Consider the following 72089-nt stretch of genomic DNA (forward strand, 5'->3'; position numbering starts at 1 on the left):
TCTACAAACGTGTGCCTCCTATTTTGTATATATAGGTCCAAACATACATTATTGACATAAAGAAAACAAGATTCATCTTCACCAAAAAAGGTGATATAAATATCTATTTTATATTTTTCCATAGTTACTTATTTGTCAATAGAGTAGAGATACTAGAGAAAGGAAACCATGAACATTATGCTAAAAGGACATTAATACTCTGATTCCAATTGCATAGCACTGTAGAATTAAGAAAACCAGGTAAAAGGTTCTGAGTTTTGTGGTTGGGGTGTAAAGTTTGACAGCAAAGGGAAACAGAATTATAAGGTCTAGCAGTAGTTGGGTGACTTTATAAAGTTGGCTCTGGCAGTAGTTGGGTGACTTTATAAATTTACCAAAATTGCACTATATTCTTAAAATATGTTTTACAGTCTATAACATAGCTCAATAGTTATTTTTAAATACAAATTGCACTAAGAAATTTCTTCAACTTTAAGCCAGATCCCTGAAAACCCAATGTTTTTATATGTTATACAGATTTAACAAATTAATGAGAAATTATAACTTTCAGGGAGATGATATTAGCTAACATTTATATTATGTAGCATCAACCAAGTAAAGTAATAAATATTTGATTGAAGTTGGAGCTCTTATATGATATTTGTCCATTTTGCTGAAAACATACAGTAAGACTTGACAGGAACATCAGGATGACATAAAGGGAGGTAACAGGAAAAGACAACCACCAATCCACTAGGCCCATATGGGAAATTAAGTGCAAGATAAAAAAGAGTAGGGCTGGGAATATTTATCTATCAAGAAACTTTTAACTCATCAGAAAAAAAGTGGGAAGCAAGCAGACCAGGAAAAAAAAGCCAGTGACCAGGAAACCAGAAAATTTATCACCAGAATTTAAATTACCCTGAAATTGACTTCAATTCTGCATTCCTGGTGATGAAAGACACACTTGAGGAAGTGCATGAGCAGGACAGTTAAACAGTGGGGCAATTATAAAATGGACACATAGGAAATTACTTGAGGACATTAGAAATGAAAATATGCAAGCTCTGGTGCTCCAAGCCATAAAGGTCAGATATTATGCAAGAATATTCTAATATTAGTCTCCAACTAAAATTCTATTTTCAAATCTCATTACCAAAGAACTCCATGGTACATTCAGTTTTTGTTGTCCAGAATTTCATTATAATGAATATTCTATTCCCAGTCAAAAGATCCTGGAAAGCAAAGGCCTCTCTAGTTTACCCAGGAGTTGCTGTGAATGAAGAAATAGAAAAAGTCCTCAAAATCAGTTACTTAAAAGTTTAAAAAGCTAGTAAGTGGGCACCTCACCTCTTCTTTAACACAAATCCATGTGTGTGTGTGCATGCGTGTGTGTGTGTGTATGTGTGTGTGTGTTTGTGTTTTCTGTGTGATGGAAGATTGGGTGGGTTTTCCTGCGCAGGCGATTCATTTGGACAAGTCTAGAATTTGAAATCAGTGGTTAGGGCCTCCCTGGTGGTGCAAGGGGTTAAGTCTCAGCACTATGAAGCTATGGGCAGTCTCTGCAGGACAAGCTGGATCCCAGGCCAGGGAGCTACCCACATGGTGTGGCAGACCTCTCCTGTCTTACCCGCCACTCGCCTCAGCAGTGTATTTCAGTCAATCTGCCTGTTCTGCTCCCCACTGTCTCTGATGAATTCTCTCACCCCCTCCTGTACCTCTGGCCTACAACCCAGCTCTTACATGCATAAATAAATAAATCTTTATAAAAATTTAAAAATAAAATCATTGGTTAAAATCAGTTTCCTGTTCTAATGCTAAGGAGGTCTTTCTTGCTCCTTTCTCATTGCCCACTCCCCCATTTCATTCTGGAACCTTCTCGAGAAGTCTTTATTACCAAAACACAAGCATTATAAAGACCTAACTCTTCTTCATTTGAAATCTAATTTTTCATACATCATATTGACTTGTGTTAGCCAGCTTCCACTAGGTGTAAGTGAATCAGAGAGAAAGGAGACAAAGGCATGTTATGGTAGGAATAGTCTTGGACTTGAAACCATTGACTAGTTTCAGGTTCCACAGACTTCTAGACAGCTTATAGAGTACCCACCCCATGTGTTTTCATGACACCCTGTGTATGATTAAATATAGTTCTGTTTACTGGTGACTATTTATATTGTTATTTATTCTCCCAAAACCATAAGACTATGGGGATTGTGAGGTTTAAGTGATATATATCTATATATATATATAGATATATATATACACACACACACATTCACACATATATATAATGAAAAGAATTCATAAAGAGAAAGTCATGTTATCTCTATTATTTTTAGTCACAAAACAATCAAAAACAATTTATTCTATAGCAAAATAGTTCACCTTATAGCAAGTAACCACTGTAATAAAAATATGCTACAAAAAAAATAATTTCAAACTCTTGCTGACTAGCTATATATCTAGGCAGTAGGTTAAGTAGATAAACCCAGAAAAATATATAAAGTTTGGATGACCCTTTCAAATGTTCAAGAATAGAAATTGCCTGGCAGCCACATACAAAAGAAGTCAGCATTTTATTTGTAGTCCCATGTTTCCAAAACCTGGGGAATAAAAGAAGCCAAATACAAAGTACATATACCAAAGGAAACTCTCAGGTTTCTAACGTCACACAATGAAATGAGAGATCTCTTACAGGATTTTGTAAAAAGCAAAATATTTATATGGTCTGAAAAGAAACCAGACTATTCTATAGCATTTTGCATGTAAATATGGCTATCCACTCAATCACTCTTCCTTACAGTCCATCTATTCAGCCAATAATACTGAATATCCATTTAATAAATTAGACATCCTGTATGTTTTGACCATCTACTAAGTGCCAAGTTGCCAGTGAAAATATTTATATGAAAGATAGCCTGTGCCCTTTATCAGTCTATCTTGGGGACTAGAAATGTCATCTTCGGAACCACTTGCTTGGATTAAAGCACTGCAGCCAAAGGCCATCCCTGACTTCCAATCCAGATAGCTCTAAGTCCCTGCCTTAAGCCAACACTCCTACTCGAAACAAGTGACAAACTTACACTATAGCTGAGTTGCTGATGTTATAGTAAGTCTCTAATAGGATTCTGTGGCATGAAAATGATTTCAAGCTCGTTGACAATATTTGACATAGCAACAGATATTAACAGATAAAATTATTAACAGATGGAAATTTTATTGACAGATAAAATATTAAAAATACTAGAAGACAAAAGAAATGAAACAAAATTGGGCTCAGAATAAGCTTAACAAATATATCAATGGATCAATTATAAAACAAAAATAGTGAACGTCAAATCCAGGCTTCATCGATTCCTGGACAGGAATTAGATGGCAGCAAAGCAGAGTTGAATTTCTGGGGGCACTAACGCCAAAAGCTCTCCAAATAAAAGAGAGGATAGAACTCAGGCTCACAGCTTCAAAATGGGGCTCGAGTAAGATGCACGGGAGAGGAGGCTGGTGGACCATCTGGCAACCTGGGGCAATCACCTTGGAAGCTCTGTGCCTCAGGAGGTCGGATGACAAGACAAATCCTCACAGCCAGAAACTGCGATAAGCTAGGTCCTGGCTCTGTGACTGAATCCCACTATCCACAGTATTATCATGGAAATATATGTACAGAGAGATATAATTTTAAAATTGATCATGGACTAGCTCACTGAGAACAGATTGAAAGCAATTGAAAATTTGTTAAATCTGAAAGGAGATACAGAAGGGAAAAATAGAATCTGGCTTCACACTGTACCAAAATAAATGAAAAGCAAACATTAAAACTTTAGGGATAAAGTAGAGAATATTTTAATGAATTCAGGTAGATTCGCACAACAAATAACTGAACAGGTTGAGGTCAAGATCTATTGTGAAAGTGTAGTCACCAATTCTGAAAAATGTGCTGGGAACAGAGAAGTGTTCAAGATGTCTCCAACATCTTTAGCCTGAGCACAGACGGAACATGTTAAATACTGAGTTTGGGAAGACCAGAGGCTGGAGAAGCTATCTTTGGGGAGCTTAGAATTGCAGATCCTATTAATCTCAAAATTGAGGTCTGGAATAGCAAGTAGAATATATGAGTCTGAGCTCTGGGGAGGAAACAGATTTGGAAATAAAAATCTGGAAGTCAGAAGCTTGCAGATGTTATATAAAATCATGGAAATTGATGAGACCGCTGAGGGAGTAGGGATAGTTAAGTAGGAAATGGTGTAGGACTGTATAACCTGAGCAATTCCATGAAAAAGAGACTGGAAGAAAAAAATAAAATAAAACAGAAGAGGTGGCTAAAAACAAGAGACCAGTAAGGTAAAAGGAACCCAGGAGATCTTGTCTGAGAAACCAACTGAATAAACTTTCAGTACGGGAAATCAATATGACTGATCACATCAGAAGTCTCAGAGAAATAACAATTCAGTGCTGAGAACTGACCCCTGGTTTGGCAACATGGAGACTGGTAGTGTTCATGACATGAGATATTTCCCCAGGGGTATGGAGACACAAGTCTGACTGCAATGGCAGAGAGAAAACAAAATGAGAAAACTCAGTGATGAGTCTAGACCACTCCCTCAAGTTTCCTATGAAAGAGAACAGATTTACAACATCAACAAGAACCCAAAAAGATACAGGGAAAAATGTTTATAATAACATAAAATCTTGGGTTTTTGGCTGTGAAAAAAAGACCAGAGAAAATGCAGATTTAAATTTCATACATTATGCTTTAATTATATATATTTAATTATATGTACAATTATATATATTATATGTGAATGTTCTTATTATAGTTTTATTCCTGTATTACAAATATTTTTCCATCTATTCTCTTGTGTGAGTTATACATATGTAAATACATTTCTGTAATTTGGACTATATGTGTGTAAATATTCTCTACATTACCTGAGCATATCCCTTCACTTTGACACAAATATCAAATTATTTTTTTAAAGATTTATTTATTTATGCATACAAGGTCTGAGGTACAGGCCAGAGTGCGGGGGTGAGAGGATTCACCAGAGACAGAGTGGGGAACAGAACAGGCAGACTGATTGAACACACTGCTGAGGGGAGCAGCGGGTAAGGCAGGAGAGGTCTGTTGCGCCATGTGGGTTGCTCCCTGGCTGGCAGATTTCTTCATAGTGCATTGCTTAACCCCTTGTACCACCAGGGAGGCCCACAAATATCAAATTAGATGAGGTGCTAGATATATGCCACTTATTTAAAGGTCAGAGATGGGGAAAGGGTGAAAAAGATAGGAGAAAGAATAAATAGGTGAAAAATATGAGCAAGAATTTTTTCAAGGATAGGAAATATGGAAATTTTTAGCTAATAGGAATATTTCATTAGAGTAGAAGCTGATGATACAAAAGAAAGAAAATTAAACTATAGGAGTCAAGTAAGTGAAAAGGGAATAAAATCCAGTCCACACAAAGAGTGAGGACATGCAAAGGAAGAGAATGTATCCTCTGTTGTAGTGTATGTGTTTCAGAGCAGTAGCCCAAGTCATATAAAACTGTTCTTTATTTTGCTTTGAGATTTTTTGTGTTTTGGCCTCCCTGGTGGCACAAGCTATTCACAGCCTCTGCAGCACGAGTTCAATCCCCGGACAGGGAGCAACCCACATGGCACAGTAGACCTCTCCTGTCTTCCCACCGCCTGACCCCCGCTGCTCCCCTCAGCAGTGTATTTCAGTAGATCTGCCTGTTCTGCTCCCCACTCTGTCTCTGGTGAATCCTCTTACTACCCATCCCCACACCTCTGGCCTGTACCCCAGTTCTTGTATGCATAAATAAACTAAATCTTTAAAAGAAAATAAACAAAAAATATAAAATAGTAAGATCCCTTGTTGGATCTTGCAATATGTACACCTGCAAAAGGAGCCTCATGAGTATGAAAATGACACACACACCCCTGAACTCAGTATATGACTCACATTTGCAATACTTAGATCAGGCAGTCCTATGGGGAATCACCAAGCCTTTTAAGAAAGGAGTCCTTCAAATTGATTGCTCCAGAAATTATTTTAAAAAACCAGTCACACACAACTCAGTTCTCGAGGCAGAGTTATCTGAGCTGAATTAAAATTTCATGCCATGTTTAGAGGCTTGAGAAGATTTCTCATGGAAAAAAAAAGGAAGGAAGTGTCACTGAGCACATGAAACTTAGTTTTTGGTCAAGACTGATTTGAGCAATGTTTAATTTTTTATTTTAGAAAATCTTGAATTTTTCAGACATGAATGCAAGGTAGGTCCCCTCTCACAAGTTGATTTTGAAAGTATTTCTGAGTTTCCAATTCTGTATTTTTTCCATCCACTCTTTGTGTGAATTATACATACATAAATACATTGCTATAACTTGGAATAAATAAAACATTTTTGTGTTATTTCTAGAATGGCATGCTCTCCCTTTTACTTGCAGCTAAAATAACAGTTTTTTAATAACCTATATTGAAGTGATTAGAAAATTACCAAATGCTGTAAAAATACTTTACCCAGAGTTGTAAAGAAAAAAAAATTAATATGAAAACTTATTTATATTGTGTTGAAGTTTTAGACTGATTTTATTTGAAAGTCAAAAGTTAAACAATTGCCAGCAATGATGTACAATTCAACATCTTTCAATTATTTTCCTCAGAAATAGCAAAGTTTATTTTAAGCAGTATCAATAGCTTAAAATTTTCTTTCTTTATATATAACACTTTAGCAAAGTAACTAATAAAGGTGTGGTGACTTCAAATGTTCTTATTTTAATTTCTGTAGCTTACTATGTTAGTCCGCCCAGGCTTCCATAAGAAAGACCACCGATTGTACAACTTAAGCAACAGGAATTTATTTGTCACAATCTGGAAACTAGGAAGTTCAAGATTAATATGCCGATTGATTCAGTTCCTGGTGAGTGTTCTCTTTTGATGGCCTCTTCCCTGCTGTATCCTCACATGCAAGAGTGAGAGGAGGAGGAAGTGGGGGTGTGGGGGGCACTCTGGCCTCTTCCTATTTTTATATGGGCACCAATCCAGTCATGGTGTCTTCATCCCCATGACCTCATCTAATCCTAATTACCTCCCAAAGGTTCCACTTTCAAATTCCATTCCACTGAGGGTTCGGAGTTGAATACAGAAACTGAGGTGGGGAGAAGACAGTCCATCCTCCTCACCTGCTCCTGCTATTTAGCAGGACTAACGATTGCATCATTTCTAAGACAGGTGAGCTGCCAGATACACTCTGTCAAGAGCCTTCACATTGTGCACATTTCCATGCACTTCAGGCCAAGTTCCAACCTGAGCACCACGAGCAGGTGGGAACCACCTCACTTAACCTAGGACTATTTTCTGTTTGGATGTTATCATTTTTTTTAAATGATTTATTTATTTATTTATACAAGCACTGGGTACAGTCAGAAGCGCGGGAGGGTGAGAGAATTCACCAGAGCCAGAGCGGGAAACAGAACAGGCAGAAGGACCAAAGTACACTGCTGAGGGGAGCAGTGGTTGAGAGAGGAGAGGTCTGCGCGCCATGTGGGACCCTTGCCCAGTGGCCAGGGATCGAACCGGTGCTGCAGAGGCTGCGGGCAGCTTTGCAACCCAGCGCTCAACCGCTGGGCCACCAGGAAGGCCCTGGATGCTATCATTGAACAGTACTTTGAAAAACCTACTACATGGCAATGAGTTGACATGGTTTTTATTTTAGCTTTCAGATTGCAATAAATTAACCAGGTGATATTAACTTAGTCAATAATTCAAATGGGTTTTTTTCCATTGAGCAGAAATAAAAGATTCTGCAATGTACAAATATAAAAATTAGCTTAAGATCTTAAGAAATAAATGCTGATCCATCAATGGCTGAGTTTTGTCAACCTTTAAAGAAGAGATGGTTCCATATCCTGGGTGACTGAAACCACAATTTTTTTTTTTCAGTTCATTTCGCATGTGCCCAAAGCCTTCAGATGAAACACAAGTAAAGGAAATTTTAAATAGTAATGACTCAAAGCAGTGCCCAAGCAGAACAAATACTTGATTGGCAATTTCCAGATTTTACACATTGTTCTAGAAAAGAACAAAACTGTAGCTCAGTGAGAGCTGCCTCTCTGTAACATGTATTGTTTTTATTTTTCTTTTGGGCTGATTTTTATTTTTATTTTATTTTTCATTTAGGCTGATACAATGCATGCTTTTGCTTTGATTATTCAAAAACTCAAAAGCACTCCCACGCATACAGGTTGGATAGTAGATAATTCGTCCATTAAAGGAAAAGATGAGAGACATAGAAGGAATAGAAATCCCTCCCCACAAGTAAAAGGACAACCCAGAAATTAGATTGTAACCAGCATATCAGTGGAACCTAAAGTTATTCCCACATATTGTTACATCAAATCACATTTCTATTTGTCTCCCTGTCACCCTCTCTGACAAGAAGTCAGACCTGACTGACATTATTAACCCTGGAATTGCTCAGCATTATTGAGCTAGGTAGAAAAAGGAAAGATACTGAAACTATTCATAACTATAACTGCAAATTAAAGAGTGCAGTCTGCCAATGCATGTTTCCAAAAGGTAAAAATTCAATGTCTATGAAATACATTGCAGGCCCTCCCCTGGTGGCACAGGCGGTTGAGCGCAGTGCTGTTAAGCTGTCTGCAGCCCCTGCAGCGCCGGTTCCATCCTGGCTGGCCAGCAAGGGTCCCACATGGCGCGGCATACCTCTCCTGTCGCGCCCGCTGCTCCCCTCAGCAGTGTATTTCAGTCAGCCTGCCTGTTCTTTTCCCCACTCTGCTTCTGGTGAATCCTCTCACCCTCCTGCGAATCTGGCCTATACCCCAGTTCTTATATAAATAAATAAATATTTAAATATTTAAAAAAGGAAAAGAAATACATTGCATTGAAACAGGATGACACAAAATAGCTGTGCCTTCAGAAAAATTAGATTTTTTGCAAACTTTGCAAACAGGCAAAGTTTCTGGAGGGGAGAATTTGTATCTAGAAGAATACCAAGAAAGTCTCCAGGTGTTCTTTTTTAAAATAGCAAGCATTCCTTTGATTTCTTCAAATTGAGCACCATGCTTCTAAAGGTTACAGCCTCCATATAATTCATCCAACAATTAGAACTTACCGGACCTTTGCCTGCTGGGTGCTGAGGACAGCATAAGGAAACTTCTCTTGAGGAATGAGGTTGCTGGAGCATGGATTCATAACATGTTAAAGTGAAATCAAATTCTCTTGTCCAACTTAACACTGAGCCAAAGATAGTGATATTTATGGGGAAGTGGCTGGAGGGATACTAACCATCAGAATGTTCTCTATTTCTTAAAATACTGGTTTTTCAACCATAGAAAGCTCTCACAATTTGGTGAATCACATTAAATGTAACATTATAGAGGAGTTCCCTATTTCAAGACAAAAGATTTCATCTCTATTATGGAATTTCTGAGCAACACAGTGCTCCACCACTGGAAATACCTGGAAAAGGATGATATATTAATAGCTTCTGCCCTAAAAAACAAATGGGACTACATGAGTATAAGAAACCACCACAAAAACAAAAGGCAACTTACACACTGGGAGATGTTTGCATATCACCTGTCTGACGAGGAGTTGATTTCCAACATCTTTAAAGAACTTAGATAAACTCAACAAATAAAATCCAAAATGGGCAAAAGACCTATTAGACACTTCTCCAAAGACATATTGACAACTTCCAGGCTCACATGAGCACCTGGAAAGTGACAGCCAGGTCTCTTCTCTTATTTCCATTTGTTTCTCCAATGGCATATTCAGCACAGTTGATTGCTCAGATGACCCCAGCCAATTCCAGTTCCCATGTGGGCAGAATCTCAACATCCAGTTCAGTGGAATCAGGTTAAAATTCAAAAGATAGACCTGTGGATTTTAGGGCTGTTTTTTAATAGCAAACTATTATATGATAGAAGACACTGCATAAAAGTTTGATACTTGGTCCTCCCTGGTGGCGCAGCGCTATGAAGCTGTCTGCAGCCTCTGCAGTGCCAGTTCAATACCAGCCAGCCATGGAGATACCCACATGGCATGGCAGACCTCTCCTGTTTTGCCCACTGCTCCCCTCAGCAGTTCGTCCATCGGTCTGCCTGTTCTGTTCCCCGCTCTGTCTCTATGAATCCTCTCACCCTCCCACACATCTGGCCTATACCCCAGTTCTTGTATAAAAATAAATAAATCTTTAAAAAAAAAGTTTGATACTTTGACTCACTTAGGAGGAATTTAGGTAAGCTCATGAGAAAAGTGGTATTTGATACAGCAAAAGCGCTTCTGATCAGTAGATAAATAATTACACTTTTCAGAACCCCAAGTGGTGGTCTAATTCACCTATATTCTTGTATTTTTCTTCGCACGTAACTATTTTCAACTTCTCGTTTCAGTCTATTATCTTTTTTATAATCTCAAAAGATGATTGTAGCTTTCCATGAACACCATTTAAAGCCTAGCAATCCTCCCACTAAGAGAAGCATTCAGTGAAGGAAAAATATATAAGGATTGAGCCAATTCTGTCACTGCTCAAATGAATCCTTTTAAGAAAAGTAAACGTCTATCATTTCTGCCTCACTTAGTTTTGATTATCATCCACAATATGTTTCCTGTGGAAATTTGCACCCTGAATATTCATGGCTTTTCTACAACATATAAGGATGTCCCTGGATGACTAAGTAAAGATTACATTGGTGCCACTTATATCTTTTGTCCATATGCGCACAGCTCCATGAACAAAGCCAGCAGTACGGGCAAAGTCCGTTGAGGATTTAGATTCACAGAGTGTTACCATATATGATAGGTGTCTCGACACAATGTCAGTCAGTTCAGAATATATATATATCACCAAAGCAATTTGTTCAAGGAGTCACAACCTCTAATTTCTAATTTGGAGATGATCATTTCAAAAATTTCATGTGCATAGAGAAGAAATGGCATGCCAGGAAAGCTACTATTTCACTCATACATACTAATGAAGCAAAGTCTGATTTAACCCCAAACTTAGTTGGGTTCAGCCTACATAGTCACAGGTTAAATGAGAGTCTGCTCAAGGAGTATTAATGACATGCCTGCTCTCTGCTCTTTAGCTTTCTGGAAAGCTCATGTCCCTGCATCCTTCTGCAATTCAACTGAACAAATATTTATTCAGAATCTGGTATGTGCAGAGTACTGGGACACCAACTGTTGGTAACAGAGACAGGACCTTGTTCAGGAGTTTGACACTTGAAGAGTGACACAACTAATTAATTATATGGCTACAATGAAAAATAACATAAGGGAAAATAAAGCATAGTGAGAAAATGTCTGTGTGTTTGTGTGTGTTTATGTAAGAACTGAAGTTGGGGGGCCTCCCTGGTGGCGTAAGAGGTTAAGCTGCAGCAGCACTATGAAGCTATCGGCAGCCACTGCAGCATGAGTTCAATCCCCATCCAGGGAGCTAACCTACATGGCGCAGCAGACCTCTCCTGCCTCATATGCTGCTCCCCTCAGCAGTGTATTTCAGTCAGTCTGCCTGTTCCACTGCCCACTCTGTCTCTGGTGAATCCTCTCACCTCCCCCCCACATCTCTGACCTGTACCCCAGTTCTTATATGCATAAATAAATAAAACTTTAAAACAAAAGAAGTGAAGTAGCAGTGATGAAGAATCTAAGGAATTTTGAAAAGGGGTAAGCGAGTGAGTTAAAAAAGCAATAAAAACCGTTAAGAACACATCTGAGAAAGCACTGGAATAGAAAGAGCTGCTATAGAGAAGTTTAATGCAATTCTGCCTGAGGATGAAGGACAGGGAAGGCCTTATTGGCCATATTACAGAATCTAAATTTTTTCCTGAGGGTACTAAGAAGGACTGAAAGGTTTTAAGCAGAATGACAAGCTCTCACTTAGAGTGAAAATTAGGAGTGGCAACGTGGAGAATCAGCTGCAGAGGACACAAAAGTGAAAACACAGAGATCAGTCAAGATGCCTTTGTGCCAGACCAGTGAGAGATGATAATGGCTTGGACTCAAGTGGTGGCTGCAGATGGAGGGTACAGAGATCTGAGATATAGTATGAATGCAAAATTAACGACTGGTGACAAGAAGAGAGAAAAATCAAGATGATTTTCAAATTTCTGGGTTCTAACTTAATCTTTATAAGACAATACCACTCCTAGCTATCCAAAGAACACAAAAACACAAATTCAGAAGGAAACCTGCACTCCTATGTTTATAGTGGCACAATTTACAATAGCAAAGATATGGAAACAACCTAAATGTCCCCACACAGATGACTGGATCAAGAAGATGTGGCATATACACACAACAGAATACTACTTAGTGATCAAAAAGATAAACATACCATTTGTGGCAACACAGAAGGGATTATCCAAAGGGAGGTGAGCCAGAAGGAGAAAGATAAATACCACGTGTTTTCATTTATAGGTGGAGTATAGAGAAACTAAGCAAAGGGTCAAAGACAACTTTAAAACTTATGCTTGAGAGTTGGTCATGGATATGAAGCATCTGGGAGAGAAAGGGCAGGGGAGAAAATTGGGAGGGAGGAGAATACAATGGACCATCATGATGGACTGTGGGTGCTTTGGTGGTGGGAAAATTATGGTGACCACACCTGAGGGGAGAAATCCTATATTGTGGAAAATCAAACAAGGATGAAAATAATGGCATGCTATTAATAAAACAAATTGTAAAAAAAAAATTAAAAACTGTGTCAATACAGCATTGTAATACTCACTCAGAAGACCTGCCTCGCAAAAGCACATTATCCCAAATAGATGAACAGACACAGAACATGACTGTAGGCAAAGGAATGGACAGCGAAACTGAAAGAGGTAATTCAATCTCTTCTCTATAATTAATTACAAGTTTCCACAAAGGAAGAATTTCTGCTTTTTCTACATATTCTGAACTTATCTAGTACAATTTAAGTATGTTAGATTAAAAATCAATTCAGTTTCCTTGAACTTCAAAGTGGAATTCTGTAAGAAATCCATTTTCTTGAACATTTAAAAAATGTTCTCAACATTTTGACTATTCAAACATATCCTACTGGACTTAAAAACTAAGTATGAAGGCCTCCCTGGTGGTGCAAGGCGTTAAGACGCAACCTATGAAGCTGTCTGCAGCCATTGTTTGATACCCGGCCAGCCAGGGAGCAACCCACATGGCACAGCAGACCTCTCCTGTCTCGCCCACTGCTCCCCTCAGCAGTGTATTTCGTCAGTCTGCCTGTTCTGTTCCCCGCTCTGTCTCTGGTGAATCCTCTCACCCCCTGCATCTCTGGCCTGTACCCCAGCTCTTGTATGCATTAAAAAAAATAAAAAACTCTTTAAAAAAAAAACTAGGTATGAATACTCATGTAACATCGAAGGGGTTAGAGTATAGCCAGCAACTTATCTTTGTCCAAATTTCCTCAACTGTTCACAAAAATGCTAATCTTGAATAAGGTCGAACATACTATTTCTCTTAAATTCCTCTTTCGAGAAATAAAAGTTACCATTGACATTATCACCATATGCAACAGTTAGTGCTGAAAGTTTGAGGTCAATTTTGAGGTAGAGATACAGAATATTCAATAAGTACCTGAGAGTCTTGAAGCCTAGAAATGAGATCATATTCTTGTTTCTCAGCCCTGAGCACCTCAGGGCAGAATAAAGGAAAGAGACAAGGTATGAACCCCGCAAGAATAAGGTAGAGCGCAGATGGGAAGGAAGACTATTCAGAGAAGTCCAAGGGAGCGGCCTACAATGAGACTGAGAGGGAATTTCTAGCCTGGGGCATCTCCACGTCTCAGAAAGGGGGAGCAAAGCTAGGGAGGCGCCAACTTGTTAGACACGCTAGATCTCAACGTTCTGCCCCCTAGTGGCCCAAATCACGGTTACACCGCACGTGCCAGAGAAGCACCGGCACTGGGTAACATTTGCCAGTAGATGGCGCTCACGGCTTTTCATGTCCATCTCAACCACTACCTGGCAGGACAAACTGAATTGACAATTTATGGATCTGATTTCACGTTACTTAGTTGCTATGCCATTTAAGATGGGCCACCTTAATTTTTCTGTTCTTCACTCTATCTCCTAAAATGGCCAAACCTTGACTAGGAATAATTTAATCATAAGTTCAAATGTATTCTGCAAATGCTTTTGAGCTCCATCTATGTGCAAAGCTCTGGAAAATACATGCATGAATAACTAAAAAAAAAAAAAAAAAAAAAAAAAAGATCACCTGTCTTAGTGATACTTATATTCTAAAGGACGAACAAAGGTTTAGAGAAATAGTTGTAACTACAAGTATACTACAGTTTAAAAAAAAAAAAAGATGAGCTCATATTCACACTGAACTGAAAATAAATTAGGAAGGTGGGTGTAAGGACAACCCCGGGTACTTTTTTAAGAAAGCGCTTTGACAGTGGAGGGAATGCTATTTTCTAAAGAGGTCCACCCAATATACCAAAAGCGTTTTTATTTTAAAACCTCTTATTTTTCTGTGCTTTATGGTTTTGCTTATGGACTGACTGCCACACTTACCCTACACAATGGTGTAAATGGATGGTACTTCCTGGGGTATGCCTTATGCCACTTGCAACTGAGTGCAGGTGCCCCTGAGAACACAGATTGCTGCTAAATGACTGTTTCATCTCATTTTTCAACACAATTTGCATCCACTCTATAAGCCAGCCCTTCAAACCTTGCAAGAAATATTCCCCTCTATAAATAAAGGTTAAGTGTATCTTTCCTATTAGTATTTCAAGTTGCCTAAAAATAAAACAAATTACATAGTGATTATCTATGGTTCTTTAAATCCTTATTATACAGAACTAGAAGGAAGCAGGCTTTTTAGAATTTCACTTTCTCTTTTAGATATTTTATTTTTCTTTTTCTAAATATTTATTTATTTATTCATAAGAGAACTGGGGTACAGGCCAGAGATGTGGGAGGTGAGAGGATTCACCAGAGACAGAGTGGGGAACAGAACAGGCAGACTGACTGAACTACACTGCTGAGGGGAGCAGCGGGCGCATCAGGAGAGGTCTGCTATGCCATGTGGGTAGCTCCCTGACCAGGGATTGAACTCATGCTGCAGTAAGCTTCCTAGACTGTGTCTTAACCCCTTGTACCACCAGGGAGGCCCTCTTTTAGATATTTTAAATGCATCCCAAACAATGACTCTAAATATATGAAACTTTTCTCAATTCTCCCAAACAAAGTGGTTGCTTCCCCTGACCTATATAAATCTATACTGACCCAGAAGATGCCTACAGGCCAATATGGTATAATTAAAAAAGGAACAGTCTCCCAGAAGTTGATGTTTTGCTTCAACATAGATTTCTGTCAATGCCAGACATTTGACTTATCCAAAATTGCTTTTTCTTCTCCAAAGTTGGAAAAGCAATCTTTAGCCTCCCAAATTTCTCAGGAACTATTTCAGCACATCAGAGCAAACGCTGGAGTGCCTTTCTTGATCATGTGTTTGATGTACTCCCGGAAAGATAAAAGCAGAAGAAATACTCCAAACTCAAACACCATGAAGCTTGTGACTTCAGCAATAATCCTAAAATGTAGAAAAATCTCTCATTTTATGAGACATGCCTGACTTCCTGAGAATTTGCCAGCATTTTCAGGTGAAGCTAAACTACTCATTCAAAGTATAAGTAAAATGTTTAATTCTTGGTAAATAGTTTTGCTTGAGAAACCCAAAATAAAGCAACAGTGCTTGGAAATATTCTAAGTTTCTCCTAAGGCAGTTTATATCTAGGCTGAATGGTCTGTTTTAGAAATCTTAAATTGAGATTCATGAAACAAAATAATGACAGAAAATTGATCACTTAGGCTTAGCCTGATGGTTATGATGGGTATCTTTGATTATTATCTTAAGATTATTTAGGTAGCACTGATTTTAAGGATTTGGTCCTATCTGCATTTAGAACCTTTCTTCCAAGCCACTGGAATTCCTCACGTTATAGGCTCTGATATTTCTCCTTTGACTAAAGTTTCTGAGTATTCAAGTTACTTCTGTAAAGAAATCTGCCTAGGACCTCCCTGGTGGCCTAGCTATTAAGTCTCAGCACTATCACCATTTAGGCCTGAGTAAGATCCCTTGGTCAGGAAGCTGACCCACATGGTGCCGCAGACCTCTCCTGTCTCGCCCACTGCTCCCCTCAGCAGTGTATTTCAACAGATCTACCTGTTCTGCTCCCCACTCTGTCTCTGGTGAATCCTCTTATGCTACTCCCTGCCCCCCACACCTCTGACCTGCACCCCAGTTCTACAAAATAAATATTTTAAAAAAGAAACCTGCCTAGTTTTTCTAAAACTTAGCTAGAAAAATTTTTTACCATTTCCCTAACTATGACCTATTCTGTGATTTCCCCTTTCAGTCGGTGAGTTAATAAAGATGAGTAGCTCTGGAGAAGATAGCTTTGATCACACACCTGTGATCAAGAATATTTTCAACATCCGTACAATGTTTAATGATCTTTGATTCATCGACTTAATTTTTTTAGGGAGCACTTATTGACAAGATTCAGTATTTGCAAACATTGCGAAATGTGTTATTTCCCTGTGTTTCCATTGTTTTGTTGGTTTTCTAGTTATAACCCTATTCCTTTCTCTACTTACAAATTTTTTTAAAGATTTATTTAGTTTTATACAAGAACAGGCCAGAGGTGCAGGGGGTGAGAGGATTCACCAGAGACAGAGCAGGGAACAGAACAAGCAGACTGACTGAAATACACTGCTGAGGGGTGCAGCGGGCGAGACAGGAGAGGTCTGCCGCACCATGTGAGTTTCTCCCCAGCAGGGAGGCCCTATGAAGGGCCCTATGAAGATATTTTTAAAGGGTACTTCTTAGGTAGCTAAACTTGGGCAAATTAGTATATTCTCTGAAAATCAGTTTCCTTACCTATAAAATAGAAATAAATTATCCACCTAACAAAGTTGGTTTGGGAATCTGAAGTAAAATATTTTCCCCATTCCCTTTCTTCCAATTCATTTTGTAAATAAAACTAAACTTCGTAAATAAAACTAAATTGGAAAAAATTGATGGAAAAGACCAACAAAATGGTAATATCATGCTCATATTTGCATCACTATAACTTAGTCACAGAAAACTTAAGTTCCACTGACTCATTTCCTTTGTTCGCTTACTACCAGTAAAAGTTGAAACCCTTTGTTTTATGGAAAAATACAGAAAGTAATAACTGATTGTTCTCTTTAATAACTAAGAGGATGGGTCTCCCCGGTGGCGCAGCGGTTGAGCGCTGAGTTTCGAAGCTGCCCGCAGCCTCTGCAGCACCGGTTTTATCCCGGCCACCAGGCCAGGGTCCCACATGGCACACAGACCTCTCCTGCCGCCCACTGCTCCCCTCAGCAGTGTACTTCGTCAGTCTGCCTGTTCTGTTCCCCACTCTGGCTCTGGTGAATTCTCTCACCCTCCCACGCTTCTGACTATACCCAGTGCTTGTATAAATAAATAAATAAATAAATAAATAAATAAATAAATAAATAAATAAATAAATAAATCTTTAAAAAAAATAACTAAGAGGATGAAGACGAAGGAGAGTAGTGGTTCATAAAATATATAGATCCAGAGATCAAAAAGATTTCTTAGTCTAGATCAAAAAGGATTATGCTTACATCATTAATACTGAAGAACAATGACGTCCATTCAAAGATCAATTACAGTTCACATTCCACCTCAGCTTAGACTATTTTATGAGTATTAAGGGTCAGTATGAGATGAGGAGTGAAGTCAGGAGACTCTGTAAAGCTGTCAAAGAACTTGACGAATAGCCTCAGAACACAAAGCACGACTATAATACACAGGTGTCAGTTGGAGAGGGCCAGGTGACAATGCTTAGAACTATGGTGTAATTGTTAACACTACCTTTCCACAAAATGAACTGAGGGTGGGAGTATGCTTATTACCATATAAAGCAAAAGCTGTGGAGGCTGTGATAGAACAAAGTCTGTATTTCCTGGAAATGTAAATTAAATGATCTAGAATAGTCTCTCCAACTCTTGGATTCAATGAACAGATGAAAAAAAAGAAGCGAAACAGTTTAAAGAAACATGAAGGAAAAATCATTTAGCAAAGTACTTGATACTTGGGAAATAAAATTAGCCAGATGACTCTCTTCTAAGATAGAATCTCTGAGTTTGAGAACTTATATCCAAACTCAGGTAGAGCAAATTTTGTACCAGCTGTACACGATTCCATTTACCAACTAAACAAGACATCAAGAACTCTTAAACAAAATTGCTTAAGAAGATAAAGTGTTAATAACCTTTGCTATAGTTCTAGTAACTTAATTATAGTAGCAGTTCTGTACCTGCTTAGCAACTGGTGTTCATTCAAAAATAAAATCACCTTGAATAATTCTCCCCACCCTGGATATTATTATTCCACTCTACCAAGAGAGTATTGAAATCAGATTCATTGTGCAGAATGGAATACACAAAGGGAGGACTTTGAATCTCGGGTTGCGCCTTGAGTGTGTAGCTAAAAATGAGGAGCAAAAATACAGAAGATTGACAGCAATTGGGTAAGTTTTCTTCAGAGTGGAAAATTTGAGAGACCTTTCCACTGACACAAAACCAGCAAACAGCAACATCGTGATACACCCAGGAATTCTTAAAATGCTTCACAGGTCAGGTCTCCTAATAATTATAAAAACAAACGTCTTGATTTCTGAGATCTGATTAAAGTTTCCAAACTGGTATTTGGTTCAGCTCTGAGTTCTCTCTCACTGGTCACAACTCTTTAATGAGGAAACTAAAGTTTACATTATGAAAGAATATCAAAATTGTATTAATGTTCTTTTTCTTTTTTATTTACTGAATCACTTATTCATGCAACAGTAGTTGAACTTTCAATTTTTTTCTCCCTCTGAAAATTTCTATTCCCTTATGATTCAGCCTCCCCTTGGAGATATATTTTGTACATTCTTAAACAGAGCTATAGTGACTGCAGATGAGAAAGAAACATTGTAAAGACAAATAAAATAGTTTAGAAAAATGTGTCTTAGTACTAGTAAATTCCCTCCTTTAATCATAAACTTTTTCCCCAAAGAACTCCTTCTTTAACCAGATATTTCTTTAACTTTTTATTTAACAATTATTGTATAATTTTGCATATCATGCATTGTAAAGGGCAGGACCGGACACAGTGCAGGTTTTCTGATCCCATGCAGACCAGGTAAAGGAGGAGTCAGAGTCCTCAGTAGTTTTGCAGATTTTTTATTTGGGGTTCACCAGGCATATGGCAGGCAGGGGTGCTGGCTGGGGGGCTGGGAGGCTGGCAGGCCCCCCAGCCCCCAGCAAGTCTTCACTCTATCTGGGCTCTCTAGCGTTCGTTCTGCTGCTTCTCGGCTTCGGCTTCTACTGCTGCGGCTGCGGCTGCTGCTGCTGCTACTGCTGGCATCCCCGTGACGCCGCCCTTAAAAGCACAGTCTTAGCTCAGCTGAATCCCATCTACCTATGCCCACACCCTATTCCAGGTGCCCGCCATCAGGCATGCATTCAGGACTAGGATCCATCATCTATCCTGATGGCGGAAGGGCAGAAAAGCCTGACATTTTCTTTACCCTACATGCATGCATTATAATTGAAGGATTAAAAAGATATTAGAAATACAGAAATGAATAAATTATGGCCCATGCCTTCAGAGACAAATTCTTTAATTAGGGAGACAGACTTTTACACAATGACCTTAAGAATATACAAGGCGCAGCGGTTGAGCGCTGGGTTGTGAAGCTGCCCACAGCCTCCACAGTGCCGGTTTGATCCCCGGCTGCTCCCCGGCCACCGGAGGAGGGTCCCACATGGCGCGCAGACCTCTCCTGCCACCCGCTGCTCCCCTCAGCAGTGTACTTCGGTCCTCTGCCTGCTCTGCTCCCCGCTCTGGTGAATTCTCACCCCCCTGCGCTTCTGACTATACCCAGTGCTTGTATAAATAAATAAATAAATCTTAAATACATATATATATATATAAAATAAAATAATTTTTTTAAAAATTTAAAAAAAAAAGAATATACAAGGCGCTGGGCCTCCCTGGTGGCACAAGGGGTTAAGCCGCAACCTATGAACCAATCCGCAGCCACTGCAGCACCAGTTCAATCCCCAGCCAGGGAGCAACCCACATGGTGCAGCAGACCTCTCCTGACTCGCCCAATGCTCCCCTCAGCCGTGTATTTCAGCAAATCTGCCTGTTCTGTTCCCCACTCTGTCTCTGGTGGATCCTCCCACCCACCCCCCCCCCAAGCCTCTGGCCTATAGCCCTGTTCTTATATGTAAAAATAAATAAATCAGAATACACAAGGTGCTAAGACAACCACAAAGAGGGGAAGTCAAAATCTGGTCTATAGATTAGATGCACTTAAGCATATCATTTGGGAACATTATTATATGTCAAATCTTAATTATTATTTATAATAGAGCATTATTTCTACAGAAAATTCAGTCAAAATAATTACTCTGAAACGCTTTTCTAGGAGCATAATTTACCATGAATAAAAGGTCTTTTGTTTTGCTAATAAAGTATTTTTTTTAAAGATTTATTTATTTATACAAGAACTGGGGCACAGTCAGAGGCGGAGAGAATTCATCAGAGACAGAGTGGGGAGCAGAACAGGCAGACTGACAGAAATACACTGCTGAGGGGAGCAGCAGGCGAGGCAGGAGAGGTCTGCTGCACCAGGTGAGTTTCTCCCCGGCCAGCCGCCTGGAATCAAAACCGCACTGAAGGGGCTGCGGACAGCTTCACAGTGGCGCGCTCAACTCGCTGTACCACCGGGGAGACCTTAATAAAGTATTTTTGTTATGCAGTACTGATTCTTATTAAAAATAAAATAACAGGGCCTCCCATGGTGGTGCAGGTGGTTGAGCGCAGACCTGTGAATCTGTCCACAGCCTCTGCAGCACCGGTTCGATCCCGGGCAGCCGGCGAGGGTCCCACATGGCACCGCAGACCTCTCCTGCCACGCCCGCTGCTCCCCTCAGCAGTGTATTTCGTCAGTCTGCCTGCTCTGTTCCCCGCTCTGTCTCTGGTGAATCCTCTCACGCTCTCGCACATCTGGCCTGTGCCCCGGTTCTTGTATAAATAAATAAATCTTTAAAAAAAAAAAAAAAAAGACTTTTTCTAAACCATTACTAGTGAGTGACAGGGAGCAATAAAGAATTTTTTTTTTAATATAAACAGGCAACTGTAACATATTGCATATTGGATTCAGCTAAGGGATCCATGAGATTTAGTTCTTAAAGATGTTGCTTCCAGCAAATGCTGATGTAAAGGCCACTATTGGGTAATGAAGTCCAGGAACAAGAATGTAACCTTCCAGATTAACAGTTGAAAGAAGAAAGAGAAGAGCAGTGGGGGGCTTACAATTCGGTGGAGACCAAATACCTCTTCCTGCACTGCCCAAATTCAAAGCAGTCATTAACTACTTAGTTATATTGAATTCAGTGTTGGTATTGAAATATGCTGCATGCTATTTGTACAAGTTGTATATGACTTCCCATTATGGAGTCTGAGCTCAATTATATGCAGCAATAACTTTTGTTGTATTATCTTCTTGACATCCTAAATGAAAATCTTCTTCATATATCATTATATTCTGATACATGAACCTCAAAGGACCTTTAGTAAGGACCTCCCTGGTGGTGCAAGGGGTTAAGTATCGCACTATGAAGCAATCTGCAGCCTCTGCATCACCAGTTCGATCCCCGGCCGGCCAGAGAACAACCCCATGGTGCAGCAGACCTCTCCTGACTCGTCTGCTGCTCCCCTCAGCAGTGTACTTCAGTCAATCTGCCTGTTCTGTTCCCCACTCTGTCTCTAGCAAATCCTCTCACCTCCCACATCTCTGGCCTGTACTCCAGCTCTTGTATGCATAACTAAATACATCTTTTAAAAAAAAAAAAAGACCTTTAGTAAGCAATCTGTTCTTAAGACTCCAGTAGGTGGAGGTGGCCTTAAATGGCAAGCAACCTCACCTTCTATTATCACAGACAAAAATCTACGAATGACCGCATTGACTCATTCTTGTATAATCCCCATTCCTATATGTGCACAGCCTATGACTAAGATGGGATATCACTCCAATGAGCTAGTTACCACCTAAAACAAAGGGATCTTTCATGTGTAATTAAGGTTACGAATTTTTTTTATCTTAAAATAGGGAGATTATCTGGTTAGTCCTAACTGAACCACATGAATACCTTAAAAGAAAAAAGATTTTCCTATTGTCAGCAAAGGAAAGTTCAGAGAGTCAAAGCACAGGGAGGATTTGACACAGGGAGATTCTCCACGCTGAGAAGAAAGGGGCCCTGTGGAAAGTCTTGAGAGCAGTCTCTAGGATCTGAGTGGAGACCCCTTCTGATAGGCAGCATGAAAATAAGGACCACAGTCCTACAACCACAAGAAACTGAATTCAGGCAACAACATAATTGTGGAAGCGCATTCTTCCCACTGGCCTCCAGAGGAAAAGCCAGTCCTGCCAACATCTTGACAGTGACCTCCTGAGACCTTGAGAACCCATCCAGAAATCCCACCCAGATTTTAAACCTACAAAACTGTGAACTAATAAATGCATTGTGTTTTAAGCTACTAATTTAATTTGTGGTAATTTATGACATAGCAATAAAAACCTAAGTCACCTTTTTAAAACTTTAAATCCAAATCCATTTTATTTTTGTGATCTTATTTTAATTCTTTATTGATTTAACATTGCACTATAACATTATAAGTTACAGGTGTGCATCATTAAAAATCAACACCTATATATATTAAGTTTACTAGTAAAAGTCCAATTCCATCCTTTACCATACAATTGGCCCCTTGTACCCAATTTACCTACCCTCCTTTCTCTATTTCCTTCTGGTAACAACTAATTGGTCTTAGAGTTTATTTGTATTTTATTTTGCTCATTCATTTTAGTTTTTCTATATACATGAATGAAATCATATTGTTTGTCTTTTTACTAAATCTGACTTACTTATTTCATTAAATTTTTTTTAACCTGTGTTTAAAATTTGGTTAGAATTATATCATTTTCTTGCTTAATGTTTTCACAGGCGCTCTTGCAGAAGGGAAGTGAATTCTCCTTACCACCAGCACAACATACCAGACCCTTTATAACTCGGGCTTGCTCACCTACATCCCCAGTTACAACTATAGTGAATCATTCCCTGGGTGCTAGGCTCAATCACACTAGACCACCTGTTTATCCCAAAACATATGGCAAAGATTGGCTTTTCTAAACATCTCCTCCAATTTTATATCACAGAACCTAAAACTGTATTCCACACTGTTAGACACATTTCAAGGATCCATGCCTTTGTATCATCCTCTCATGTGGAATGCAGGCAGAACCTGACTTGTTTCTAACCAGTAGAATATGTCAAAGGTGGTGAGATGTTACTCTCTTGATTACCTTGTTATATAATACTGTGTCTTAGCAGACTGGAGAGACAAAAGTTGAGGGTCTTATAGGTATCCCTTTACTCTGTCCTGATAAATTAGCGTGGAGGGGTATATTTGTTTTATTTCTGTCCATGGCTCTGGACTCTAACATATCCAATAACACTTCTTCAATGGAAAGGCCCATTTACTACTAAAACCAAATGCCTGACACTGGTCAGAGGAGCAGCTCAAGCTCTAACAATTCTGGATGAACAGTGGTCTTATTATCTTCCTGAAGTCTAAGGCAGTTACAGGAATCTTTTAGTTTTAAAGTGCCCACCAAAAAAAAATGGTGAGAAGAAATATCTAATTTCATATTCTACAGAACTATCCTTCCAACCTACTCCTTTAAACTCTCTAAAAATATCCCTAAGTCTGCATAAATAATAACTAGTCTCCAAATCAGGCACTACTTTGACTTTTTCCCTTAACTACTCCTACACTTGAGAATCTTCATAGATGTTACAATGCTTTCCAAAATAAATTTGTAAAAGAAAAACAGAAATGAGTAATGTTTTTTTTAAAAAAACAAGTAATGTTTTTATTTAAATCAGATCATAAGATTCCATGAGAGATTGATAATGTAAACTTTTTAGTAATGTAAATCTAATTTGCCAACCCTTTCATAATTAAAAAGCTTTTAAAAAGTAGACATTTTTAATTTGGGAAAAACACCTCTGAAAAAGGTTCAGGCAGGGACTGAATTAGATATAAATAAAATATTAATTAGGGTGGCAGTGGTAAGAAATATATTAATGAGTAGCTTTCAAGGAAGTCTGGAACTAACCAATAAAGCTTAGTAAATGTAAATCTTATTCAGTCTTTTAATTGTGCATATTTTTCTACCTAGGGAATGTGATCTATTTATTTACATTTCTCTCTATTAAAAGTTGTGTCTTGAAGAAAAGAGATTTGTACAAATCCTGAAATTCCCAGATCCTAACACAATTATTATTATAGTTTTAAGACAAACCCCTTCATGTTCCAGAAGAAAAGTAGACTTCATTAAATAAAAATTTTGTTCATCAAAAAATGCCATCAGGAAGCTCTTTAGACTAATAAAATTTTGATTCTGAAAACAGACAAAAACTGTGTAAGAAAAGTTGCGATAGAATTTAAACCATAATCTGTTTTAAAGTTCAAAATATGACCCAAAAAAGTGTGTGTATATATATATATATATATAGAGAGAGAGAGAGAGAGAGAGAGAGATGTCTTGAGCTGAGTTCATTATTAAAACATGAAAGTTCAACATTAAAAACATTTTAATATAATTTATCAAATTTAAGAGCAACCAGTATTATTCCAATTATCTCGATGAAATTTTTTAAAACAATTGCTAAAAGTCACTACATTTTCAAGATTATTTTTCACAAAACTTAAACTTACAAAAGGAAGCAGTATGTTTCTATGGTTATAGCTAAAGGTGGTAAGACTATTTTTAGGAAATTTAGTAATCATCAACCCAAAAATTAGAACTAAGAATGAGAGTGATTAGGACATGATATACAGAGAACTTCTTACAGTGTCTTATATTTTTTAGGTTCCCTTGTAGCTACATACTGTTTGTTTAAAATCACTATATTCTTTTGTTGGTGAGAGCTATTTCACTAAGAATAAGCACACATCAATAAGAAAGCGGAACTTCATAATGACTAATCCATAAGAAGATCTTTGACAAAGAAAGAAGATAAAATTTCTTCAACTAATATTTTTATGCCAAAACCAAACATCAGGTGATTTTACTGTTGCTAGAAAGATGCCGCTGAACATCTAAAGATAGCTCACTCCTGCTTGCTCCATGAAATTGGAATCCATGACAAACATGCACCAAGAGATGATTCTGTCCCAGCTCTGCAGGAGCTCAATTTAGGTCCCCAAGATACCCAGGGTGTATAACATTTGAATGACAAACCTAAGAATGTTTACTTATAACTGAGTCTCTGCTTTGTGTCAGCTATTTTACATTTATATTATTTCCAGTTTTGCCAGTGATCCAGGGAGATATGTACTTTTATTTTGATCCCGTTTTTATAGATGTAGAAACAAAAATTCCATCAGTTAAATGATATACCCAAGTTCACACAAAATCAATTGAAGGATCAGAACATTAAACCAGATATAATTAAATCCAGAACTCACATGCTTGCTATTAACCCATCATTTTCCCCAATGCAAACATAGTAAGTAGTACAATTTTTAAATCTTTAGACCACGTTGAGTTATTTAAAGATTTTAACTTTTCCTTCATTCAATAAATAATAGTGAATTTGGCTGTTTGAGTCATTTATGGTAATAATGGATCTTACAAGCAACCAGCATTTTGCAGCCATTGTTAGGATAAATTTAGTCTAAATCGCATGACAAATTAAAGCAACGAATTTGATATGTTTTCTTCCTCTCCTCACATTATGACTTCTCCATGTTTTTACTTTGTGAAAGGGATGACTGCAGAAAATTAAAAATGCTCTTGGGTGCTTTTTTCCCTTTAAAAAGTGTATCAATGGATTCAAATGAACATTCAGCTTTTATACCTGGAAACATGTTAGAATTTTACTTTACATAGAGCAATTCTAAACCTCAAAGATCCGAAAAAAACAGCAAAAATATATGCATATTCACATGTAATATTATTTAATTATTGTTTAATGACTCAATAACAAGTGTCTAGAAACTAACAAGACTAAAAATTCTCTATGGAAAAAATGTTAACACTCTAGCAATGGACATAGCAGATAATCTGAATAAATGGAAAAACCTATGCTCTTAAATAATAAAATGAATCAAATTAATCTATACATTTAAAGTAACACTAAGGAAATTTAATTGAATATTTTGAGGAACTTGATAAAGTCGTAAAATTTATTTATAAAATTAAGGTAAATGGTCATTTTTCTAAAGCAGTATTGCCTGGTATAGCAATATATTGATAGGCCGCAGGAATAAAATTTGATAAACAAAAAGTGTACATGAAAAAATAACATAGGTGAGACTACAAATAATAGTAAAAGATTGTTCAACAGATGGTGTGGGGATAAATGACTCACTATTTGGAGAAAATAAAACTAAATACCTGCACAAAGTCGCATGAAGTGTTGAGTACTCCAATTGAAGCATAGATCTAAAGGCATCATGTAAAGTTAATGTCTTTGTAAAATTGACCTACCTTGCAGCATTTATAATTTCAGAAGAAATGTTGAAGATTCTCTGTGACCTAAGAAAAAGAAATTCTTTTAACGTTTCAAGTAATATAATCAGTAATTAACAATCACTAATATGATTAATTTGATTCTAACAGAATTAAAACTTTTAATAGCTCAAACTTGAGGAAAGCAAGGCTATCACAAAAAGATAAATTCGATATGAGTATGCTTATATGAAGTACCAAATTCATGGAATGAGAAACAAGAATTGGGCTTTCCAGGAACTAGGGGCAGGGAAAAATTGAGAACTGTTGTTTGATGGGTACAGAATTTCAGTTTCACAAGATGATAAGAGTTCTGGAATCGGTTGCACAACAATATGCTGTCCTTAACATTACTGAACTATACAACTAAAAAATGGTTAAGATGGTAGAAACTTTAAAAAAAATTACGGTTCAGTATCTGCAACTATTTTGCATTTGCCATTTTATACAAAGTTTCTATTCCGTGAAGGACACCCTGTTAATGATATGTTAATGAAGTGAGAGGAAACATTTGAGATTCCAAAGTTGACAAGATATTAATATAAAAATCGTATGAGGAATTTCCAGTTTAGCATGTAAGCAGTTTGGGAGCTGTCAGAACATCATAACAAATAACAAGCTAACCAAACTGCAAAATCAACACTTCCATATAGCATAGGAGAAGCAAGTTCACAGGGCAAATCACTGTAGCCGAATTTTAAGAGACTGACAGGGTTATTCAGAGAACAACTACTAACCTGCACGGAAATCCAGGAACAGCGATCTCCGTAGGAACCAGTGAATGCTAGGTTAGGGAAACCTGAGCTGTAATTCACAAATTGCTGGAGGCTCAGAGTGGAAAAGTCTGATAGATAATTCTTCCATCACCAGGGAGTCCTGCATTTTTGCGAGTTTTACCCCCAGGCATCCTATGAGGTAAATATTGGAGGAAAAAGCCACTGTGCTTCTGGTAAAGGGAGTGAAAAGGGAACCATTTTGAAATATTCCAGGGCATTCTGATGTTTACAAGGTCTGCGCTCAGGAGAAACTACTTAATCAGAATCAGTATGGTTTTAGCAGAGCCTAATTGACCAGAGGAGGCAAGGGAAACAAACAACTCCAGCTGGATATAGTTTCCCACAGGGAGGAGGGTAACACCCACTGCCAGTCTTCTAGCCATCCTGTCCTCAGTGGGGAGGAGAAAGAAGTGAGAAACACAGGCACATATATATCACAATCTAGAATACAGGCTCAATAAAGACTGATACCTCAGTGAAGGGTTAGGCTTCCCTTTTCTCAGCATCTTGCCACTGTTTCTAAAGATCTATTTACAGCAATTTCGTTTGCCCAGTATATCCTGTCTGTCTATCAAAACAAAAGGATAAGGCCTACTAAAATACAAAAATCAAGGGTCGAAGAGACAGTGCAAGCATCTGATGGAATTATCAGAATGGAAATTTAAAACACAACATTCTGATTAATATGCAAGGGTTCTTATGGATCAAGTGGACAGTAATGCAAGGATAGATGAGTAATGAAAGAAGAGTGGTGGAAATTTAACAAGCCATAGAAATGTAGAGATCAAAACACCACAACAAAAAATGAAGAATGCCCTTGATGGGCTCATTAGTAGACCAGACACAGCTGAGGAACGACTCCCTGAGCTTGAGGATATCTCATTGGAAAGAATCCACATTAAAAAGAGGGAAAAGGGGGCCTCCCTGGTGGTGCAGGCGGTTGTGCACCGCGCTGTGAAGCTGTCCAGAGCCTCTGCAGCACCAGTTGGATCCCGGCAAGCTGGCAAGAATCCCACATGGCGCAGCAGACCTCTCCTGCCTCGCCCGCTGCTCCCCCCAGCATTGTATTTTGTCAGTCTGCCTGTTCTGTTCCCCGTTCTGTGAATTCTCTCACCCTCCCGTGCCTCTGACCTGTACCCCAATTCTTGTATAAATAAATAAATTTAACAAAAAAAAAAATACTTAGTGTTGAGAGGATAAAAAACATCAATCTAGAATCCTGTGCCCTGTGAATTTTTTCCTTCAAAGGCTTTCTCAGCAAAAATTAAAGAAATGTGTTGCCAGCGGCCAGCAAGAAATGTTAAAATAAATAATTTAAAGAGAAGAAAAGCAATACAGATCAGAAATTCTTGGGAAAAGAATTAATTGCTCTAACATACATACAACAACTTGTTCAAATTGATAATAGCAACAAGATATTCAATTCTGTACCTCATGAATGAATATATAGGTATATTTATATATCTCACGTATGTGACTATGAGGTGAATTATAGCAATGATACAAGGAACAGGAGAGAGGAATTACATTATTTTTAGTGTTTTTATGAGGTTTTTGTATTCTCTATGGAGCAGTATAGTGTTATTGGAATTAGGTTTGAATTAGTTGTAAATATATATTTCAAGATTTAGAGAACTCTCTGTAAAAAGTAAAGCTAATAGCCTATGAAAGGGGAGAAAATGCAATCATATATGAAATTAAAAGCACAAAAGGCAGAAAAAATGTATAAGGCAAAAATAGAATATTATCAGAGTGACCCAAAACAAGACCCAATTATATATTATCTACAAGAAAACCAAATATGCTAATACTAATCAATAGCAAATAAGAGTGGCTGTTTTAATTTCAAACATAGACAATTCTATAGCAAGGAAAGTTATCAGATAAGGAGGGACATTATCTATGATAAAGGGGTCAATTCTCCAAGGACAGATAATCGTCCTTAATAAGTATGTGCCTGCCAACAGGGTATTAGAATAAATGATGCTAAAACTGATAGAACTCCAAGAGAAATAGATGAATCCACTATATTGGAGACCCAAACATTCCTCTCTCAGAAATGAATAGATTATTTTTAACGAATTGCAATTAATATGTTTACTGTTTACTCTGCCCTGCTTTGCCTTTCATGTGGAAACTCCAACTTTTCTTCAAACTTTTCCCTCATTCTCATCTTTTTTTTTTTTTTTTTAAATATTTATTTATTTATTTATTTATACAAGCACTGGATACAGTCAGAGGCACGGGAGGGTGAGAGAATTCACCAGAGCCAGAGCGGGGAACAGAACAGGCAGACAGATGAGATACACTGCTGAGGGGAGCAGCGGGCAGCAGGAGAGGTCTAGGCGCCATGTGGGACCCTTGCCTGGTGGCCGGGGATTGAACCGGTGCTGCAGAGGCTGCGGGCAGCTTCGCAAGCCAGCGCTCAACCGCTGCGCTACCGGGGAGGCCCTCATTCTCATCTTCTGCCCCTTGATTAAAACCTGTTACTTCTCTGTGGCCTTGTCTGGTTTAAGGGAGCCTCCACCTCCAACTCTGGTATCTGAGTATAATTAGCTTCCTATCTAAGTCCCAATCTTGTATCCTCCTGTGGCCACACTGACATTATCATACCATATACAGCATTGACATGAGTTCAAGAATCAAGTTGGACAATGTTAATTTCTGTAACTTTTCAGTATGCAAGGTATAAATCAGTGAAGTTTTCTTATTTTTTAAAATTCAAATTTTATGTTAAAATTCAAGCATTAAGTCTCCATAAATACTATTTAAATATTATTTCCTATCAAAGTGTGTGGAGTTAATACTCATAGCATACACATCATTCTCTGCAGCAAGGTAGATTATAAATCAGGAATTTCATTTCAATATTTTTAAGGCAGTTACATTAATCAGTGACATTAATTCAGTGTTAAAATTCAACTAAGAAGTTTGTTTTCATGGTTTGCTTATTCACAATGACAAGTCATAGCATGAAAAGTATAGGTTTTGAAGTCTGTCTGAGATGGAAACATGGCCTGGCTCCCTCAATCTTATCTCTAAAGTAGAGATACCATTTGTTTTTTTGTGCTAGAAGAAAATATCTATGTACCACATATTAACGCAATGTCCCGCACATATTGGGGAAATAATAAATTTACACCAATTTCCCACTGTACATTAGCTGTTATGGTTGTGTGTATGGATATATGTGTTCATCATTATTCCCTCCTCATTGGAGAGACAGCATCTCTTTGGAAGTTCAGGAACAATGAAAGGGTGTACTGGGGTACTAACAAGCCAGAAGACCAGGGGATTTTCCAGCCTAATCTAGGCAGGAGGATAGTATACTCCAGAAGGGAGCTTTCTAAGAAGGAAATACAACAGACAGTTATACTTGAAGGTATCAGATTTGTAGAGCATTTAGAAAATATATTAATAACATAGAGAACACTGAAACATATCCAAAAGAAAAATGCAAATATTAACATGAACCCTAAGGAAGAAATAAAAACAGAATTATCACAGTAAACCAATTGGTCCAACAGGAATGATTGAAATATTGACTACAAATTCAACATATTTAATATATTACAGATAGTGTATATATAGTAATATATATTTTTTTAAAAAAGCTAATGAAAAAGCTAATGAAAGAGATAGATAGATGGATAGATAGATAGATAGATAGATAGATAGATAGATAGATAGATATAACTGTAAACTTGGCTCTGTTTCTTTTGCCAGGTGCAATTCTGATGCTATGAAAAATGTTGATCATGAATTTTACCCCTTCATACAAATTTGGGTCCCAAACTTTCCAAACTTGTTCTAAATTCACTTTACTTATTGCCTGGGGTGGCTTGTATGTGGCATGTCTTGATGATTTATGTACCTATAGACCTATGAGTATTACTCTTTATTTATTTTTCACCCCTAAAGATCTAAAGTATCATGTAAGGATATTAAAGTACCTCTACAGTTTCTCCTTTTAAACTGATCTGAAATTAATTTCTTTAAATCTGAAAGAAGTTTCTGCAAACAGATAACAGAGGAATTGTGTGCATTATTTATGTTCCACAGTCACACTATTTTGTCCCATACACTACGTAGTAGCAATTATTTCATAGTACCCTTTGTTCCTAATCTATTCTAGCTCTAATAAAGAAAAAGTTTATGTAAAAACTTCCATATGCAGATTTTTACAGGCAAGTCAATTTGGCATTAATGATACCAGATAGAGTTAAAAATCCAACAATCATATCTAGCTATAGGTCATCTCACTGGGTCTATTTATAAATTATGTTTAATGTCTAATGTGTAAACATGCAACCAATAATTTCATTTATAAAATTAAGGTTATAGCATTTCAAGTATATTTCTGGAATTCTAATTAACACAAGTCCATGACTTGGGCACTGGAGTCAAGACACCATTAGAAAAAGCTAATGAAAGGCCAACAGACTGCAATTATCTTTCAAAACAGGAGCCCTTGAAGGGTCATTGTTATTTTTAAAGCATTTGATATGTGATATAGTGTGCAGAAATGATGACTCCTTCAACTTAGGCCCTGTTGAGTGAAAGTTCCCTGAGGGCAGAGATTATTGTTGCATTTGTCAATGCTCTGTTCATTGAACTTAAACCTGGTACTTAGTACATATTTGAGTATTTTTTTAATTGGTGAATAAAAATTTCATGTATTCATTGTATTAACTGATACCTTATAATAAGACAGAGAGCACTTCTGTTGTATAGCACAACTATAACCATTCAATCACCAGCATTATCACTGGGACTTGATTCTATAGTGCCTTCTAAATCACCAAAGGTAATCTGGCATACATATTACATTGCAATTTAGTAATCAATTGCATATTATTGCAATCCAATACTTTGATGGCTAATAGGTTTTGAGACAGAAATAGAATGCTAATGAAGTTTTTCAGAAACATTTATTCTCCTCATTGCTTTTTTAAAAGAAGTCAAAATTTGTGTCCCTAAAGCTATATTCAGTTTGCAATTGTTTGGTCTTCCCTGTTAGGTCTATATACTCTTTTTAAAAAATTTAATGTGGGCCTCCCCTGGTGGCGCAGGCGGTTGAGGTTGAGCGCACTGGTTAGATCCCGGGTGCCGGCGAGGGTCCCACATGGCGCGGCAGACCTCTCCTGTCTCGCCCCTTGCTACCCTCAGCAGTGTATTTCAGTCAGTCTGCCTGTTCTGCACCCTGCTCTGTCTCTGGTGAATCCTCTCACCCTCCCACGCATCTGGCCTGTCCCCCAGTCCTTGTATGCATGAATAAATTTTTTTTTAAATTTAATGACTGTTAATATTTACAAATCAGGTCACTTCACACATAATTTTAAATTTGGAGAATCACTTAATAAAAAGTGTATCTGACAATACTATGCCCAGATTCCCACATGGTTCAGTGAGTGACACTGCTGTCTTCTAACAAAGCACATGCTTCCTGTTACTAAACTCCCCCTACTCTCTTTTGTCCTTCCAATCAGATGCTGTTTCACAGACAAAAGTAGTGAAAAAAATCCGACACACACCATCTTAATGAACAGATAAAGTAACACTAGTAGAGGGACTTATGAACATATTTTTTTGAGCAGGGATAATACAAACAGATACAACATGGCATTTCTCAGTGCCTGGAACAGTAGGCACTGATGTTGATCTGTCCCTCCACTGATGCTACCTGTCAATGCAGGTATATTTTACAAAATATATAGCCTGCATGTCTTAAAAATGTCAAAATCATAAAGAGAAAATAATTAAGGAACTATTCCAGATTGAAAAAGACTAAAGTAACTTGGTAACTAAATCAATAGATGAACTTCAATTGGATCCTGGTTCAGAATGGTTTTTCTTTCTTTTCCTTTTTTTAAGCTTAGTCTTTGCTCTTGTCTGTTTTTCTGGTCACTGATAGTCTGCCTGGAGAGGGGAGGAGAGTGCATAAAACTACTTTAAAAGCTATGGGTTTTTCAATTCAAAAGTAAATTTCATATACTGGGTATTTGAAAAGATCACTTATAAATTCTTCCCCCTCCATCCCCCCCCCAAAAAAATCTGTGCACTAAAAACATGGTAACAAATTGAAATTTAAATGAGAAGGTGAATGGCAGATGAATAAAATAATCTTGAAAGAACAGCTTCAAGAATGACAGAAGACGATTAAAGGGCATCACTGCAGCCACCTGCCAAGTCTCATCATCTCTAGATTAGCATGTGAAAATGATAAGAAAAAATAGGTAAGTATTTCAGAATGCAATGAGAAAAAAATCTCAGCTGATTTCTGTGGATTCCTTCAAGATAGCAGATATTGCTTTTTGTAATAATTCTGGGCAGTCAGGAAAAGAAGGTGGCAGCAGATGTCAGATCCCAGCCTGGCCTTGGCTAGTTAAGAAACTTGGCGTCATATCTGTGCTCTCACTCCCAGCTGGAATCTCCCCTAGTCTGCATTTTGCCCATAGCTCTCATATCCTATTACAATTCCCATCTAGGTTTCCAGAAAACAGGAGAAGAAACTGGATTTATGATTTAAAACTTCTGATGATACCTTCCAACAAAAGCCTTATTGCTCCTAAGAGTCTTCCCAGTCTTCAAATTTTCAGCCTGTCATTTATAAGTCAAACACTTGCAGGCACAATATTCTAAAGTCTGCAATGGGGAAAGGGAAGTGTCATTTTCTGCATTTCCTACTGTGTCTTTACAGGGTCTTTAGAGATGTAGACACAAAGGCTCAATAATTTAAATTATGTTTTAAAACCCCAGTAGTTATGGTACTTTGCTTACTAAAGAGGAAACAATAGAACATTTGCTGAGGTGAATTGAGCTGCACATACTTAACACAGTTTGAAATGAAAATCATTACAGTAGCATTTGTTTAGCAAGAAGTTGTCAATAACCACATTAAGACACTGAAAGTTTCCACTGCTTAAAGACTGAGAATTTGAAATTAGGATGAAGATGGGAGGGTGTTGGAACAGAGAAATTAAGCATTTCAGAGTGAGTAGAGTTGAATAATTATAAAGAAACAAGTGAACAAATATTTTTACATCACGTTGAGCATAATGTGCTCTGTTCAGAAACAGATATAGAGAAAAAGTTTTTAATATTTTAAAGGCATATACATGTATACATACAGCTTTAAGAAAGAGGAAGAGTTATAAAAAGAATTCAAGAACACAGTTTTAACAAAGAAAATTCCACAAAAATTGAATACTGTCAAGGACAACATGAGTTCCCTAAACAAAGCATACACTTATTATGAAGATAAGCCATTTACAGACCTCCCTGCTGATTTTACCTTCTTTTCTATTATGATCAATGAAAAGGCACTGACAGCAAAGGCAGGTCATTGCTCACTATAGGCCATTTGGGAGTTGACTTAAGTGAATTATCATAAAAAGATGACACTCTGCTGAACTGAGTTGATATGCAGTGATCTACATTCACATCACCAGTAATTAAGCAATATTTTTAAACTATGAACTTTTGAGAAAATTATGACAGATTGTTAACACCATGGTAAAGAAAATAAGGTGAGCCCTGGCGACACCACCAGTGAGAGTAACACAAAGTGGTGTTTTGCTTTCACCATGAATTTAGCTGCTTGCTCTGGCTGGTAATTTTCACAATGGAGTATGGCAGATGCAGGTGTAAGCAGAATCCAGGAAAGGACAAAACCTTTCCTGATGCTAGAACAATCTTAGGAAACAACTTCTAAATAAATTCCTTATCTCAACATATTTTCTCTGTATGTGTCTTTTTCTTGTAAGATAAATTTGAGAAAAATAAATCTATATTGCAATTATTAGTTCACCTGTCTAACCTACCAACCAAATGAGAGCTCAGCAAAGAGTCAATCTCTTACTCATTTTGTGTCTACAATTTCCACCACATTATACACAGTAGGTAAGTAGGTATGAAATAAGTTATTTGTTGACTTGGCGCTTATAAAATTACTATGTACAGCATGCATCTATGTGGGAGAATCTAAATATTTGAAGTTTTCCAGCTAGCTGACTTCTGATTAATGAAAATTTTACTACAGTCACAAATGTCCCCAGAGCGTCTGTACCAGAACCAATAAACAAATGTGGTTTCTATATTATGAAGCATAGAATCAGAAATAAAATATTAAACCCTAGTCTATCCTAAATATGCATTTGTGAAATTTTTGAAAGGTAAATTATGCAAATATGTTTTTAAGAAATTTAAAAATCATGGATCATTGACCTGCTGGGTCTTAACAACTTCCTCAAAACCATTAGCATCTATTATGTAAATTTATATTTACAAAGATAGTAAAATGCACATTAGTCACCCAACAGGAAAATAATTTATCTGTGGTGGTCTCACATTTATATGTCCAGATTTATTTTTCTTTTAAGAAAAGAAGCCAGAATATGTTAATTTGAAAACTGAACTTCAAAAGAAGTGTTGTTGGTGTTGTTTTTTTTTAATGTCCCTTTCATTTTTAATACTTTCAGATTTTTCAATTTGTCTGAGACAATTCAGAGAAATTGATGGGTTTTCTTATGATGTAAACAACTCAAGTCTCAAGTCGGAATACCTAATATAACTGCACTGCTATTGCAATATGCATGACTTTCAATTTTTTAACATATAGAACTGATGACTTTAAGATGAACTAAAAGTTATGCAAGAGTTTGGAGAAACAAATTAAAATGGAGTAAAAAGTGGTCTTACTGTTGCAAAGCAACCATAACTTCAATGTCAAATTCAATACATATGAATAATTTTACCTCTAAAAAGTCTGTTATTACAAGAGAAATGGAATGTTGAGACAGTTGAGACATACTATTGAGACAGTTTTCATTCTGATAACCTCGAGCATTTATTTAAAAATCAAGTAATTTTATTCTTTTTCAATTAATTAATATGAAGTTTATAAACAATGCCAGAACTGTCAAAGATAGGGCATGATTTTTTATAGGTTCTTCAATTTGCACATTATTGGACTTACAAATATATGAAATCACTATATTAAATTGAAACTAGATATTTTACAATATTTTCTTTGGAAAGTTAGACATAAGAGCATGAAGAATGTTCTCTGGATTTCTGATAGAAATATCTCACCTTCGCTCTAACACCTATGGCACAACCCTGCCTCCTCTTGCTCTCAGATAAAAATCACAGGGAAATGCAAATCAAAACTACCATGAGATACCATCTTACACCAGTGAGAATGGCACATATTAAAAAAAACTAGCAACAACAAATGTTGGCGAGGGTGTGGAGAAAAAGGAACTCTCCTGCACTGTTGGTGGGAGTGCAAACTGGTCCAACCACTGTGGAGAGCTGCGTGGAGATTTCTGGACCTACTAAACATAGAGCTTCCATATGATCCAGCAATTCCACTCCTAGGTATTTACCCAAAGGACACAGAAACATCAATTCCAAAGAGCACCTGCACCCCTATGTTTATAGCAGCACTGTTTACAATAGCTAAGCTTTGGAAACAACCCAAATGCCCAAAAATAGATGACTGGATCAAGAAGATGTGGTACATATATACCACGGAATATTACTCAGCATTCAAAAAAGATAAACACATGCAATTTGCAGCAACATGGATGGCGCTGGAAGGGATCATGCTCAGCGAAATAAGCCAAAAAGAAAAAGAAAAGTACCGGATGGTCTCACTCATAGCAGGAATCTAGAAAACTTAAATAAGGGACCAGGAAAATGAATATAAGAAAGTGAAAATCAAAATCAACAAAAAACTATGAACCAGAGACACTTTTTGGGGGGTGGGGGGCGGGAGGGGAAGGATTGGGGTCAGAATGGGGCGTTTGCAATTGTATGGGGGAATATAAAAATAAAATTTATTATTTAAAAAAAATAAATAAATAAAATAAAATTTTGTGCATATAAAAAAAAAATCACTGCATCCTCTCACAAACCATGTGTTCACTGTAAAGACTTTCAAAACTTGATTTTCTGGAGTTCTTATGTAATTTCTAATAACACAGCTAGCACTGTGGCTGGTAAATAAGGAGTGTCTATTAAATAGTTGTGAAATTAAACCAATAACTCAAAGCAACTTGACTTAGTGAATGGTAAGCCTTGGTAGGACAGTTACAAAGGTATTTACAGCTGGAGATCTCCCCAGAATCCCTCAATTTATGAACATATACAATAACAACTCATAGGGAACACCTATCTGGAAAGATTAATTGTAAAACTACATGAAAATTTTATGCATCGCTTATTATGATCTCACTGACAATTGACAATTTTAAGATGACGTTAAAGCAAGTTTCAATTACTAAATACTTTTTGAGGGTTCTTTTTTTAAAAGATTTATTTATACAAGAACTGGGGTACAGGCCAGAGGTGCAGGAAGGTGAGAGGATTCACCAGAGACAAAGCAGGGAGCAGAACAGGCAGCCGCAACAAAAGCACTGCTGAGGGGAGCAGCAGGCGAAACAGGAGAGGTCTGCCAAACCATGTGCATATCTCCCTGGCCTGCCAGGAATGGAACCTGCGCTGCAAAGACTGCGGACAGCTTCACAGCGCTGCACTCAACTCGCTGTACCACCAGGGAGACCCTAAGAGTTCTTTTGATTCCATTTTTAACTCTACCTTTAATGTTGTAGTGCCAGGAAGGCACCAAGCAGGTTTTCTGTGATTGGAGCAGGCAGGTAAAGGGGAGTCCTGCAGCCCTCGGTGGCTTTTCCAGGGTTTTATTGGGCTTTTACATGTAGTCATGTAGTGCAGCAACCAGGTACATGGCAGGCAGGGGTGCTTGGTGGCCAGGAGGTGGGCAGGACTCTCACCACCTGTAGGGTAAATGATTTTCAGGCTTTTCTGCCCTCCTACCATTAGGATTGCCCTGCCTGATGGGGCACCTGTAGCTGTTACATTGTTGTAAGCTGTCTTGTTTACTTCTGTGGGCAATGGGAGGAGTATTGAGGTAGTCTGGAAGAGAAGCAGAAGCAGGAGAGAAGCAGGAGAGAGAAGGGGAGAAAGCAAGCCAGAGAGGGAGAGAGAAGCCCCGAATGAAGACTTGCGGGGGATTTGGAGGCCTGCTGGTCTCCTGGCCCCCCAGCACCCCTGCCTGCCATGTACCTGTTTGCCACACTACATGTAAAGCTCAATAAAAGCCTGAGAAAGCCACTGAGGGCTCCAGGACTCCTCCTTTACCTGGTCTGGTCTGCTCGGACCATAGAAAACCCGCTCTGTGCCCATGCTGCCACTACAGCGCCCCCATCAAGCCTTCACTCTGGGCTTTCTGGCGTTCTTTCTACCCTTCTCTCTCCTTTCACTCCCCTGCCTCTGCTTCTCTTGGTGAATATGTCAATACTGCAGCCATGGCCCACAGAAGTAAATAATACAGCTAAATATAACAAGGTAACAAAAGCATGTGCTGCCATCATGCAGGACAATCCTAATGGCAGAAGGGCAGAAAAGCCTGAAAATCATTTACCCTACAAACTTCTCGCCTTATTATATACTTAATAGAAGTTCAAAAATACTCTTTAATACATAAGGGCCAAGTTGCTACATTACTTTAACTGAAGTGAGTAGTAAAAATGTATCTTTTGTAATCAGTCACAATCTTAAGGTTAAGTGCCTCCCCGGTTCGATCCCCGGCTGCTCCCCGGCCACCGGAGGAGGGTCCCCCATGGCGCGCAGACCTCTCCTGCCGCCCGCTGCTCCCCTCAGCAGTGTACTTCGGTCCTTCTGCCTGCTCTGCTCCCCGCTCTGGCTCTGGTGAATTCTCTCACCCTCCCAAGCGTCTGACTGTACCCAGTGCTTGTATAAATAAATAAATAAATAAATAAATCTTTAAAAAAAAAATCATAAGGTTAATACAACATATGTTAGGCTCTTAGGGGAGGGAAGGAACGGGACAGATACAGTATTCAATTCCCCAGGAAAATTCCAAATTACAAAAAAATCAAATGAAATCTTATAAGAAATATCTTACTAATGTTATGTATTACATTTCAAATATATACATTTTAGCCAACAGATAGATAAATGCTACATAAGCTTTCCAGAAGCAATGAATGAAATGAAAAATTCTATACAAATCTGTTAGCAATCCTTTTTGATAATGAACACTTGAAAGTGAGATTTGTGTCTTCTACTCACAGCACTTTGTAAATGCCATACCACACAAAACTGCTGGGTTATATGAGAGAAAAGGGATTCTATAAAAATTTCTAAGGCCTGATTAATTGCACTAATTTTTTTTCATTTCTTTCATATTTTTATCTAGATCACAATTAAGTTGAAAATGAACTTCAAAAAACCATTACATGTCAATTTGTGAAATACATAACACACAAACAAAACATTCGCACATAAATATGCTATTCTTGGTATTGTGTCCCTGAGCAAAATGAGGTATCCATTTTTAAAAAGGATTTGGGCACACTTCTTAGCTTATATGATAAAGGGGAGTTAAATTTATTCTATATGATCTTCTAAAATTGAAACACATTAAAATATCATCTAAATATTCATGTCAAAATTCTTGTACATCAGGGACTGTAAGATCAGAACAGTTACATTCCTCTGTTCATCTTTTGGTAACAACTGCAGTTCTCACAATGTGTTATAATACCAAAATAGCATCTGAGGGTAAAAAAAAAAAGTACAATCAATCTTAATTGCGATTATTGGCAAAAATAAAAGCCAAGTGGCTTGAGAAGATGTATTACAGATATACACAATAGAACACCACTCAGCAGTAAGAAGGATGAAATCTTGCCACTTAGAATAACATGCAGTGATCAGAGGGGATGATACTAAATAAAATAAGTCAGAAAGAGAAAGACAAATACTGGATGATTTTATTCGCATATGGAATATGAAGAGACAAAACAAAGAAACAAACTAAATCAAAAAAATCTTAGATGTATCACTACGGAAATAGGCTACCAAAGTGGTGTAGTAGAGAGGGGAATAAGGGGTCCCAACTATAGTAGATTTTGGAAGATGGTTATTGGTATTCTGCTGGTGGGCATGGTGGCAATATGTACTTGAAGAGGTGTGAAACTATAACCCATAATAGTGCTGTGAACCAAAGTTTCGGCAAGGAGATATTTTAAGAGAATAATACTCTTGATGCTTTCCCTGAGAAATGGTCAAAAATAAGCATGCTAAACATTATCATTGTAACAACTGAAGCAAAATAATTCCTCTATCAAAAAATGATAAAATTAGAGCAGAATTTTATTGTGCCTATTTTATTTTCAAAGGTTTTTGTAATTTAATGATCAAAATTAAACATTATCTCTCCAGTATTTTCTCATCTCCCACACCCCTATCCCCAAAGTCCACCAAAAAAAGAGACAAATGCAATTTCCTTCAAACTATCGCATTGTTTCCTCTTGAGTCTCTTAGTCCTCCTCTTTGCACATTCAAGTGACTTCTGAGCTCCTTCAGGTAGATGTTTAAAGCCCATCTGTCGGGCCTCCCCAGTGGCACAGCGGGTTGAGGGCAGCACTGTGAAGCTGTCTGCAGCCTCTACAGCGTGGGTTCGATTCCCGGCTGGCCAGGGAGATTCCCACGTAGCGTCACGCATGCTGCTCCCCTCAGCAGTGTATTTCAGTCCGTCTGCCTGTCCTGCTCCCCACTCTGTCTCTGGTGACTCCTCTCACCTTCCTGTACCTCTGGCCTGTACCCCAGCTCTTGCATAAAAATAAATAAATCTTAAAAAAAAATAAACAATGAAGCCCATCTGTCCTTGTCTGATGTTCTTTGAGCTTGCCCAGTACTAAAGTTGAGGATCCAGCAGAAATGGAAACAACAGAAGGGAAGCTTGTGGGAGCTGAAAAAAATCCAATTTTTTTTGGTTGTTCTTCTGGTTTTTGTTCCTAATCTACTCTTCTAAGAGGCATGTCCTTACAGTATTAATATAAAAAACAAAGATACAGTTGTGTTCAAGGTAGATGCCATAATTCTTCAATCTTGTGAAAAGACAAAGGGGTTTGCAAAATGGGCTGTCAAAGATCCACAGTGTGAAGTTTTAAGTTACCAATAGAATTAAAAAGGAACAAGGCTGAACATCATTCTGATGGTAATTGACATCCAAAATGTTCAATTTCAGTACTTTATTTAGTTCAGCATTTTGTTTATCAGTCAAACTTGGAAATTCTCCAAAACATGTTAAGACAAAACTTGTTTCTAAAATGGTTGTTTGCTTAGGTCTGCATATACCCTATATAACCCTCCAAACTGATGCACAGTGATGTCTGATTAGGATTCAAATATATTAAAGCTAAAAGTGTTTTGTCTAAAACATTTCCTTTTAAGTTTGCTCCTAGGAATTTAATTCCTTTTGATGTGCTAGTAAATAGGATAGTTTTCTTGATTTCATTCTTTTCTTAGTTTGTGTTTTGCAACTGATTTTTATAAATTGATTTTGTAACCAACCGCATTACTGAATCGATTTATTGTTTCCAGTAGAGTTTTAGTGTAGTCTGTAGGATATCCTCTGTATATTACAATGGTATCTATGAGTAGTGATAATTTCATCTTTTAATTTTTTTTATGTATACATATTTTATCTCTTTCTCTCACCTAATTGTTCTAGCTAGTTCTGCCAATACTATATAGAATAGTAGTGATGAAAGTTGATATACTTGTCTTTTACTTGATCTTAGAGAAAAGTCCTTCAGTTTTTCACCACTGAGTGTGATGTTAGTTATGGGACAATTGCCTTTTAGAACATTTATTTTTCACAATAATACCATTTATTCTTTTAAAGATGCTAGCCATACATGACTAAATCCTCTACAATTATCTCAAATTCTGAAGCAATTTAGTGCACAAAAAAAGTTTTGAGAATAAGTGCATATCTTGAGACCATTGCAAAGTAGAGGGAGAAACAAGTTAAGGAGAAACTGGACACAATAATGAGAATTCAAATGGAGATAAGGAAAAGGAGGAAGCTAATGAAAGATCTTAAAATAAAATACTTCCTATGTAAGAAAAAAATGATAGTAATACTTTAGCCATACTTCAAAACAAATTAACTTGTTAATAAACTAAAATATATCCCCAAACTTTAGTTTTTATAATTTATTACTGGATACATAAAGAACTATAAAGGATAGATAGTAAAGAAACATGAAAGTAAACACATCAACATAATAAGGCAAAGAGAAGATTTAGAAAGTTTTTTTTAAAAGTTACCTTGTTTAATATATACCATGGAATATTACTCAGCATTCAAAAAAGATAAACACATGCAATTTGCAGCAACATGGATGGCGCTGGAAGGGATCATGCTCAGCGAAATAAGCCAAAAAGAAAAAGAAAAATACCGGATGGTCTCACTCATAGCAGGAATCTAGAAAACTTAAATAAGGGACCAGGAAAATGAATATAAGAAAGTGAAAATCAAAATCAACAAAAAACTATGAACCAGAGACACTTTTTGGGGGGTGGGGGGCGGGAGGGGAAGGATTGGGGTCAGAATGGGGCGTTTGCAATTGTATGGGGGAATATAAAAATAAAATTTATTTTAAAAAAAAAATAAAAGTTACCTTGTTTAAATTTTAAAATCTCAACTAGGGAATTTTTAATTAGAGCTGGAATGATCATTCTGAATATTCTTACCTTGAGAATAATCAATTTTCAATATTAGAAGAAATGTAGAGGCCTCCCTTGTGGCACAGGTGGCTAAACACAGCACTGTGAAGCTGTCCGCAGCCTCTGCAGCACAGGTTCGATCCCGGTCGGCTAGCGAGATACCCACATGGTGTGGCAGACCTCTCCTATCTCGCTCGCTGCTCCCCTCAGCAGTGTATTACAGTCAATCTGCCTGTTCTGTTCCCCACTCTGTCTCTGGTGAATCCTCTCACCCTCCCACACATCTGGCCTGGTCCCCAGTTCTTGTATGCATAAATAAATCAATCTTTAAAAAAAAAAAAAGAAACAGGTATAACCCAGCTAGACAGCTATTCTACAATCCCCTCTCTTGAATATCCTTACAAGTTTCAAATATCTTTTTTTCTTCCTTCAAAGGGAACTTCTGGGGCCTCCCCTGATGGCGCCATGGTTGAGCGCTGGGCTGCGAAGCCGCCCACGGCCTCTGCAGTGCCGGTTCAATCCTCGGCTGCCTGGGAGGGTCCCACATGGTGCAACAGACCGCTCCTGCCATGCCTGGTGCTCCCCTCAGCAGTGTGTTTCATCAGCCTGCCTGTTCTGTTCCCCGCTCTGGCTCTGGTGAATTCTCTCACCCTCACACACTTCTGACTGTACCCAGTGCTTGTATAAATAAATAAATGTTAAAAAAAAAAAGGGAACTTCTACCGACTGAAGGAATGGACACTGACTATTTCAAAAATCTTTATAGTGAATTGAAATTATTCTCCATGCACCTTATTCCCTTGGCCCTCGTACCACATGAGGACAGAACTCAATACAATAATTACATGACTCATACTTTAAATTTGCAATTCTTACATTATCTCTAAAAAGGAGGAAGCTGTGTGACCATCCATGTTTGTCATTTGAGGACACTCAAGTGCAGAAAGTTTAAATAAATACTCCAAGTAGTCCAGCTTGTATGTGATTGAGGAGCACTTCAAAGAGTTTCCAGTCTATCACACTTAACATTAAATTACATTGTTTCTCAGTATGGCTTAAATAAAATACTGCTGAACTATATCGGGTATGTAACAATTATCATATATTTTCTTTAATGGGTGATTTACCACCAATAAATGTTAATCTGTTCTCTGTGATAACTTCCATCGCTGTCATTTTTGCAGTATGGACTATCTTCTGAAATAACCAGAGAAAACAAAATTATACCACTTTTGTCCTAAAAAAGATTGAAGAGCGATTAAATCTGCTATTCCTATATTCTTTCAATTTTGAGTAAATTCAATTTGTCTCCTAATTCTAAACCACATAGAGCACATAGAAGCAATTATCTGGGTTGGTTCCATTAGAAGTTTGTAAAGATGTTCATCAGAAGTCTTCAGGCAAGGTCTTCTCTAACTCAACAGAAAGCAAATATGATCTAAAAGTTGGTTTTCCAGGTGAGCTATCAGAAGTTGGTTTTAACATGCAGTAACACTGCTGATAATGTGGCAGGGCTCAATGACAAGAATGGATGGGCAGATTAACAATCAAAGAGTGACAGGCTCAATAACAAGAATGGGAACATGTTTTAGAACATTTTATCAAATTATACTGTCACCAACATTGTAAAAAACTATGCTTTTGCTCTCAAACTTCCTCATACTGGACATTGTGGGAATTTTAGTGTCAACATTTGATTCATGGAATAGCTTTCTGTGCTGTAGCTTAAAAAAAGAAATTGAACTCTGAGTCCAAATATGAGTGAACTTCACCCATATTTAACAGTGTAGCTAATGACAATTTTCTAGTTCTAAAAAGCCACTTTTTTGCTATCTGAAAAGTCATATAACCCACAGTACAGCACATTCAGTCTAAACCATTAACATGAGAATTAATGGGAAAAATAATCTTCAAAATGCCAATGGATATTGGATAGATACTGAAGATCCCATAATAAATCTCCTTTCCCTCAGGTACTAATTAAGGGTCTTTCGATTTCAGTCAACAGAGAAGAAACACAACACTGATTCTGCCTAGATTAAGTATGAGGGAGAATTATTGGGAGAGTACTGCTATTTTTCAAGATGTTGCAGAAGGAATTGAACAAAAAAGATTCAGGAAAGAAAGAAATTAAGGTAGCTCTAGAAATCTCAATACAGGATCTCAAGGACACATTTATTGCCAGAAAACTACCACTCATGGGACTCTGCTCCAATGAATCATAGTAGTCAGTAACTATCACTGTTTATATAAATACACACACACACACACACACACACACACAGGCACACAGGCACACAGACTCTAAAGGAGCATAGAGAAATGCTTTCAAAAGTCTGAGGGACAATTGTGTTTCAACCTATAATTCTGAAACTAATCCATCAATAAAGAGGCAGGATAGAATAGTCACTTTCACATGTACAGGAACTCAATTTTCACACCTGTGCATTTTTTTTTCTTTCATCAGGGGCCTACTGGAGAATATGCTCCAACAAGATGAGGAACTAGGAAAAGGAAAGGAAGGTATGGCATAAAGGGACTCAAGAATTCAAATACAGGGCCTCCCCGGTGGTGCAGCGGTTGAATGCTGGGTTGCGAAGCTGCCTGCAGCCTCTGCAGCGCCAGTTCGATCCCTGGCTGCTCTCCGGCCACCAGAGGAGGGTCCCACGTGGCGCGCAGACCTCTCCTGCTGCCCGCAGCTTCCCTCAGCAGTGTACTTTGGTCCTTCTGCCTGCTCTGCTCCCCGCTCTGGCTCTGGTGAATTCTCTCACCCTCCTGCACTTCTGACTGTACCCAGTGCTTGCATAAATAAATAAATAAATCTTAAAAAAAAAATTCGACCCTTATTAAAAAAAAAAGAATTCAAATACAGAAGAAAACTAAAATATTAAATACAATAAATAGCCCAAGAGAACAATCAGCATCATGGTCTATAACAAAAATACTTGAAGTCAGCCTTGCTAAAATCAGAGCAAAAGCTTACAAAATGAGACCTGGAAATAAGAAATTATTCCTTTTCTAAGAGTTGGAAAGGACTTTAGATATCTTCTACTTGCTCATTTTTAGATGACAGAACTGAGATTCAAGAAGGCTAAGTCACCTGTTTTCTTGGCAGACATATCCAGCCACTTCCACTCAGATGCCATTGAGGAGAAAGCTGGATGCACATAATTAAAAGGACTAAGAGCTGTAATCTGAAGTGAAGAAAAAGTTCTTAAAGAATGCCTTTCCCCTTTTTTTCATATTTAGTTCAGTTTGGATCTAAGCCAAAACCAGTTTTCATTTTCATGAGCAAAGATATACTTTGCAGTTTATTTCTGTCCATTTACTCTGGCATCAGATGATTTGTTTTTAGCTAAACTACTGTATAATCACATTGCTTTTATGGCATAGCTTTTGCAGCAGTAGCTGCAAACTTTGGGCAAGTTTCTGTTGTCCTTTCAAAAATAATAATTGGCTTCTCTCCGTTTACAATGCATTCTATTTTTATCCTGATGAATTTTATCACCCATAACATAGAAGCAGCTTTCGGAAGAATGCAAAGATTTGTTGCAAACCCATAAACCCTTTCATTTGCCTTTTGTATATGATTGTTGAACACATACTACATAAATCTGTTCTCTTACAAGAACTAGGGTATCACCATTTTTAATTTTAAAACTGATATTTTCTCATTCTTTGGCTCTACCTGTATTACTGTCTCCATGAAACTTTTTTGAGAAAATATTTGTACTAATGAGAAGATTTTGTTCTGGGCTCTGAGATTCTTTCTATGGGAAAATTTCCCGTATGCTGCTGGCCAGATAGATTTTTTTAATCTTTTTGTTCTCGCTAAAAAACTAATTTTGTATTTCATCTGCTTAGATAGACCTAAAACTTTAAAGAATAAAAAAGACAATGTAACTGATTTGTCACCTGTTTTTCAATTTCTTTTTTTTTTTTTTTTTTTTTTTTAAATATTAAATTTTATTTTTATATTCCCCCATACAATTGCAAACGCCCAATTCTGACCCCAATCCTTTCCCCCCCGCCCCCCAAAAAGTGTCTCTGGTTCATAGTTTTTTGTTGATTTTGATTTTCACTTTCTTATATTCATTTTCCTGGTCCCTTATTTAAGTTTTCTAGATTCCTGCTATGAGTGAGACCATCCGGTATTTTTCTTTTTCTTTTTGGCTTATTTCACTGAGCATGATCCCTTCCAGTGCCATCCATGTTGCTGCAAATTGCATGTGTTTATCTTTTTTGAATGCTGAGTAATATTCCATGGTATATATGTACCACATCTTCTTGATCCAGTCATCTATTTTTGGGCATTTGGGTTGTTTCCAAAGCTTAGCTATTGTAAACAGTGCTGCTATAAACATAGGAGTGCAGGTGCTCTTTGGAATTGATGTTTCTGTGTCCTTTGGGTAAATACCTAGGAGTGGAATTGCTGGATCATATGGAAGCTCTATGTTTAGTAGGTCCAGAAATCTCCACACAGCTCTCCATAGTGGTTGGACCAGTTTGCACTCCCACCAACAGTGCACAAGAGTTCCTTTTTCTCCACATCCTCGCCAACATTTGTTGTTGCTAATTTTTTTAATATGTGCCATTCTCACTGGTGTGAGATGGTATCTCATGGTAGTTTTGATTTGCATTTCCCTGATTACAAGTGATGTTGAACATTTTTTCATATGTCTGTTGGCCATTTGCATTTCCTCTTCAGAGAAGTTTCTTTTTAGCTCTTCTGCCCATTTTTTGACTGGATTATTTTCTTTGTTGTTGCTGAGTCTCCTCAGCTCTTTGCAGATTTTTGTGATCAGTCCTTTATCATTAGTGTTGGGTGCAAAAATGTTCTCCCAGTTGGTGGGGTTTCTCTTTGTTTTTGTTATTGTCTCTTTTGCTGTGCAAAAGCTCTTTAATTTGATGTAGTCCCAGCTGTTTATCTTTGCCTTCACTATCACTGCTTTGGGTGATGTGTCTGTAAAGATGTCTTTGATGTGCATATCACGTAGTGTTTCGCCTATATTTCCTTCTATATATTTTATGGTTTCAGGTCTTATGTCTAGTTCTTTAATCCATTTTGAGTTGATTTTTGTGTATGGTGTGAGGTGGTGGTCAAGCTTCATTCTTTTGCATGTAGCGACCCAGTTTTCCCAGCACCATTTATTGAACAAACTTTCTTTGCTCCAATGCATATTCTTTGCTCCTTTGTCAAAGATTAGTTGACCATAAATCTGTGGGTTTATTTCTGGATTTTCTATTCGATTCCATTGGTCTGTATGTCTGTTCTTGTTCCAATACCATGCAGTTTTGATGATTATGGCTTTGTAGTATAGTTTGAAGTCTGGGAGTCTGATGCCTCCATTCCCTTCTTTTTTTTCAGGAGAGCTTTGGCTATTCGGGGTTTTTGGTGATTCCATATGAATTTCATCAATAATTGTTCTATTTCTTTGAAGAATGACATTGAAATTTTGATTGGAATAGCATTGAATCTGTATATTGCTTTTGGTAGGATGGCCATTTTAATAATGTTTATTCTTCCAATCCATGAGCAGGGGATGTCTCTCCATTTCTTTGTGTCTTCTTCTATTTCTTTTAACAGTGTTTTATAGTTTTCTTTGTATAGGTCCTTTACCTCTTTTGTTAGATTTATTCCCAAATATTTGATTTTTTTTGTTTCAATAACAAAAGGGATGGTCTTTTTGATTTCTTCTTCTTCAGATTTATTGTTTGTGTATAGGAAGGCTACTGACTTTTGCGTGTTGATTTTGTATCCTGCCACTTTACTGAACTGATTGATGAGTTGAATTAGCTTTTCTGTGGAGTTTTTGGGGTTCTCTATGTATAATATCATATCGTCTGCAAATAGTGATAGTTTGACTTCTTCTTTTCCTATTTGGATTCCTTGGATGTCTTTCTCTTGTCTTATTGCCCTGGCTAGGACTTCCAGTATTATATTGAAAAGCAGTGGTGAGAGTGGACATCCTTGTCTTGTTCCAGATCTTAATGGAATTGCTTTCAGCTTTTCACCATTGACAATGATACTGGCTGTTGGCTTGTCATAGATGGCCTTTATGATGTTAAGGTATGTTCCTTGTATCCCAAGAATTTCAAGGGCTTTTATCATGAATGGGTGTTGCACTTTGTCGAAAGCTTTCTCAGCATCTATTGATATTATCATATGGTTTTTATATTTCTTTTTGTTGATGTGTTGGATAACGTTGATTGATTTTCGGATGTTAAACCATCCTTGTGCCCCTGGAATGAATCCAACTTGGTCGTGGTGAATTATCTTATGGATACATTGTTGGATTCTGATAGCTAAAATTTTATTGAGGATTTTTGCATCAGTGTTCATTAGGGAGATTGGCCTGTAGTTTTCCTTTTTTGTGTTGTCCTTGTTCGGTTTTGGTATTAGTGTAATATTGGCTTCATAGAACGTGTTTGGTATTGTCCCTTCCTTCTCAATTTTTTGGAAGAGTTTGTGAAGGATAGGCACTAATTCGTCTCTGAATGTTTGGTAGAATTCATTTGTAAATCCATCAGGTCCTGGGCTTTTGTTTTTGGGGAGGTTTTTTATTACCATTTCAATTTCGCTAATTGTAATTGGTCTGTTTAGGTGTTCTATTTCTTCTTTATCTAGCTTTGGGTGATTGTAGAGTTGTAGGAATTTGTCCATCTCCTCTAGATTGTTAAACTTGTTTCCATATAACTGTTCATAGTAGTTACTGATTATTCTTTTGATTTCTGCTGTGTCCGTTGTGATTTCTCCTCTTTCATTGATGATCCTGTTTATTTGTGCTTTCTCCCTTTTTCCTTTGTGAGCCTGGCTAGGGGTTTGTCTATTTTATTGATTTTTTCAAAGAACCAGCTCTTGGTTTCATTGATCTTTGGATTGTTTTTTTAGTTTCAATTTCATTTATTTCTGCTTTGGTTTTTATTATTTCTTTTCTTCTACTGGTTCTGGGGTTTTTTTGTTGTTCTTTTTCTAGATCTTTGAGCTTCGAGATTAGGTTGTTTCTTTGAGTTCTTTCTTGTTTTTTGATGTGAGCTTCTATTGCTATATATTTTCCTCTTATTACTGCTTTTGCTGCATCCCATACATTTAGGATATTGGTGTCCTCCTTGTCATTCAATTCAAAGAATTTTTTAATTTCTTCTTTGATCTCCTCGTTAGTCCAGTGGTCTTCCAGTAGTGTGGCTTTTAATCTCCATGAGGTAGGATAGTTCCTTGCCTTCTTTTTATGATTTATTTCTAGTTTGATGCCTTCGTGGTCAGAAAAGATGGTTGGTATGATGTCAATCTTGGTGTATCTGTTGATGTTTGTCTTGTGCCCCAGTATGTGATCGATCCTGGAGAATGATCCATGTGCGCTTGAGAAAAATGTGTACTCCGTTTTTTTTGGGTTTAGTGTTCTATAGATGTCTGTTAAGCCCAAATGCTCTAGGTCCTTATTTAGAGCTTTAGTTTCTTTACTTATTTTTGTCTTGTTGATCTATCCATTGTTGATAGTGGTGTGTTGAAGTCTCCCACTACATATGTGTTTTCTCTGATGTCTGTTTTCAGAGAGGACAACAGTTGTCTGATATATTTTGGTGCTCTTTCGTTTGGTGAATATATGTTAATGAGTGTTATTTCTTCTTGAAGTATTGTCCCCTTAATCATAATGTAGTGACCATTGGGGTCTCTTTTTATTTTTTTGAGTTTGAAGTCTGTTTTATCTGATATAAGTATAGCTGTTCCTGCTTTCTTTTTTGGCCCATTTGCTTGTAGGATTGTTTTCCATCCTTTGACTTTGAGCCTATTTTTATCTTTTGTAGCTAAATGTGTTTCCTGGAGACAGCAAAAGGTTGGGTTTTGTTTCTTAATCCAGGCTGCAACTCTGTGTCTTTTTATTGAAGAGTTTAGTCCATTTACATTTAGAGTTAATATTGATATGTTAGCATCTGTATTTGCCATTATGTTTGTCTTTCCTTTGATTTTATTTATTTATTCTTTTAATAACTTTTTTTTTTTTTTTTGGTCTTCTTTTGTTGTTATTCGTCCCTCTGAGGTTCTGGCTTTAGGATTCCTTGTAGTATTTTTTGGAGTGGGGGTTTAGTCGCAATGAAATTCCGGAGTTTCTCTTTGTCTGGGAAGGTCCATATTCTTTCTTCATGGAGGAAAGAGAGCTTTGCGGGATAGAGTATTCTTGGTTGGCATCTGTTTTCTTGGAGTCTGTTGACTATGTCCCTCCACTCTCTCCTTGCCCGTAGTGTTTCTTCAGAGAAGTCTGATGTCAGCCTGATTGGTTTTCCTTTGAATGTTATCTGTTTCTTCCCTCTTGTCAGCTTCATTATTTTTTCCTTGTCCTGGATTCTTGGGAGCTTTACTATTATGTGTCTTGCTGTGTTTTTCCTTTCGTCGTGGAAGTTTGGTGTTCTTCTTGCTTCTTGTATATCAATTTTCAGCTCCTTCTTCTCATTTGGGAAGTTCTCTTCAATTATATCCATGAATATTTTCTCTGTTCCTACATCTCTCTCCTCTCCTTCTGGAATTCCTATAACTCTTATATTTCCTTTCCTCATGGAGTCAGATAGTTCCCGAAGTCTTTCTTCATTCTTTTTCCTTCGTACTTCTCTTTCCTTTTCTGTTTTGGTTCTTTTTATTTCTGTGTCTTCAAGATTACTTATTCGTTCTTCCATTTCATCTATTCTGCTTTCATTGCTTTTCCCAGAGTTCTTTAGTTCCTCCATTAATTCTTTGATCTCCTGCATTTCTCTTACTTCCCTCTTCAGGGACTCAATTTCCTTCTTCTGATCTATCACTTTTTTAATCATGGCAATTTTAAATTCTCTTTCTGGAAGGCTCAGAAGTTCTTCCAAGTTGCTGTCGTTGCAATCTGGGGAGTGGTTTTCTTTTTGTGGTGTGCTTCTTTCCTGAGGAGTTTTTAGGTTGCGTGTGGTTCTTCTACTCCCTACTGTCTGTTTTCTAATTTGTCGTATGCGTTGGGACACTGTGTTGCTCGGACTGACTGACATCTTGGGTGAACTTCTCCGCTCCCCTCTGGCTCTTCCAGGAGCCATCTCTGTCTTCTAGGGGAGCTTTCTGCTGGTTTTAGGCAGTTTTTACTTAAGAAATGTCCCTGTTCTCAAATGGCGAAGCGGGATGCAGTCCCTGCGCCTCCGGTTTCAGGCACACTCTTCTGCGCACCCAGTCTGCCCCGGACGTGGGTGCCTGCTCCCTCTGTGGGCTCAGACTGCTGGTCGGAAGGGGCCTGGCGTGGAATAACTTCCCGGCTGGCCACTGGGTCCTCCAGAAACCTTCTGCCCTTTTCAAGCAGTCTTAAGAAATGTCCTGTTTTATAGGGTGTTAGTGACTTTTTTTTTCCCTGGTCGCTAGGTGGCGCCAGAGATCTCTCCTATTGTCCTTGGGGGGCTGTTTTTCGCCTCCCCCCACCCCGTGGGACAGAGAACAGAGGGGGAATGGTAGGGTACACCTCAACAGCTTTGGGGTGCTGTGTCTGCCTTGTGCCCCACCGTCGTGGAGAAACCACGCCCCGAATTTTCGTGCCCCGGGTCTCAGTTCAAAGCCCTCAGTTCCAGGACGCGGGCTGTAGCCCAGTTCAGTGGCGCGGGAATGGCGCCTTTTGCACCGCTCCCGTGCCTGGGCGCCTGGTTCCTGCTCACTCAGGGAGGGACCTTCACCTCAGTGAGGACCTCTGTGCGTCTCCCCGCAAGCCTAGGTCGCAGGCGCGGGGACCTGGGCAGCCGCGATCCAGGTTTGCACTTGCTTTTCAAGCGCGCAGAGCGCGCCGCTCTCCGCGCAGGCTTACCGGCAGCCCGGGCTGTGTGCGCGTCTCCCGGGGTCTTTGTTCTTCTCTAATGGCGCCCAGAGCCGTTCGCTCACCGCCGCGGCGGATCCTGCAGGGTTCGCCTCAGCTCCCGTTCACGGGGTGTGGTGGCTGCAATAGTTCCTTTCCACTCACAGGCCCACTTGCTGCGTCGTTTGTTCTTGTTGGCAGTTTTGGTTTGTTGTTTCCTCCTCTCTGCTGGTCGGAGAGTGCCGCCTCTGTGGGCGGGGGAGGGGAGCAGGGTTCTGCGCTTCCCTCCCTTCTAGTCCTCTTTTATGGCCAGTTTCTTCTTCGGGCAGTTCGCTGGCGTCACCCGTTTATCTTCCGTGTCCCAGTTCTCACTGGGACCTGCCGCTTTTCCTCCCTATTAACTTTTTTTTAATGGGAGATCTTACTCGCAGTGTCTCCTCGCCGCCATGTTGCTCCGCCCCTCTCCCTGTTTTTCAATTTCTTAAACTTGAAAAGCTGAATACACTTAGAATGCAGCTAAAATCATACAGTGAATTATGGTTATTATTTCTATTTTTTACTAATCTTTGTGAGATGACAATATGATATATTAACATCCCATAATTTTGCTGATATTTAGCAAGGGTATGCTTCTGTAATTGCTTAGTTCTTTAAAGATAATTGACTTACATTCAAAGGGAAGTATCACTTTTAGGATCAGCTAGTAATGATTAAGATCTAAGGATAAAAATCTTCAGAATGAAGCAGAAATAATCTTAATATAAATTACCATACTCCTTCATGTTTCTGTAATGATTTATAGTTTTCAAAGCATTTTTGGTTATATTATTTCATTTGATCCTCACAACTACCTTACCAAGTACATGGAAGAGATTGATATCTCCATTATGCAAATGAAAACCCTGATTCAATTTACCTACCTCAACCAAAATCACACAGTGAATAAATGATAGTGCTGGGTCTTGAAATCAAATATCTTGATTTTTGCATACCAGTAAAAGGTTGTTATGGTAAAAAGAATCCTTAGGGTAGGAGTCTGGAAGTTTTAAGAAAGCAAGTAGAAATCTTTGCAAAACTTGGTAACAAATTGTTAAACTGTTCACTTAACAAAAATAAATAGCTTATAGGAAATATTTTATAAAGGTATATATTTATTGTCTAAAGTAAAGATATGACATCAGTTATATCTCTGACATATTTACCTTTTATAAATATGGAAATATTTAAAATCACTAAGTATATTTTATTTAAAAATAAGTATCCTTTATTTATCCCTTAACTTATTTATCCCTTTAAATAAGGGATAACTTATTTGTCCCTTTAAGTAAGTTAATAACAATATTAATGTAATAAGAATACTTTTTGTCATAAAAATTTTCATGTTATTTTTGTATTATTTTTAAAAGTATCATAATAACTATTTATAGCAAGATCCTTTTCTTTTTATTGAAAAAAATCAAAATACCACCACTGGTTCAACAAATATGAAGATATGAAGGCTTATAATACAAGTTGCCATATTGCTTCACAAAAAGACCGTGGTGGCGCAAGGGGTTTAGAAGCAACTTACAAAGAAATCTCAGCCACTGCAGCACGAGTTCAATCCCCGGCCTGCCAGGGATCTACACACCTGGCACAGCATACCCTTCCTGATTCACCCGCTGCTCCCCTCAGCAGTGTATTTCAGTCAGTCTGCCTGTTCTGTTCCCCACTTTGTCTCTGGTAAACCCTCTCACCGCACCTCTGACCTGTACCCCAGTTCTTGTATGCATAAATAAATAAATCTTTTTTAAAAATGGGATCCAGTGCATAATATAGAGTTGTAGGCATTAGATAGGAATTGACATTTATCTCCAAATGCAGGCAAGAAAGCGCAAGATATTGTGGCAGATGCTGATGACTGGTAAGTAGGTTTGGAAGTCTGAAGAGGGTATCTTCTGATTTTTCTAATGATGGTAATTAGGAAGTAAGGAGAGAAAGATGGAGAGACAATGTAGCAGGCTGAAGACAGGGCTAGAGGGTGGTGGATAATCTAAGAGAATGGGAGCATGAATGATCATGGGTATGGAAAGCCTGGCGTGATGGTCTGGAGACATTGAGAGAGGATTTGAGGTCCATTTGAGGTCACAATTAAAACTAAGACCAATCCACGAAGATGTATTTTTTTTCCTCCTGGCAGTTAGCTACACTGCTTCAAGTGTGAAATGTGGGGAGTTTAACCAGGATTATGATTTTGCCAAGCAACTACAAAGAAAAAAAAGAAAGGCAACGGATTTTGTGGTGCAGTAAAGGGGGTGATCCTTATTTTTGATCAGGGGATTTCACTGGGCTAAGAAATAGGGAGAGGACATCAGGGATAAGGAAACTGAGATCAAATGATTAGAGGTCTTGGCAGGATCAAAAATCCATTGAAGTCAGAATTCTAGAGGAAAGAGAAGAAGTGATATTCTAAATGTGGGATGCATGGATCAAGTGTGTGGGTTTATTATTTGGCAATAGCCAAGTCTTGACATGTCTTGCAGCTGATTGACAGCCTGCACTGTCTTGTCTTAGAAAATGAAGACCTTTACACTAGCTTCAAAACACTCAGCTCTCAACCTGCTTCCCACGGTTTGCCCTTGGACCCCACCTCTCTACCTCTGTCTTGATCTCGTAAAATCCTCAATTCATTCCACTTTAGCCACTGTGACCTCTGTGCTGCTCCTTGAAGCACATTTCTGCCTTGAGGTCTTTATGCTGGTTGCTCCCCTAGATTCTTCACACCCCTCTTTTTTTTGCAGTGGCACCTTCCCTGACCACCATAATGAAATTTAAAATCCACCTGCCCTATTCTGATTTCTTAATATCATTTGCTGTCTTCTAATACTATACACCATTCTTATTTTGCTTTTTGACATCCCCACTGGAACATGAGTTTATGTAGGAAGAGATTTATGTCTGTTTTAATTTACAAATTTTTTCTCAGCATCTAACATATAGTACGGACATAATATACAATGCATCAGTAAGTTACCTTTATTCACTAGATTTAACTTTTACTATACAAATAGGAATATGTGCCATTATGTTGGTATTTTAATTTTTTGTCAGAATTTAAAGAATTGCTTGGTTTTTTTAAATGCCACTTACTTTGAACTTGAAAAAATCAGTCATAGAAAGTCATCAACTACAAATAACTTATAGCATGATATCACACAATATAGAGACAGAGATAGAATGTAGATATATAGATATATAGGGAGATCTAATGTAGAGTAATATCTATATCTATCTATAATATAGATTAATATACACTGCTTTGAACCCAAGATATTGAGTTCTCTTCAAAAAGATAGCTGCAATGAACTTTTGGGTCATTTTAACTTATTAATTCTATAATTAAAACCTAAAATGTCAGTGATGGTTTGGGCTTCCCTCATAACATAGTAGCTTGCTCTGAGACTTTATAGAAATACTGATTTTTTTTTTTTTAGCTGATACTAGTAAAAATCATGAAGTTACTACCGAGGTATCTACTTCCCATTCTGAAATAAACAAACTTAGGTGAACTTTTTTTCTTCCAGATTACAAGCATCTTTGTTATCTGCAGACAGTTAGCACATTGCTGCACTCCAGTGATAACCTGAGCACCAGAAGCCTATTTGATTATTATCTCGCTCTAGCTGATATTGGAGAAGGTCACCTTGAAAACTAAATTTGAGAGGAAGCAAAATGTATTATCAAAATAAGTCTAGGGCCTCACAGGTGGCGCAGCGGTTGAGCGCTGGGTTGCGAAGCTGCCCGCGGCCTCTGCGGCACCGGTTCGATCCCCGGATGCTCCCCGGCCACCGGAGGAGGGTCCCACATGGCACGCAGACCTCTCCTGCCGCCCGCTGCTCCCCTCAGCAGTGTACCTCGGTCCTTCTGCCTGCTCTGCTCCCCGCTCTGGCTCTGGTGAATTCTCTCACCCTCCCGCGCTTCTGACTGTACCCAGTGCATGTATAAACAAAACAAACAAACAAATAAATAAATAAAAATGCCTCTATAAAAAAAAAAAAGTCTAGATGCTAAAGACAAAAACCTGGTATACAAATACTGTGATCTAATTAGTTTCTGTCTTTCTCACAGAAGCATGAGTTAGCAGTTCTGAAACTACCTTGTATGTACACTAAGAGTGAACAAAAACATCAATATATTGCCCCTAATGGTAGCCAAGTTTCTTACAGTCCATGGAGAAAGTTACATATAAGAAAGGATTGGAATTTCTATTGTATTGAATTGGAATGAGAGGTTATCAGTATAATCTTGGGGAATTTTGACATTTATCTTTATGCAGATAGATACAAAAGTAAATATAGATGCATCTGCGTGCATGGTTGAGCATACACAAACATAATTCCTAGTTTTGACCACTGAAAAAGCATAGAAGCGATGGTACCAAATAGCAACCAACATCCCTAACTCCCACAGTGGTTGGTTTCTGAACACTATTCTCCAATAAACCAGGAGCCCTAGAGATGTGGTACTTCCAAGGCTGGGGCTAGGAAAACATTGTCCAGAAGCCAGAAAAAAGCTGAGGGGCTCCCAAAGGCCAAAACACACATTTCAGCAATAAACTAAATAATGATAAAATTAGATTAAAGCCCATAGGGCAAATCAAATATTCACTAACTCAGGCTTGCATTAAAAATATGGAGAAAGGATGAGTCTCTTCCTTACTTCAAATACAAGCACAGTCATTTTCTTCTTTCTTGAGCAAAATGCAATACTGTAAGACACTTTCACCGCTCATCATTTCTTAAGATTCTTCCATAGAAATCTGGAGAGTCAGCAGAAAAATCCATTTTAGCCTTGCTCCCTCTGCCCTGCCTTCTAATTAGAGTGAGGGCCAGCTCAGCTTCCTCAGTTGTATTAAGATCTTCTAGGGAACCACAGTCTTGATTAATGTGTTTGTCTCTATCCCACTAACCAGCATGCAGAGCATGTAGGGAGACCATCCATGATGTGGTATGGAGGGAACAGTTTAGAGGAAAAGAAAGTAGGAACAGTACGCTCCTACGGCTAACTGTCCCCACAACATCATTCCCCTATGTCTTATCAATTTTTCCATCAAGATTGGAAAATTGCTCGATCTCCATTTGGTTTTCTTTTACGCTTTTCTGAGTCCTGGCCTTAGTCACTGGTCAGTAAAGAATGGCACTTTCCCATCATTGCACTCTTTCTATCCAGTCCTGCCTCTTTGCCCTCTAAGGCTCAAAAGCAGCCACAGCTTGAGATTTTCAGTGAGGTACCCTCCACCCGGACCCTTTCTGAGGCTGTCATTAGAACAGGATGTCATTAGAACCCTGGAGGATGCACATAATTTCCCAGAACAGACACAGCAAACAATGCATGGCATCCAATCCAGCGGGCTAATGGTACAAAGACAGATGGCTATAAACTGACTAACCAGCTTGAGGAAACACAGAGAATGTGAGCTGTGAGTTCCAAACTGCAGCAAGGCCAAGGGGCAGAATGGGGGTCCTTTTTGCTTGTTCTGCAAAGAATGGCAAGCTGTTACCACCAGGAGCAGAAAACCACTATTCTCCGTGAATATAGATTTCAGAGGGCATCTGAGTGACTGGCATTAACTCACCTGCCGAGCACTAGGCTGCCATAACAGACTCTCCCAACTGCCAGCCAAGACTTTTAGCCAAAAATGAGAATCAGAGTGACTTGTTTCTCATATTCTCTCTGATCAAATAGCATATTAAAATACTTGGACAAAAATAAGAGGCTTATCTCTGAAAAGGAGTCATTGTTACTAATTTTCATTGTACCCAGTGCCCTGATAAGCATGACAAAATTCTTTTGCCTTGGAAGGAAGTGTTTTGAAATACTTTTCATGTTGAATGCATTGCCCAGGCTTACAGAACCCTCCCTATCTGAATGCAGGATTCAAATGGCTCATATTTGAGCTCCAAGTCCACCCCATAATACTTAATAGCAAATCTGTGCTTTCCCAAGAAAAAAAGCATTGAGTTTATTCCCAAAATCAAGAACATAGCATTTTTAAAGAGTTGGACATGCTTAGTATACTACACCAATAATACATCAAAAAGCTATAGTTTCCTGTTTTACAGTGTCATTATTTTTTCTAACATCACTCAGAAAATTACTAATCTAAAAATCAGCTTCATACTGAATTTTAATAATGAAATACTAAAATGCCATGGTGTTTCTGATATCTGACAGCTGGGTGGTTTGTCTGTTACCTAGTGTCTACCCGCTGGATGGGCACTGGGCAGGATGGGTTTTTCCCCATCAGTCATGTCATATGGCATCTGGTCTTCAAGAGTATAAAGGGATTTGGGTCTTCATTTTATGCTTCTTCAACCATGTTGTACAGAGGTAGACAGATGGTCTTTTACAGCAAAATGACCACATATCTATATGGTGTCTTGTGTTATCAGACATTTTACTCCATACTAGGCAATGAAAATAATAAAAGCTGTTACAGATGGATGTTTTCATACCTTTAATATACGGTCAGATCAGAGTGGCATTGCTTTTTTTGATAAACTTCCAAATCAGAGAGCAGATAACATATAAACTTCCAAATTAGTATGAAGCTAGATTGTGTCTCCAAGCATGAATATGGAATTTATAGTATGACTACACTCCTCTGAAATATATAGTGCAAATGCTTGTTGTCAGACATGTTTTCTTTGTTCAGTTTGTGTAAAATAAGAAACTACTACATTCACAAACATGGGCATCAAGGAAAAAAAAATAGTATTTTCAAGAGAGTAACTTCTCAGCTCCTTTTGGGAAAACTTGTCCTTCCTTAATAGTTTTCAACCATCTATTTTTGCCAGAGGTCCTTTCTTATATCCACCATTTTCAATTTGGAACAATAGAATAATTTCACATACAAGAAATAATTGTGTACTTCTTGGTAACAATCTTTCAGTTCTTTATCACTATAATCTTCCTGCTATAATCCTAATTATAGTAAAAAGTAATTATCTGAAGATTCTAATTCTGATTTAAGATCTCACCAAAATATTCTGATATCCTATTTCTTATAGATTAGCCATAAAATATTAAAGTATTGTTCTTCATCCAAAAGGCTCCCTTAATATATTTTCCTTTCTCCTACTTTCTCACAGTACTTAAACAAGGATGATTGTTTGCCTCATTAAAAGCAAATTTTTAAGAAGTTTCTTTGTTAATAACAGTAATTGCTTACTATTATTACTGTTGTACCTATTATTATTATAGGACTGTTTACTAAGTGCTGGACAACAAGCCAAGCATTTTGCATATAGTATTTAATATAACATGAGGAAAGCCCTAATATTATTCCAAATTTGCAAATGAAGGAACAAAGCCTTATAGAATTTAAATGCTTTGCAAAGATAAAAGAGCTAGTAAGATGTCCCATGGTTACAGCCCAGTTGTGCCCAACTCCAGGGCCCTGGAGGACATCCCATACCCAGATTTTGTCATGCTCTTGTGGCCTTCTCATCCTCTGCTCCTGGCCCCTTGGGTGTGGCGGCCACAGGGGCCTGTTCTCCTCGTCTTGGCGAGCGCTTCAGTTCTGCCTCCTAAATCTGCCAAGAGAGGGTCACTGACTTCTCTGCCTCTAGAGTTGAGACATCACACACGTTTCAGGCACACTTCACCACTCTGTGTTATCAGCACCAACATCCTCTTCAGGGGAATGAAAGAAGAGAAATCCCAATTTTACCTGCAAGTAAAGTATAAATGTGTGGTGTCCTTTAGGAACATTTTCTCTTCATTACCGCTAACGAATTCAGGCTTTCAAGAATGTCAGGCAGAGGCCTCAGGAAAACACAAATTCTTTCCTCACATCTCAGAAAAAATATTCCCCGAATAGACCCGAATTCCTCAACTCTGCAGATAAGCCATTCTGGAGTGACTAGTCACTTGTAACTTCATATCCACAGGAGAAAATTGACCATATAAACACCTGTGTGATTTGCTACCAAAAGGACTATAAAAATATCTGTATAATTTATTATTACATTATGTATTACATAAAATATATAATTTATTTTATTTTATTTTTACCAATAAACACTTTTCTTTGAATAAATAAAAATTAAGGAGTGAAAAATATCTACTTATCTTTCAGAAAATCCTAAATGCCAATTATCTCCTCTAATGAATGACAACTCATGAAAATTAAAGAAGCTAGTTTTGGAAGAGGAATCAAAATTAATAGTGAATTGTCTAAATTCATTGTGTCTACTGGTTAAAGCTGAAGTATTTTCCAAGAAAATACATATATTTTGAAAATTCCCCTGTCCTGTCCTACAAAGAAGTCAGGCCTCTTTGGCCAGTGTTCAGAGATATTTTGAATTACCATTTATACTTGGCCAGCAAGCAGTCCCAGGTTTTTGCCAGCTGCCTTGTATGTGAGTGTCCTGAGGGCCACTTACTTACCTGCATACTGCAAATATCCCCCAGCTCAGGACTCAGAATTGAAGTCTTTAATAGATTTAAAGCTAGTTTGAGGATTCTCATCTTTTAAGCAACTGAACTTCTCTTTCCCCTTAAATTTTTATGTTATAGTAAGAGTCCTTGTATTAGCCAGTTCAGGGTGCTATTGCAGAATATCATAGACTGGATGACTTACACTCAATAGAAATTTATATCAGCATTCAACAAAGATAAACACATGCAATTGCAGCAACATGGATGGTGCTGGAAGGGATCATGCTCAGCGAAATAAGCCAGAAAGAAAAAGAAAAATACCGGATGGTCTCACTCATAGCAGGAATCTAGAAAACTTAAATAAGGGACCAGGAAAATGAATATAAGAAAGTGAAAATCAAAATCAACAAAAAACTATGAACCAGAGACACTCTATGGGGGGTGGGGGGTGGGAGGGGAGGGATTGAGGTCAAAATAAGGGGGCTGCAATTGTATGGGGAATATAAAAATAAAATTTATTTTAAAAAAAAATTATATCTCACCTCACTGGAAGCTGGAAACCCAAGATCAATGTACCAGCAAGGTCAGGTTCAGTTAAGAGTCCTCTTCTGGGTTGCAGAGTGTCAATTTCTTAATTATACCCTCAAAAGGCAGAGACTAGAGGGAGGAAGCAAACTCTCTCACAACTCATGCAGGACACTAGTCCCATCAGAAGTCTCCACCACCATGACCTCATTGACTCTACCTGCCAACAGTCCCACCTCCTAACACTCTTACACCGGGGAGTAGGATTTCATATGGATTTAGGGAGAAACGAACATTCACTCTATAATAGTCCCCAATAAGTAAGAGAGTAGTAACTCAGAAATACCGTAAGTCCAGTACTATGGATCTTCAGCCTTCTTTTGACTAAAATTCTCCATTCCTGTTGTATTGTTCCACTGCTCTACTGTTCCGTTGCTCTACTCATCTCAGATTGCTATGTGATGAGATTTCTCTGCCAGATATTATTGACCCACCAGTGTCCCTTGGGTGTGAATTATCTACACTCTCCAATGCTAATGCCTTGGACTTGCCACCATCTTCTGTCACATCTCCGGTTTTCACCTGGTGCTTGGTCATAAAGAAGCACCCTCTTCAGATGTTGGGCCTTGAAAGAAAGAATCCCAAAATAAAGACACGTGGATGCCTATCCACCAAAATTCTCCTGGTCATACCTCCCAGAGGGCACAGCAGGGATTGTGATGCTCCTTCCACTAAAAGTCATATTGCAAGGAGGCATAGTATGGTTCCTGAGGGAAAAATCACAACTGCACAAAAATCCTAACAGTATGGGCTAGAGTGGATGTGAGTCCAAGTGTAATGCAAAGCTGCACTTGGCCCCACTCTGATGCAGCACCCCGAAACTTCTGTACCCTCTGGCAGAGAAAAGTTATCACAAAGAAGATAAGGACAAGATTAAGAATTTTTTGTGGCCAATGAGAAATAAGGATGAGCCCCAAAATACTAACATTTAAAAAACAACAATAATAGGAAATAAGTGCCATAGGAGATTAGACACAATTAGAAGGAGAATAAGTGAAGTAAAAAATAGATCAGAGAAATAAATGGTTTGATAAATGGACAAAAAAGAATAAAGAAATAATGTAAGAGACAAAGGTTATACTACAAAAGTCTTACATATAAAATAAGTTTTTATTTTCAAAATAAGGAAAGAATTAAAAAGAAAAAATTCCTCAAGCCATAGTTTCAAGAAAGGCTATAAACCACAAATTGTATCACTTCAAGAAAAGGAATACACCTAAGTGCATCACTGTAAAACTGCTGTAAACCAAAGCAAAGTGGAAATTTTAAAACAGCCACTTTTTTTAAATTGGTGTATTATTGTAAAAGGAGTAGCAATTCATTCCTGAGGGTTGACTTCTAGACAAAAACAACAGAAGCCACAAACTACTAAAAGATGACTTTCACCTTGGAGTTCAGTACATGGGAAAAATGAATGACTATAAATTAAAAATGTTTATACAAATATAAACAAAGAGAAATTATCATATGGGTGATAAAATAAAGGTTGTTTTTCGGGCAGAAGGAAATGACCCAATGGACATGGGAGGAGAAAGAAAAGCACCTTTTTTAAAATGGCACATAGTTGGTAAATCTAAATGAATATTATTTATATAAAACAATAATTATAATGGGGTTTTTAGATTTATTTAAAAAACCATGAAAACCTACAATAAAGATAACTGCTAAAAGGATAAATATGACATGCATGGAATATTAAGGCACACAGAAGAGTGCCTAATTCATTCATTGAAGAACTCCAAAAAGTCCTCAAAATAACATTTGAACTGAGTCTAGAAAAATAAATATTCCAGTAGGGTAGATTTGGGAGGACTTTCACATAGAAACAGTAATTTGAGCAAGTCACGACAAGAAACAACCTGGAATGTGTATAAATTGCATATACCGGGCACGAGGACAGCTAAGGATTACAAGACAAAAGTGCAGGAAGGAGCCAGGGAATAAAAGACCATTTCTTCTAGAAATGTTGGCCTTATCCTGTGCTGGCATACAAACTACAGCCTATCTCTCCAGCACATTCCTTTGCAATAAAAGACTGCTTTTCAAAGAGCATATAGGTGAATGTCACCTTTAGATGTTTGGCCAAATTCCTTCAGGCAGTGAAGAGTCATTAGTTTTGTGTTTCACAAAGTTTTCCCATACAGTGAAGCATGTTGTTAGGCTAGGTAGAAGCATATTAATTAGGAAACTATTACAAGGGTCACTGTGAGAAATGAGGAAGAACTTTGGGGAGAGAATTCAAATTGCTTTGAATTGCATTGAAAGTGTTAAACACACATACTCACACACATACACACGTTACAATACAAGAGCAACCAGAGACTGATGAAGGAAACACAATTTCCAGGAGGTAAGGTTTATAAGCTAAAGCCACTACGACAGTTGCCTTTCAGTAGAAACCCAGTGGGCCCTGGAAAATTCCCCAGTATAACGCAATATAACTTGTAGGGACATCTAAACTTGCAGTTTGCAGAAGTGCCAATAATTAGCTTGGCAGGATTCCCACTTTCAGGACACGAAGTCTGCATATTTTCATCATTCCATAACAACAAGGGCTCCCACTTGCAGCTCACTGCTGAGTACATCACTACCTTGTCTGCCTGAAGTGGATGCTGGCCATGTCAGACATACAGAATGTGATCCAGAATCCAAAGAACAGAGCCAAAAGGTACCATGTGGGAGACCATCCAGACTAGTGACACCATCTGCCTGTCCTTCTAATAATGCCATACCACCCACCCTGCTTTTAAAAAAGTGGAAAATATTTTAAGGCCATTTAAAGATACAGAGCTCATTGCATTTCTATGTCTACCATCTACTTCTGCCTTCAGCCATCTCATCACCTGCTACCACTGGCCCTGCCAGTCTATAACATGCCATGGTCATTGGCTATAAACCAAAGTGATTTCTCAAGACCCACTGCCAACTTTTTTCAGCTTTGCTTATTTCTGACTCACTTTGTCGTGAATCCAATAGATTTAAATTTTCAGTCAATTTCAATTTCTTTCTCTGACATATCCAATCTTTTTATTCATGAAATTTGTCTCTGCTCATACCTTTGAGTTTCAGCCTCCTGCCCCAACACCCCCTTTAAGTTCTTGGGGGGAAAAATCATAGCAAAGACCAAGGGGAGACCAGTCTTCTCCTGTTCAGTTTCAACAATTATGAATAAGAAAATTGAGCCATTTGACACAAAATATAATCATTCTTTTAAAATGAGGTGTTTGGTTTTTTTTAAAATTTTTTACTAAGAGAAAACAAAATGAAAAACCCTTCTGGTTGCAGCTCTCAGGTTTCACAGAGTTGATGGGGTTCATCTGGTAGAATAGAGAATACAATAGAGAAAATGGTGGAGAGAAAAGAATTATATGAACCAAAGTTTTGGCAATAGGATGATTGGATCAGATTCTGTGCAGTGATGTGGAGGGGGGTGTAGGAAGTAATGTGGGGAAGACTGAAAAGAGGTGCACTTGGGCCAAAGAAATGACAAAATCTACTATAGTTATTGTGTCACAATTACAGACTATGGATAAACATTGTAGTACTGAGTGATACCTTATCTCAAAATATTTTTTTTTTTTTGCTGTTAAAAATAAGACTATTCAAGTGCAGGTTAAAACCAAAATGAGAAATCATCTAACACCCACGGAAATGATACATATTAAAAAGACTTTGAACAAGTGCTGGGGAAGAGAAAAGAAAAAGGGACACTATTACATTGCTAGTGGGACTCTAAACTGATGTAGCCATTTTGTAAAGAGATCTCAAATTACCTTTAAAAATTAAAAATGGAAATCCTGTATGATCCAGCAATCCCACTCTTGGGTGTATATCCAAAGAACATAAAACCATCAACTCAGTAAAGTACATGCCCCGCTATGTTTATTGCAGCTAGGACATGGACACAACCTACGTGCCCACTGACCAAGGACTGGATCAAGAAGATGTGGTATATCTGTGCCATGGAATATTTACTCAGCCATTAAGAAAGAAGAAATGTTGCCATTATAGCAAAGTGGAAGGAATTGGAGAAATTATGTATAGTAAAACAAGCCAGAAAGGCAAAGATGAATATTGGCTATTTACATAGCAAAACACCTATAAAACCTAGCAGACACTAGTAAGAAAGTGGGGTCTCTCAGGTTAAGAACGAAGGGGTAGGGAGATTTGTGGGTTATGAGTCGTGGTGGTCGGGAAAAATTTGTAATTTTTTTTAAGAATAAGGAATTTAAAAATGATTCAAGTTTCAACCAGGTCATGAACACTAATGATAGAAATGTCTTTCATCAACTTTCTGATCATTTTAAAGGATCCTTGAAGAGAAAATATATGGAATGAGTGTTGGGACATAAATGACCAAACTAAATGCTTGAGTTTCAATCTGGAAATAACGGGATTGCTGAAATTAGCTGGAAAACATTGTTTCACGGGGGCCTCCCTGGTGGCACAAGGGGTTAAGCACCCCACTATGAGGTGGTAGAAAGCCTCTGCAGCACAAGTTCAATCCCCCAGCCAGACAGGGAGCAACCAACATGGTGCAGCAGACCTTTCCCGACTCACCCGCTGCTCCCCTCAACAGTGTATTCCAGTCAGTCTGCCTGTTCTGTTCTCCACTCTGTCTCTGGTGAATCCTCTCACCCCCTGCATCTCTGACCTGTACCCCAGCTCTTGTATGCATAAATAAATAAATCTTTCAAAAAAAAAAACCAGTTTCACAGGCTTCTGTGCATAAAGAAAACCTAATGCAGAAAGCAAAATGAGCTTGCAGATATGGAAAATGTTATAGCTCTAGTATCAAATAACAGAGTATATAATGTTATTATAGAAAACATATTTTGCAAAGTATGACACATCAATATGTAAAGTATGGTCACTGCAAGCATATGATTTAATACAGTCTGTACACTGGGTATCTTGTGCTTAAATATAAATATGCCAGATACAAAATGTTAGCATAAATAGAAAACAGAATTGAAAAGACTATGCATGGCAGGTTACTCTTCAGCAAATCATTGAACTTGAATATTGTGTCCAGTGGCATTTTTTTCTAAGATCTATACTTTACGTCAAACTAAACAACATGACAACAAGAAAGCTATAGGGGTAATGGAACACTTACTGCCAGACACTACATGGAAGAGTTTTTCACATTATCTCACTTATTATTGGCAATAAACATATGAGCTCCCCATTTAACAATGAAGAAAGCCAGGAACAGAGAAGTATAACTAATCATAGAGTAAAAAACTGTAAAACAAGAATTATTCCAAAGCCTGTGCTGCTAATTCTTCTACTCTATTAGGTACATTATATTGCTTTTCAATCTCCTGTTCGATTGATAGGAATAGTGAGAATGCAAGAATAGGACAGAAACATAAGGAAATTTTTATTCATCAGTATTAAATTTGATTCATGTAAGAGAAATCAAAATAGTGGGTTTTTTTTTTCTTAAAAAGAATAAATTGATTTTTTTACTCATGTCAAAAAAAAAATTCAAAATTAAGTAGTCTCAGGGTGGGAGGGCAAATTGGCAGTCATCACTCCCCACCTAGCTGTTCCACTATTCTTAATATGTTGCCTCATGTTACAAAGTGGCTGCATGAGCTCCGGCCTGGAGTACATTGTAGGAAGAGGAAAAAAGGAATAAGGCAAATATTAGGCATATTGTCTTTTAAAAAGCTTCCTAGAAGCTATTGCACAGCTCTTCCACTTACATGTCATTTGTCAGAAGGAAGATATAGCAACACTTCTAGCTGAAGAAACCATTAGGCAATCTAGTCTTTATTTTGCAGTCATAAAATCAGTTAAACACTGGATTTCATTACTAAGGTAATAGGAGAGAACAGGTTTGGGGAAGTCAACAGAGCAAGATAGAATTTGACTAATGACCAGATACAGAGGTAAAAGGGGGAAGAAGCCAAGGAGGCTCCCATTGTCAAATTCTTCCAGACTAGCCAGAAGGTATTTAATGCCTTGAGTGGAGATAAAGTAGAAAGCAGGAGAAACAGACTGAGGGAAGAGCACAGAGGGAAGATGATAACTATGACCTAGAATTTCAGTACGGCTGAATTAAAGCAGAAATTAAATCACTATAATAATGTTTTTTATCACTATACCTATAGAAATATGACAGTAATTCTGAATCCCTTTACACATGCAACAATTAAGCATTCAAATTAATTTAAGTCTCCTTTCTCACTGAGTACATTTTAAAAAATGTTAAGTCATTCAAAACTTCAATAAACAGTCCAACCATTATTATTCAGACTTAGTGATTAGCACCTTCTCTGCTATTTTCTCTATCAGGGATCCAAACCAGGATATAGCACCCCTCCTTCTCCACATAGGTTTCTCCTTGTTCAAGGGTGTGAACCTTCACACTGTTTCTACTCTCCCATCCCCGGAGCCCCTGGTGGAGCCAGAAGCCCTGTGTTCCATGTCCCCCTTTTCGAGTCCACAGTCTAGGTGTTTCTGGAAAAGACAGGTGAAGTCTAAATAAATATTGTGTGTAAATTACTTTCTCCAAAGCATTTGAAACTGGCACCTGCCTCTATTCACCCTTCATACTGAAATACCTATTTCTTAAAAACAAAATTATAATTCCTTCTAGTTCCATCCACGTTGCTGCACATGGCATGAGTTTATCTTTTTTGATTGCTGAATAATATTCCACTGTGTATCTACACCACATCTTCCTGATCCAGTCATCTATTTTTTGGACATTTGGATTGTTTCCAGGTTTTACCTATTGTAAACAGTGCTGCAATAAACATAGGTGTCCAGGTGTTCTTTTGAATCAATGCCTTAGTGTCCTTTGGGTAGATCCTAGGAATGGAATTTCCAGGTCATAAGGTAGCTCCATTTTTAGCAGGTGGAGGAATCTCCACACAGCTTTCCATAGGACTTATGCTCAGTGAAATAAGCCAGAAGGAAAAAGAAAAATATTGAATGGTTTCACTTATTGCAGGAATAAAGGGGAACCCAATAATACATGAGTGTACGAAAATAATAACAGTACAAAACACAACAAAGTACAAACAGACAGACATAAATCAGAGACATCCTGCAGGGAAGGAAGAGAGAGAGAGATCAGAGGGAGGGAGGGAGGAGCACAGGGGACTGAGGTGATGGTGCACGGGTGCCTTGGGGAAGGAAACTCTATGGGGACTACACCTGAGCAGGTGGGGAAGCAAATATTGTTTAAAAATGAACAATGATGTAAAAAAAATTTTAAAAAATTAAAAAACAAAGTTATATATCATAGTATGGTTATCAAGTTCATGAATTTATCATTGATGTACTATTTTTATCTAATATATACCCCTTACTCCCATTTTTCTATAGACCCAATAGCATACTTTCTATCACTTTTTCAGTCCAATACAGAATTTAGTCCAGGATCATATTTCAAATCACTGGTATGTCTCTTTAACCTCTTTCAATACAGAGTGTTTCCTTAGTCTTTCTTTATCTTTCATGACAAGATAGCTTTCATTCTTGAAGACTATCAAGTATTTTACATAAAACAACTCAATTAGGGTTTGCCTGTTTTTCCATCTAAGGAAATTAAGCATTGCTGGTTTGAATACCATCTAGGGTATGGTATGCCATTCTCAAGGATACAATTTGTCCATCTGCTATTAATTAGTGTTATTACTTTTGATCACAAGTTCACAATGATTTACAGTTTCTACATGGTATAGCTGAGATAGAAGCAACCCGCAAGAACAGAGAGGCTGTTCCTTATCAAACTCTCCTTCATAGTCTTAACACACACTGAGAGTTTTTGTCTGAATTGATCTTTTAACATAATAGTTTCAAAATGATGCTTTGTTTTGAACATCCTTTCTTCCACATATTTACTTTATGCTTGTATTAGGCATGCTAAATTTATACTTTTCAAATGGTTATTGCATCTTTGTAGCAGTGATTTGATATACCACCTTCAGACAGTTAATTTTCACATGAACTTGGTTCTATTTCTGAAATTTTCATTCCGATGGGTTTATTGATGTGTCAGTACCATACTCATTTAATTATATATGATGGTTTCCAATGACTTCCTAGCTATTCCTGCAGATTAATTTTCAAATAAACTTTAGTATCAACATGTCTAGATCTAGGGGGGGGAAATGTTGATATTTTTATTGAAATCACATTAATTTTATAAGTCTTACTAGAGACAACTGACATCTTAATGATGTTGAGACATCCTAACTAAGATAAAAGAATGCCTTTGCACTTATTCAACCCAACTTTTGAGTTTTTCAGGAGGTTGAAACACTTAATTAAACTTGTTTTTACATATTTGATATATTAACGTTCTGTCACTATAGAAATGAGTTTTTCTGTTATAATTCCTAGTTATCATTTATGTACATGTCCTCTTGATTTTTTCTCTATTAATTTTATATCTTGCTACTGTGCTGAATTCTATTATTTGAGTTATATTTACCAGAATTCTCTAGGATTTTTCAAGTACACTGTTATGTCATCTGCAAATAAAGAATGTTCTATATTTCGGAAGATGCATAGATAACTAACAAGCACATGAAAAAATGTTCAAATTCACTTTTTATTAGGTCAATGAAAATTAAAACCACAATGAGATATCACCTCACACCTCTCACAATAACCTATATCATAAAGACTGAGAACAATATGTGCTGGTAAGAATGTGGTATAAAATGAACTCTTCCTTCATCATAGATGGGAATGTAAATTGGTACAAACCCTTTCAGAATAATGGGGAGATTCTTTAACAATCTACAAGTGGAAATACCATATGGCCCAGCAATACCTCTACTAGGTATTTATCTGAAGAATGTGAAAACACTAAAAGGATTTATGCATCCCTATTTATATAGCAGCATTATTCACAATAGCTGACACACAAAAACAACCTAAATCTCCATCAACAGATCACTGGATAAAGAAGTTGTGCTGTATAAACTCAGTGGAATACCACTCAGCTATAAAAAATTATGAAATACTGCCTTTTGTGACAACATAGATGGCTATGCTGAGAAGACTAAGTCAAAAAGTGGGACACAATTATCAAATGGTTTCTCTCATCTGATAATTTCATCAGGTGTGATATATACATAACCAAAGCACATGAACTAACAAATTACAGCAAAAGAAAAGAAACTAGCAAAACACAACAAAAATAACGCTTAGACTTTGTGAAAAATAAGATGGTTACCAAAGCAGAGAGAATACCGAGAGATAACGTGTTAGCCTACTGGCGCTGGAGCTTTGGTGGAGTGTGAGGAAGCCGGCACATGTGGTAAGGTGTTAAAGTGTGAAGCTGTACTTCCCAAATCATAATTTTATAAGTGAATGGCAAATCAATAAAAGTCTATTTAAAATGCAGTCCAAAGGAAATACACATGTATAATTCAGTATCTTTTTTAGTATTTTATGTGAGAAACTTTATGTATCAGTGATGTTTATAATTTGAAAGACTTGAAAAATCTCAGGTAGATTTCCTCAAATTATCTGTTTTTTTTTCTTCAGATATACCTACCATTTTAAATGTCACAGAAAAACCTTTTTCTTGATATTTTAGAACTTGGGGATGACCCACCTTATCTTTATTTGTGGGTTTTGATTACAATCTCATATCTCTATTTTCTCCAAACTGGAAATATCTCATTTATAGCTCTTTCTCACACAATAATAAGATAATATTGCCATAGCAGCACAATTAAAATACTCAGCAAATATATTTACTCCTGAAAGTTATATTTTAAAACACTTTAATTTTTGTTTCTAGATCCCAATGATGGAGCTGGTTTCATAGGAGCCAACTGAATGGATTGACCCTGACACTGTTGAGATGCCAAGATGTATCATTCCTGAAATCCCCTGTTGATTTGTGTGCTTTTCCTAAATAACAAACATCCCTTTCCTGGGCCCTAGCGTGTACCCATCTCTACAAAATCCCCACGCCCCCTTAGATTTGAAGTTGGACCCCCTTCAGCTCAGGTGACACCAGCTCAACAATGAAAAGTTTTCCTGGCTTCAAACACTCAGTGTCCAGTATTCGCTCCTTCAGTGCATTGGACACATGGACTAACTTGATAAACTGTAAAATGATTAGGAGGCACCAGAGATAAACACATGAAAAATTACAGGATCATCTGTCAAAGAGAAAAACATACAGAAAAAAATAAAGGGGGGGAGAAGAAAGAGAACTGAAGTGGAAGAGTTTTGAAAAAGAAAGATTTTTATATTGAAGAAGAGTTTCCTGCTAGTTCTGTAGTCCTAAGATGATTTCCTTTATTTCTTCCTCAGTTCTAGTG

This window comes from Talpa occidentalis, unplaced genomic scaffold (genome assembly GCF_014898055.3).
Source record: "Talpa occidentalis isolate TD23 unplaced genomic scaffold, MPIMG_talOcc4v2.1 talOcc4.5, whole genome shotgun sequence".
In the NCBI taxonomy this organism is placed as follows: domain Eukaryota; kingdom Metazoa; phylum Chordata; class Mammalia; order Eulipotyphla; family Talpidae; genus Talpa; species Talpa occidentalis.